General features: G+C 42.3%; 5 protein-coding genes and 1 non-coding gene across 10 annotated transcripts in view; 2 read left to right on the top strand and 4 right to left on the bottom strand.

The window, feature by feature from the left end:
- Positions 1-2,968, bottom strand: part of lasp1 (LIM and SH3 protein 1) — a 23,223-nt gene extending 20,255 nt beyond the window's left edge. Inside the window, exon 1 of the mRNA XM_031867780.1 lies at positions 2,639-2,968. Within this exon, the coding sequence (XP_031723640.1) occupies positions 2,639-2,707 (69 nt within the window). The 5' untranslated portion in view covers positions 2,708-2,968. The remainder of the gene's footprint in view (positions 1-2,638) is intronic.
- A 659-nt stretch (positions 2,969-3,627) lies between these two features.
- Positions 3,628-14,795, bottom strand: LOC116394682 (plexin domain-containing protein 1-like). Its single transcript, XM_031867947.1, has 14 exons — positions 14,676-14,795; positions 8,625-8,791; positions 8,234-8,377; positions 6,140-6,209; positions 5,888-6,010; positions 5,692-5,810; positions 5,505-5,604; positions 5,082-5,177; positions 4,879-4,960; positions 4,736-4,796; positions 4,538-4,652; positions 4,359-4,394; positions 4,123-4,280; positions 3,628-4,014 (listed from the first exon to the last, which is right to left on the bottom strand). Exons 1-14 carry the CDS (start codon positions 14,752-14,754, stop codon positions 3,901-3,903), a joined length of 1,464 nt encoding a protein of 487 aa, XP_031723807.1. The 5' UTR covers positions 14,755-14,795; the 3' UTR covers positions 3,628-3,900.
- Positions 14,796-19,086: 4,291 nt separating this feature from the next.
- Positions 19,087-19,158, top strand: trnac-gca (transfer RNA cysteine (anticodon GCA)). The gene has a single exon. It is a non-coding gene; the product is annotated as a tRNA-Cys (tRNA).
- A 428-nt stretch (positions 19,159-19,586) lies between these two features.
- Positions 19,587-23,333, bottom strand: arl5c (ADP-ribosylation factor-like 5C). The gene is made up of 6 exons (XM_031867914.1): positions 23,214-23,333; positions 22,555-22,615; positions 22,314-22,461; positions 21,698-21,781; positions 20,820-20,971; positions 19,587-20,698 (listed from the first exon to the last, which is right to left on the bottom strand). Exons 1-6 carry the CDS (start codon positions 23,257-23,259, stop codon positions 20,650-20,652), a joined length of 540 nt encoding a protein of 179 aa, XP_031723774.1. The 5' UTR covers positions 23,260-23,333; the 3' UTR covers positions 19,587-20,649.
- Positions 23,334-26,666: 3,333 nt separating this feature from the next.
- cacnb1 (calcium channel, voltage-dependent, beta 1 subunit) lies at positions 26,667-54,488 on the bottom strand. 5 transcript variants are annotated; one of them, XM_031867721.1, is made up of 15 exons: positions 54,210-54,488; positions 49,064-49,150; positions 38,006-38,125; positions 37,708-37,830; positions 37,160-37,296; positions 36,710-36,777; positions 34,747-34,907; positions 32,416-32,496; positions 32,273-32,331; positions 32,056-32,165; positions 30,978-30,986; positions 29,562-29,713; positions 29,346-29,441; positions 29,040-29,225; positions 26,667-27,634 (listed from the first exon to the last, which is right to left on the bottom strand). In XM_031867721.1, exons 1-15 carry the CDS (start codon positions 54,297-54,299, stop codon positions 27,095-27,097), a joined length of 2,019 nt encoding a protein of 672 aa, XP_031723581.1. In that variant the 5' UTR covers positions 54,300-54,488; the 3' UTR covers positions 26,667-27,094. The 5 variants fall into 5 exon arrangements, with proteins under 5 accessions (XP_031723581.1, XP_031723583.1, XP_031723582.1 ...); XM_031867723.1 differs by lacking the exon at positions 34,747-34,907 and adding an exon at positions 34,256-34,284; XM_031867722.1 differs by lacking the exon at positions 30,978-30,986.
- A 5,697-nt stretch (positions 54,489-60,185) lies between these two features.
- rpl19 (ribosomal protein L19) lies at positions 60,186-62,297 on the top strand. The gene is made up of 6 exons (XM_031867875.1): positions 60,186-60,210; positions 60,590-60,696; positions 61,062-61,184; positions 61,329-61,449; positions 61,816-61,926; positions 62,100-62,297. Exons 1-6 carry the CDS (start codon positions 60,206-60,208, stop codon positions 62,221-62,223), a joined length of 591 nt encoding a protein of 196 aa, XP_031723735.1. The 5' UTR covers positions 60,186-60,205; the 3' UTR covers positions 62,224-62,297.
- The last annotated feature ends 8,623 nt before the right edge of the window (positions 62,298-70,920 follow it).

Raw genomic sequence — 70,920 nt, 5'->3', positions numbered from 1 at the left:
CGGACTGTTTTGATGTCAGTGAGGCCGTGTCTTCTCTAGGATACTCGGTGCCATGTGGGAGATCTTTTGTTGCATTAAAAAAAAAAAAAAAATGTATCTGAAACAAGCAAACAGGTCTCGCCTCTGAAGACATCTCGCCAATATTGAGATGTTTTGACACTGCGAACATATTAAACATACATCGAAGAGCCAGTAGCAATGTTTGCGCTTCATACTTACTTATTAAAAAGGACGAGCTGTCGGAACGTGTCACGTTTCTCGCATTATTTATAGACCGCGAAATACTATGTTCACTGAAATAATGGCCGTTTACTATGCAGGAACCGGTTACACCGCTCCATAATCGACGGCATAATAGCACAGTTAAATATTAACAAATCTGGTGGAGAGTTATAGGAGGACTCTTCATCTGCAGGTAGGAACAGGCTCTCTGTGATTCAGACATGCAATATACAGCTCGTAGAGATATTAAGTACACAGACACTCCAGCAGAGAACCACTCTACACCAACCTCTCTATTTATCTCGACAATACACACTTCCTGAGTGCTGGAAATAGCTACAAATCTAACAGAGATACACACAAATCACTTCTCTTCTTCCGACATCGCCCATTAACCTAAATGTGACCAGTTTTACTGGTAAGCTTTATATATAAAAGGCACTGGTAAATACAGTTTATGTCATTCACCTACTACCACTTCCTCGTTGGGAGTTTCACTGGCTGAAGTTCAACAGCTACAAAAAGCTAACCTGAAAGATATGAAGCCTGAGACTTGAGCCAAATAAGCAGCTCTTACAATCAACAAGTATTTTTAGGCCTGAAAGTAAGACAAATAACGGCTAAACCGCCACGAACGAGAACAAGAGCCTCAACTGACATGCACTTCCTGTCTTTACATGTGCTGGGCCCAGCCCCGACTATACTGGAATGCAGCTGACAGACAAACAGGCCTCTGTGGCTCAGCCTCTCTCTCTCTCTCACACACTCACACTCACACACACACCAAAGAGGGATATTATAGATGAAGCCTGTCAGGTAAAAGGCATTCATCTAGAGAACCCTCCATTCCCCCTGCTTTCACCTGAGCTAGCCTAGCAGACAAACCCCAGCCAGTGTGGGCTCAGCTGCTTTAAACAAACGAGAAGAGCGGTGTTTGTGTGTTCCACGGAGAAGGGAGAAGGGTTGGTTGTGTTTTGGCGTGTCTGAAGGTGTGAGCGCTGATGCGGAATGGCAGCAAAGACAGACTACTCTCTCCTGTGCTCGGTTCGGAGCAGGGAGACGGCACAGCAGGCATCTGACAGAGCACATTTTATGGGAGTGTCCGTGTGCTGGAATGCACTCTTGCTTCAGGCAAAGATAACCAAAGCACACAGAGGGCCGTACTTGTGGCGATACCAGCCTGCCAACATGCTAATGTGACTCATATTTGTTTAAGGGGCCCTGCGTGAAGAGTGTGGGGTTCTGAGAGAAATCAATTCCAGTCCAAAGCACTCTGGGAAAACATTAGTCATGGTGCATTCAAGAACACATCCATGCAGAGAGCAATAATGCATCCAATCAAGAGCTGATGTTACTTTAGATAATGTGCTCTTTCATCCACCTTTATTGTCGGTCCACCCCAAACAGATAAAGAAGTCCCAGCAGGCATTGATTTTCAATAGCTGACGTCCATTAGACAAATAATCTACTTGCTCAAAGACCTGCTTTGGTTAAAAAAAAAACAAAAAAAAACATACCTATTGATATGCTAAACGTTGCAGACCCCAACCACATAGTAAATAGAGTGTGTTACATGCATCTTGTTGAAAAGTTACAGTGAGAGCATTCAATACATGCAATAATCAAACCATGATCACCTTTACCTCCTCATAGTGGTGACAGGAGAGAGACATGCTGTGCCTGTGTTAACTCAAATGTTAGCTCACATGTGAATTAGTGACTCACTAAAAGGGTCAAATTGATGAGATTAGCACCTTGGCTGAGATTACGCTCCTGCTTTTGACTGAAAACTAATCCAGGAGGCTCCACCAATGATCCCTGACTTGGATTAACCGGTGTATTGGACACGGATATGTCTTTATCAGTCCACGCTGCCCGCGAAAAGCTTGGTTATTATGAGACTAGTGTTCAGTGAGAAACCCCGTATCGTTTAATATGTGTTAAGGTAACCGCTTTGAATACAGACTTCGAGTTTCTAGACCAGGTTAGAGGCGTTAGCTGACGTTATTCATCAGTTTTCTTCAGCCAGGCCCGAACCAGAGGCTGTCGGAAGCACCGTGAAGGCGCTGGTTTTTTTTTAGGGTGAATCCATTTCGTAGCCTTGAGTCATTGTCCGGTGAAAAAATAAAATACACATTCTGCTTTCTTAAAGTAGACCGTCATCCACACGATAAAGTGTATTTTCCTTTCCGTTCCGCGCCCCTGTGCCACCGCCTTCCAGACGTTAAGCTAGCCGTTAGCTTGCTAGCGACATACCTGTTCCTGTCGGGGTGTTGAATTCATTCACAAAAAAACATGTGAACGGTGTCATTTTGAGCAGAAATACGTGCGGCCAGTGTACAAAAGGGAGGGCGGCGTATAGCGCTTGTTTTATAAAAGAAGAATACAAAGTAAGACGGCGTTCTGGTGGTCTTACCTTGTCCAGACAATTCACTTTTTCCGTGGGGTAAACGACTTGTTCACATCTGCCACACAACGGATTCATGTTGGAGGAATGCTCTTCTAGCTAGTTAGCACGGAAACCGCCGATGATACCGATTTTGTAGCTTTGTGCTGTCGAGTCCTCACTTCAGAAACTAGCTATATAGTGTACGAATGTGACCAGTAGCAGACCGACACTAATCTAGTTGTGTGTGTAGCAAATCCAGGAGGTTGTTGTTGTCGTTGTAGCCGCACAGCTGGCTGTCAGTCCACTAACCAGACACGGAAAGCGCGCTCCCGCTTCGCGCACCCCCCCCCCTCTCTCTCTCTCTTCCTCCCTCGACTGCGCGTGTCCGATCAGAAAGGGAAGAGGCAGTGTGGGAAGTTAATTGTTTCACTTGGAAGAAAGATTTGATCACTATTTCAGAGGAACTAGGCCGTCTATACATTGTACATATTTAACTGAGGCTCAAGTATTGTGTATTGCAACACAATCCCACTTGTGTGTCGGTGTAAATAAATCCAGGTCGACCCTTGTGCATGTCCCACATGTCTGCCCTCGTCCCATCTGTGCTCGCATAGCAAACGCGTGCGATCATCTTCATTGTTGCAGGTTTTTGGGGCTTTACCAATCCAGTGATCTCAATTCAAAATGTGTACACATCTGCCACGTTCACTGCATGTCCTACTTGATGTCCATGTGATACATTTGGTTAGGCTGACACCTGTTGACAAAAGAGCTGTACTGTCTGCATTCCCACAAATTGACATATCACTTTCTTTTGGGATGTTCACCCCTTTCATGTACAGCAACAAGTGCTGCTGAATCTGACATAAAAAAAACACCAAAGCCTTTCAGGCTTGAGTACTTCAGGAACTGTGTAGTATGTTCCTGCAAAAACAAAAGGTGAAACTACAAAGAATCAACTCCACCTTCAAAAGTAACAGCAAGTGAAACTGAAGCCCAACCAGATCTTTATTTGTTTGATGTCAAACAGCATATGTATTTTATCTAAGGTTCCCAACCTTGTGGCATGCATTGCACAATTAATTGCAGACAAAATTTGATAATGTTTAAAAATGAGGATGAAATGAAACACATTATTACAGCAGAGAAATACATTTCCAATGAAACCATTCAATATCGTATAACATTCAACTGTAATCTACGCCAACGCTTTGCAATGGAGACATGGACAAATTTATATATTTGAATTTTTGTAGAAATCAGTTCAATGCAAATATTTATCCATCATTTCAACATGGCCCAGCTTCTACAATGCTGTCTCTTTCACGACCTTCTCCTTCCACTTCTGTGTAACCAGGGTGTTGCTTCTGAAACTTCAAAGACGGCCAGTAGTTGTTGCGTCGCTAAAAAAAAAAATCAAGCACAGAAAAATTGTGTGGACATGTGTAATTAAAGCATGGCTATTGTCGTGGCTATTGTCGGGGCAGGTGTAGGCCGCATTCAATGCTCACCTGGATGAGGTAAAGTGGTGATGCAGCAGTAGGATGGTAGTTGATGTAAAGAGCAACTAGTATCAGAGCCAAAAGTAACACCAGCGCAGCTGCTATACCGACTATCACGCCTGAGTTGGCCCACCCCTCACTCTTGGTCGAAGAATCTGTCCTCACGTCTGTATCGAAGATGAAGCCCCAAAATTATCTCCCTTCATAAGGCTTAACTATAATGGCACTTACAGGTATTAACTCACCATTGCCGGTCTTAAATATGTGAGGTTTGGTCTCATCTGAGAAAAGACAGAAAGCAGTCATTTCCATACTTATTTCCTGGCAGAATCAGTTTTTATTGAGCGAAAAAAATGTGGTGAAATACTGCATACACGATACGGTACTGTATACCATTCTGGAAAAATAAATAGCTCAGCCTCACCGTCACAACCTTTTTGTAGAGGAGTCAATGAGGACACGTTCTCCGTCTCGGGTGTGGTAGAGGAACCAGTGGAGCTGTCACCCCTGGAGTAATCCTCACAGGTTGCATTTTTGCTCTGCCCGTATACAACATAACAGATGCATGAGTCTCAAAAATGGAAAATAATCCGATATATTTATAACTGACGTCCAGCAGTACCTCTTCTGAACAGGCATAGTCCAACCATTCTTGCCTGTGTCGATCCATGCCATCTGAACACCTGAAAACACACAAGATGTATATTTATAAGTAATAGAACTGCTGCTATATGGACATTTGGGCTACCGTAGTGTCCCACTCACCTCTGGAGTACGTTGCACCAGCTACAATTGGATGTTTGGTTGGATGACAGGCAGAGCTCGCAGCTGTCATGCTGCAGGCAGGCTGAACAGAGAGAAGGAGACAAGCACAACAACAGAAGATGTATTGCTTGAATGTTGATGCAGTCTAACGTATTGATTACTTGAAACTAATCCTTTAAAGATGAGGGATGAGGATCACTTACTAGGCAGTGGAGTGAACTCGACAGCAGAGAAGCTGATGATCTTTGTGGAGTCTATTTCAACCCGATGGTACTCATGAATCGTCCGCTGTTGGGCATCTGAATCAGAATCAAGTTTATCGCGAGCAGATTTTCACATACAAGGAATTTCCTTTGTTATTTGGTCGTTAACAATAAACATAGTACAGAAAGGAAAAAGTACTACAAAAGTCAAGAATCGTAAATATAACATAAAAATATGGGGTGGGCAAATGTTCACAGTATAAAGAATATGTGCAACAGAGATAATAACATAAAAGACGTGTGTTCATTTAACGCATTGACTCAGACCTGTGGTAGAGATATCACAGGCTTAAATACCCCAAATCCCCAAAAACTCTCTGATTCTCTCTACATAGGTGGACCGGCATTAATATTACTGCTGACCTGGTGATTGAGGAGAAGGTTCCGTGACCATGAAGGCGTCAGACAAACCGGCCTTTACCGGATGCTCAGCTGAACCAATCCCATCTAATGACAGAGGTATCTGATGAACACACAAAAAGAGGAATCGCTTACGCATTCAGCACAAGGGAAGAGAGCAAGTTTAGAAGAGCACAGACGTGTGTCTCACATCTCGATAGCTGAACGTGATGGTTCCTGTTCTGTAAAGTGCAGCCTGGAACGTAAAGACGCCTTCTGACTCTTTTCCGGGGAGTCTGACCCGCTCCCACTGGACCACAAACACCTCACCTGAAAGGAGTGAAGATCAAACAGGAGTCAGACAAGTAATCAGACAACATGTGTTCATATATGAGCTGGTATCTCACCATTGTCCAGGTATTGCACAGTGGATTCTTTAGCGTAGCTGGGGTCAAAATTAGCCATTAGAGGGGCGATGTACTGTGTGGCAGTCAGCATGCGGTGAGTAATCTCCCCTGTGAAGATAAACCCTGAAAATGGCCAGACGGAAGAACATGTAAGGCCCGAGTAAGACTTGTTAGCCCGCAAAAAAACACTTCTCTGCTGTGAACATGTGCAGGAAAGGTCACTTGAACATCTGCTATAAAATCAAAAAGTACCTCCAGTTGCTATGGTGATCTGCCTCAGGTAATGTCCGTAGAAAGGAAAGTCAAACGACAGGGCAACCTTCTGCAAGGAGATAGACACAGACAGAGAGAAAGAATTAGACATTGAGCTTATATTTTGATCTTTCTATGGCACAAAGTATCCTCACCAGCTCTTAAAGAAGGAGGAATGAGGAGAATAAATGCATAATGTTGACGTAAAAACTATGTTTTGTTTCATTTATATATGTATTTTTTTCAAATGCTCTACCACTGAGCTCTACCCCCATGTCGTCATTGTACACAGTTAGCTCAGCGACATGTACACTAGCAGGCATACTGAACTATATTGCAATGATCTGGTTAAACCACATAGACACAACTTGCAGCGGGTCATTGAGGTTACCGGGCGGGAACCTTTCAAAACAGATATTCTGCTAGCTGAGATCTTCAACACTATGATTCACTCTCAACATAATTTTATCAGTCTCGAGATCAGTAGAGCAAATGGGAAAACTGATGTACACGATAACCTTCACTGCTGTTTTAGCAAACTGCAAGCACGTTTTTCTCCTTAGCTTCATCAATTTATAATCTGATGTAAAAACTGTTCCTTCCCCAACTATGTAACCTGGATTGGATGTTTCTATAAAAGCCAAAGTACTGTTTCCACTTGGAGAATGCCTTCCCATATTAAAGTGAGCTGTATGTATTACACAGGTGTCAGGTGTTGGACAACAGAGGTTAAAACATGGGCAGCCTCTGGCACGGCATGTAGCTCTTGGCATCTACCAACATTTCCCAGTCCCTTGAGCTCCTCTAGCAGTGGTACCTTATGTTTCAGACTGAACTCCATCCTGGCTTGCTGTCACATAACATGCAAGCAGAATTTCCGAATTAGCTGTTTGTGTACAGTACTTGTATACTTGCTGCAGTGTTGGCATTTTGCACTCCATTTCACTGATTAGTTTTGATAGAAATTTGGAAAAGTCCCGGTTTGTGTCCATATCCCAGGGGTGACTTTAGAAAGTACATATGACACAGCACTTTGAAAATCCAAATATTGAAAAACATGTCTTCACAAGCAGGGTGCACATGGATTAAAACCACAGACCTCTTCATCTGCAAAATGCACAGAGCTATACAACAACTACCGTACATTACCTCTTGTTGATGGCCTAGTATAAGACCATTTTAATGATGATTGATTTAAACTGGGGTTCACTGCAGTCAAATGCTCTACCACTGAGCTACGCCCACAATAACACTAAAATGTAAGTGTTTATACATACTCTAGGGAATGACCATATAGATTTATATGTTTACGGATAACTAACACATAAAATAAGAGCTCTGATCATCATATATGTTTACTATGGTATAGGGTAATGTGTTGGAATGTCTCGTTGACTGGTAAACAGCCGTTATCTGTGTCTCAACAACATCAAAACAGTTCATTTGTTATTTCACTGATTTATGCTTTAATTAGGGGGCACCCAGGTTGAACTAGGGTCCTCATAATCTGCAATCCAATGCTCTACCACTGAGCTATACCCCCCAATGGAGACTTTCTGAAAGCCAGTATAATCAGCATAGATAAAAATGTTTCTCAATAACTAACACATTAAATGAGAGAGTGCATCTCCGGTGGAGAATACATCCCACTGCATATTGACAGCTTTAAATAACCTTATGGATGAAATGTTAACACATGTTGCAGATTGCATGATCTACTTTAAATTCAGGTGTCTTTTCTTCAACAAATAAAGAATCAGTAAATGTCTGTGTACTTAAAATGACTGAAGTGTTGAGCACTTAAGCCCTCACCCGGGACATGGGAATCATACATTTTGCGATCAGTGTGTATGATCACTTCAAAGATACACCGAAAGCACAACGAAAATGATTTCACAATTGGTGGGCACCCAGATTTGATGTGTAGTCAAATGCGCCACCACTGAGCCACACCCTCTGTCACCCATTTCTGATGGTGGCTTGGTAAAGTACAATGCTAATTCCTTTTAACCGACGAAGGAAGCAAGGCCTTGCATGCATTTTGTGTGTGTGTGTGTGTGTGTGTGTGTGTGTGTGTGTGTGTATGAGACTCACCACAGCCTGATTGTATGAGTTTGACAGAATGCCATGGACTCTCACTTGGCCATGCCAGACGTCATTCATGTCTACCCATAGTTCCTCTGTGCGCTGGTCTTCTGGGCCAAAGCTACGCCATGTGTAATACTTCCCAGAATCCTCCTTGCAGACAAGAAAAACACAGTGGATCAGAGGGTGTGATGGGCGTTGAGGGAGTGTGTCATGCCGGCATTAAGAGTCCAGTCTGTTAAATCGCATGCTGTCATGAGTGGAAACATGTAAACATGTATTTCCAAAAGAAAGCAGTGTTTATCTCCAACTAAAACAAAAAGAACGTGTCAAAAGCCAAAAGCAAAATAAACGCCGCACATCATTACAGTCATAGGAAACGCTGTGGTGGAGCTCTCACCACTACGCGTGTCATGTTGTCTGGCAGGGTGTTGATGGTTAGTCCTCCACCCAGGACCGCCCTGCTTATCCTAGCGTGGCCTGAAGATGACCGCTGCACTCCGTAGGGATGACTGTCACCTCCAGTTGACTCTCCATGCTGCTGTGACATCACACCGTACCAATTGTCTGTCCAAAATAATGAACATCAGGTTAGCGTGCTATGGTCATTGTGGGATGTCATGATATGAGCACTTGCAACTTTCTTCTATGCCAAATTCTAAATCTGCTGATTAAAAGACTCATTTTAATATAAGAGGAAGAGAAAGCACACAAAAGCTCTTTTTTTTTTTACCTTGGCAGCAGTACCGCACGCTGCCGGGATACATTTCAGTTTTATTCAGACTCTTAACAATAGTGTTTACAGTTGTGGCCTTTGATATCGTTAGTCTTAGCCTTGTCAGTTTAAGACATTGTTGAAAGAAGACAGAGAGAATACATATAACATTTTGTGATGCTCAGAAGGAGCTGTCAAATCCTACAAACAATGTAGACCATATCTAGTAAGCAGAGTGGTGTCGGTAGGCTTTGTTTTAAACTTCTGTGTGTTTTAATTGATGGCTTGTCTTTCTTTAAAGCCACACATTGAAAGCCACATATTCCGAGTTGATGTTAAGAGTTTATTTTAGCATCACCCTGAGATTTTTTGTTATTGAGTGTGGAAAATGCTGTATGAGCACCGAAACTTGGACGTGGATCTAAACATCTTGGTCGTTGCATAACCTCGGTCACTGATACAGCTGTACATTTGGAGCTAGAATGTCTTGACTGAGCACCCAAGAGAAATGTATGTTGATAGTATACAAAGCAGAGGCCATGCAGGCTTAGAAAGCTTTTTTGAGTAAAAGCTGGTTGATGGAAATTGAATCTATTAAATGTTTAAATATTAAATGTTTCTATGTTGTTTTAGGAGGGAAAAGGTCTATGTTTTTAGATGCTTAGCACTATTTTAAAAACAAACTTGTTAGTGTTGTCTTGTGTAAAACGCAATGACCAAAGAATGCATTCTTAATCAATAATTCAGAAAGTCTGCCATTTCAGCGAGGTTATAATATATATTTGAATTTCGCAAAACAAATCTGCTCCTCTTTGTTTTATAAAAACAACAAGTTTTGAAAAACGTTTTGTTTGCGTTGAAGGATTTCCACACTTCCTCTATTTTCACAAGCCAGTTGATAAAAAAACAAACTGAAAACTTCATAATGGCAGTAACATGGCAGGACATATTTATTGTTTTTTTAATTCAGGTGACCTTATTTTGGAGACATTTCAAATGATACAACCAACATTGAACAACAGTCAGTCGTCATCATGGTATCAAATAAAGTACAGCATTTGAGGAAATACTCAGTAACATTTCACGACTGCATTTAGAGGGTGAATCTTGCCAGATATAACATGTCTTAATTCAGCTATGGATGTTTAAAAATGTAGAAACCAGGACTTAGCGACAGAAGCATGCCAGATCATGTATGTAATATTGCATATCATCTATTTATCTGTCGTCGTCTTTTTTAAAACATTAGGGCAACACGCGGTATTTCTTAGGTACATTACGGTACAGAGCGGTGACGTCACCTCGCATCCTATATAAGCCTCCAGACGGCGCTTCTTTACGTACGGAGTGTCTCATCTAACCCTAAATCCGGGCGACCTCCTGTACTTAACGTTTGCTGTTTTTCTTTTTCTGGCTTTTCAGTGAACTACAGGAGGGGTTTGAAGCGACGCTGGGAACGTTTACGAACAAAAAAAGCCACGATAATCACTCCGTCGTGTTCAGTGTCCCTTCAGACACACCGGGAATCTCCTGCCGTGGTCAGCTTGTGCTGCCGCAAAGAGTTCGGCTCTGTTGCCCCGGTGTGTTCATGTCGGGACTCTATGTAACTGAGCAGAGTAAAAACTGAGCAGGGTGACCCTACCAGACTCTCTCGTTGTCGGGCCAGGAAGCCCGAGCTCAAACACCTGTAAACCTTACATTTAACTGTCGATCTTCACTGTTACATGTGCGTTAAAGTGTGTGCTAGCTCCCCACATCATGCTAACTGCTAGCTAACACTAGCAGGAATGACCCGCCCCCCTCGTGGGCCTTCTAAGTGACGAACAAGCGAGTATGGGGCCGAGTGGAGATTTAGACACGCGTTGTGTAAAAGGCATTTTAACGTTGATAAACTTACAAACCTGCAATATCTGCACCCCTACAAAGAGAAAAACTACCGCGAAAGAGGAAATTAGGAAGCATTTGACATGGAAAACATACTTTCTCATGATCAGTGCCATGTTCCTTTAAAGCCACCAGTTAAGGCTGCTCCCATCTGACACACCATAGTCAAATAAATACTAATGACATCCTTTCTCTCATGCAGTGCATTGATTAGTGATGTAGGTAATGGTGAAACAATTTGCTTGTGGCTAAAATACTAATTCTGTCGGCACTGTTTTTTTGCTTGATGCAAAATAATTAAACACTATGGCGCCATTCAATAAAGTGTTTGCCATAAAGCTGGATCTTGAGGTTTTGGGTTGAGGGCGTAGCTCACATGGGTGTGAAAAACATGGTACGCTGATAAAGATAAATTCCAGCCCAAGTCCTTGTTTTAGTTAATGGTGTCTGGGCTACTGTGTTGTTCTCATGAAAAGACACCACCTCTATATTCAGGTGTTGGACCAGACAGACCTGCCATCTGAATTGGGCAGCTGCTTTAAATTCTGCCATTTTTAGAAAATGAACAGTCTCAAACTCTTTGTTAAACAAAAAGCAGGGCATTTGTCCTAACAAAAAACTGCATAATCGGCAAGAAAACCCATTTAAGGATATGAAATCTGATATTTAGCTAAACAACTCCTTTTGGCTGCCAGCGCCCGGTCCAGCTCCTCTCAAGCCAGTGAAATGTTAGTCGACGTTGGTTTGATGCTGGCATTTCTGTCCTGACCATGGGAGGGGAACACATGCCCGTTGGGCGCTCAGCGATGTCCTGTTCCAAACCCCCAGAGTTCAGACTGTGTGGGACGTTGGTTGGTGATGCCAGCTTTAAACATCACTCTGCATTCACACAATTACAACACTGATGTCTTCCAAAGCCATCAAAACTGCAATGCGTCATTTACAATGTCTTGACCTCATAGGGCGCTTATTGTTTTTGTTCAGGAGTGTTTCTCTCCCCCTCTTTCATTCGATCAAGGGGTGCGTCAATGCATTCGTGTGACATCTGGTATATTAAACTTAGATATGTGATTGTTGAGCGCCGGATCCGCCCTGTTATGGCATCTATGAGGTAAGAGGAGACATGGCGTGCGCACAGTTGTCGAGGTCTGCAGTGCAGCAGATAAACATTCTGGTCTTATAAAAGCTGGGAGGGGTGCAGACGCCCAACATGAAGCTGTGGCTTCTAATATCTTCTCAGGTCATCCGCCTCACAGCCAGCAGTATTGAAGTCACTGAGACAGAACCAAAACAGTGAGATGGGAGTCATATCGTCTCTGCTGTCCAGGAGAAACGGACAAGAACTCACTCTCCACTCATCTATTTGCAATACTCGGAGCTCTGCTCATATACTGCTGGGTGATTTTCATGTTAGAAATACTTCTAAACATGTCAAAATTGGTGTGTTTTTTTTAAAGAATGTGACATTTTTAATCTTTGGATTCCTCTGAAATACACATTGATACATTAAACTTGGCCTTACGATTACATGAAAATTATTTATAAATAGAAGTACATGTTCTTCCCCCACGTTGATCTATTCCCTCAAAAAAAAATCACTTTAAGTTTGTAACAGAATACCCGATGAATCAATATCAAGATGGACCCGGACTATTTTTGTACATCTGCTCTTCTTTTAGGGAAATAGCAGTGTGGTGCGTCCAGCAGCCAAACCCATGCCTCACTCATGCCAGCGATGGTGTTGGTGAATCAGAAAGAAAGAACCATCATTAGTTAAAGCTGCTCCTGCTCAAGAACACAGATGAGGTTTGCACAATTCAGTTTGCTTCAGGATGTAAGAGTTTAACAAACTGAAGCGAATGAGAGCAGCGCTGAAGCACAGGATGACAAATGTAAAGACTCGGGGGGGTAAAACAGGATCCGGTTTTTGGTCAAATGTAGGCAATGAAAGAGCAGATGTTTCCGGACGGAGAAGTGACCTCTGCCCGCTCTTTCAGAAACCACGACGTTTAGCTTTTTCTGTGAGCGGTCACCTCAGAGCGGTCTGAGAGAACACACCCTTCCTGAACAGTGGCTGGACGAGTTGGCACAGACTCCCCAACATCACCCACAATAGACATGCATTCATTTCAAGGCCTGTGGTTGAATTGAATATATGCAATTCTTTAGTTTAAATTCCACGAATAAGTTTTCATCCACATAATCAAGCCACTTTGGTCTTGGAGATTCATTCATATTTGAGGAAAGAAATATGCATATTTAACTGAACATTGCCACCTCCATTATTAAATAGCTGTGAAGCTGACAATGTGGTGCATGTCTTTGAATTTATCTAACACAGAATATGAGCTGCTGACATATTTGAACAACTCTCACCATGGTGTTAAGGCCTTGAGAGGAGCCTCCTTTAATAACTAACTGGAAGAAATGACAAATTTAATTTATGACATCCCTAAGAGTCACATTTCACAATACAATTACCAACACATTCCAGTCTTGTTAAGAAAATATGAGGGCAATGATTGCCTCAGTTTTCTTCTGTCATGGTGAAACCTAATCTCTGCATGGAAAAGCCAAAAACCTTATCTTAATAAATAAGACAAAAAAGAGAAAAGGACACTGAGTTCTGGTGAAAAAACATTTCCCATACAAACGCTGTTCCAGTGTACAACATGATTCAAAGAGCACGTTGCTCAGCTGTTGGCAGCGAAACACTTTACTTTACTTTTCCTAAAACACAAGCATGTTTTGTTTATCACATGACTTTTATCAATAATAAAGTCAATCTGGGATCCACAGGCAATAACATCCAATCTTACAAAACAATCTTTGTCACTTAAATTCTCCTTTTTTCCCCCAGTTTAGCTCCAACATGTCAGGATCAGTTTCAGGCTACAAGCCTCTCAGCAGGACAAGAGACAGGAGGCCAAACACTGAGGTCACTGACGCGTACACAACTTATTTTCATTGGGGCTCCGTGTTTTTACAGTCTGGTTGTGATGCTGTAGATGTCTCCCTCAGACCCAAAGTCCTTTTTTTTAAATCTGAGCGGTATATCATGTTGAGTGACTGAGATAAGAGCAAATTTGGCGAAGGAAAGGAAGATGTGTCAGGTCAATAACAGCTGACCCCTTATTTTGCAAGCACATGTATGACCACCTCCTGCACCTATTTCACTCTGCAGAAGAACACGAGGAGCACAGGATGATTTAATGACATTTAGGGAAAAGGCAGGAGGGGAGTTTGTAGAGAGTGACCAGTCAAATTCCTCAGAGTTAGAAAAAAAAAATTGAATATGAATGTCCCAAACAAACACACCGTCCACTGTGCACCGTATCAAACAGATGTGGTTTCTGATAAATGTGCATCAAAAGGCTCTTTACAGTTTCTGAGTCTAGCAGGGAGGCGAGAAGAAAAACAAAGTCTGTATCTAATTTTAAACCTGAGACAGGCTGTTTGTGGGTTGTTGTTTAGACTCAGCCGCATGCTTGTGGAATAGGGTATTTTTATTGAACACTTTATCGTAAACTAGGTCATTCACTTTTGTGCGTAAAGTAAAAAGGGCACGGCATGCCCATTTGTTGCTCCATAAAGACTCCTAGTGAAGTTTTGCAGTTTACAGTGAGTCGAAATAGCAACAGTTGCACACACACATCATTATCATAAACATACATTAGAATATTAACTAAGAATAAAACAATTTGCATGCAGAGTTGAACTGCACAGACATTAGGTGCTAACTGAGCAAAAAATAAGACCTGTAAACTTCAGGTGCAAAAACCAGACAGGTGGAAAGATGGAAATGTTAAAGCAATGAGGATGGAGGGAAGAAAAAAAATACACACAGCTCACCTATCTGATGTTGAACCCAAACATTTGCCAGCTCTGTTTGGGAGACACAGAGGAAAAGCATCACCAAACCGAAACACATGATGGCCAGAAGAAGACACAAAAAATAAAATAAAAGCTTTTGTGTCAGCTCCCTTCTTATTCTCCCTCCTCTTCCTCTCTTTGCAAAAACAAGTTTTCTCTGAATTCCTCTTCCTCCCTCCAAATCTCTCTCTCTCTCTCTCTCTCTCTCTCTCTCTCTCTCTCTCTCTCTCACCACAAACCACCCATGTTTTTAACTGAAGACACAAGGATGAGTGGATTAGGCTTTAGAGCAGAAAGGGGAAATGTTATCATCTGCACATGTTACAAGCCTGCATAATGAGTTACAATATTTTTTTTATTTTAGAACATTATGCAATGTTTCATTGATTGCGATTCAAACATCCAACCATCCACTGGGCGTTTGACTGTCAGCAGTGTGAAATGTGACATCTTAGATTAGACACGGTGATCATGATTCTAACAATGCTCAGGGCTGAACTCAGGGCTAGTTATGATATTACTCATTCCATGTCAAGTCTGTTTATGGTTCCCCAAAACATTGTGTCTCTACTCTTAACAACAATATGCGGCCCACATGGAACAGAAAAGTCTCCCTGCCGCAGTTTAATTTCCAGCAGTTATGTAAAAGCCTTGTTTTTTATGGGATGTAAAACTGACAAAAAGCGAACTTTACACAAGCACGGTGGCTGACTCATTTCTATCTGCTCTCAGAGCAAACACGGAATCCTTGGCAAAAAAAAGGCAGCTGAGCGTTTATTGGATTCACAGCTGGAAAGGCAATCGGCACCCTATTTCATAATACAGACCATAAACACAACGTGCATTTGGCCCAGCAGCAGGTGTGGATTCTGTGGAGAGGTTTAAACAAACACAGAGGTTGTAATAACTATCATTGTCACATCTTTTATATTTCCCTCTTCTGTGAAAATGAAGATGCTGTACTTACTGAGCACAACGCTCGGATCGCTTGTTCTGTCATGAATTGCACTGATGAGGTGAATCCAGGTAAAAGCCAATATCTGGATAAGGAGAGGCAGATTAGTGAGGAAAAAAGGAAAGGAGTCATAACAGAGTTCTACCTTACTGTATAGAGACCTATCATGATTCGACTACGATTATTTCATCAACATGCACATTCTTTAATTTCTATCAGTAAGAGATAAATCACATTTCTTTTAGATAATTAGGGTCCAAGCACATTTCAAAGTCACTAACTCTACAGTGGAAGTCTATAGCGACCACAATCTATTGTTCAGGCATTGTATTATCTGCTTCTCTTCATTCAGTGCTACATTTGGGCACCAGATGTTCTCAAATAAATTATTTTCAAAATCATGGTCTGCACATCTCTCTATTACTATAATAATAACAATACACTTTTAGTGTGGATCCAACGCTCTGTAGTATATTTGAGACTGCTCCAGAACAGGTTAGGTGTGCAGCATTAATTACCAATCTACCCCGCTAAGAAGTGAACCACCGCCGTAGGACCGTAAAACCGCAGGGTTAACCCTGAAATGACTTGCTAATCCCAAATCCTGCTCCATAGCACAGGGCTCTGGTTGGGTCTGCAGCAGCAAGTTGGCATGGCAATATGGCCAGGTTAAAAGAGAACCGCTTTCACAACATCGAAAACTGTCTTTAGGCTCAACACACACACACACACACACACACACACACACACACACACACACACACTGCTGGTGCCTCAGAGATGCTGGTAGGTAGTGAGCCAGGCTGGCTGTTTCCCACTGCTGGTTCCAGCTTCATACATGCTGCACAGCTGTGAGAGCTTATCTATCTTGTTTCTTTAATCATGACCTAAGTCTTTTTGTAAACTTCAGCAGTTTTAGTGAACCAAACCAAGGAGCTGGCAGAATATAGGAGTCATTTTCAGTTTATTTTTGAAACCACTGATAAACAGCTTTTTTTCACCTTTGAACCGTTTGTTGTTTAAAAGTAGAGGAACTTGTAAGCTGATAGAATAAAATGAATAAATATATAAAGTAGCAGATTCTTTAAAAAACGAGTCCAGTAGAGACCCAACACAAGAGGAATGCTTTGTCATCAACTCAACGGTACGAAAAAAAAATACAACAAAACAGGCAAACATTTATTTATATTTGTTCGAGCTCAGTTTCATACCTCAGATTGATCCTATTTGAAAGTTTCAGCTTCTCAAGTTCTTGTTGGAGAACTTCACTTTTATCTTTCTCAACCTGGATCTCTGCTGAGAACTTTTCTTGATAGTCGATCAAGAAAAGTTCTCAGCAGAGATCCAGTGAGCCGCTTTGAGCTCCCTCACTTCTTCGTGCAGGGTGCTGTTTTTCTCCTCTAGGAGCTTATTTGTCTCCGCTTGTTTCTGGAGAGAGTCTCTTTCGATCACCTGTCTCTCCAGTTCGGTGGTAAGCTGCTTCACCGTCTCCTCCTGACAACCACTGAGAGTTTCAGCAATTTGCAGCTTAGCCTTCATCTCCTCCACCTCATTTTCAAGAGCCTCCTTCTCCTTCTCCTGCTCTCTGATCTTGTCCTGGTGCTCTTCTCTGAGCTGGCTGAGTTCAGTTCGGAGGCCCTGACCGACCTCGTCCTCTGCCTGGAGCTTAGTGACCAGCTCCTGGTTGTTTGAGACCTGTTCATCTTTCAGGTCCTCCAAGTCTTTGAAAAACATCTTCTCTTTCTCAGAGGCGGTTATCTGTAGGGTCTGGATCTCCTCCTTCATCTGCTGAACCAGAGCATCCTTCTCAGCCATCAGCTGCTTTGTGGCCTCCAGGTCCTCTGACTTCTTTCATGCTTTCAAGCTTGAGCTCATCTTCATTGCTCAGGTTGGGCTGATGTTGAAGTTTGAGCTGTTTAAGTTGTTGCTGGAGAGCTGCATTGTGTTCTCTCTCAAGCTGGAGCTCGGCTGAGAACTTCTGCTGGCTGATGATTTGAGACACTTCAAGGTCCTCATAGTCCTTTTCAAGCACCTTCTTCTTCTTTGTTTTGGTGGTGCTCTGAACTTCAGTGGCGATCCTAAAGGTGAGCATGGTCTCTGGGTCACTGGCCCTCTTAAGCATCTCCAGTTCATCACGCGTGGCCTTTTCTTTGTTAGTGAAGATTTCTTTCAGGCTCTTCTGACGGGCCACCTGCTCTCTAGCCTCCTCCAGTTCTTTGAGGAGCTCCTTCCTTCCTTGGCTCAGACTTTATGTAGAACACAAGCTGACCCGTATATAGATAGTTTGTTGTCCAGCTCTGTCCTGTATATAATAGCTATAGGTTTAAGTGTGCTTGAATTTGTTCTGCTTGATATTTTTGTTTAGCTGTATGTCCATATTTGCTTCATCCTTGATATGTGTCAACATATATACTTGGTCAATAAAGGTAATTCTGATTTCCCATATTGTCAGTGAAAGAAGATACGTATTTAGCTCTAAAAAAAAGAAAATGGCAACTCAACAAACATCAAGCACCCCTCATTTACACAATTACAGTTAATATCAATATGGCTGTCCCTAAAGACATAAATCCACCTCAAGTGATGTTAGTTTGATGATGGAGCTAATTGGAATTACTTTGTATAGCCTACTGCTGGGTTACTAACCTATAATATATTAGTTGATTTCATATTTGTATCAATAATCCAAATTTGCAAAGGAAATAGAAACTAAATGTGTCATACAAATGTAACGTTGGTGGATTAAAAAGTGCAATATTTACCTCTGAGATGTAGTGGAGTAACTTGGAAGTATGTAGCGTTGGAAGCATAAAATGGAAATACTCGGGTTAAGTACAGCAAAGTTACTTTAAAATTGTACCAAAGTAAGTCTGGCTATAGTCTAACTGTACTTAGTTATATTCCACCACTGCATTTAGGTAAACTGTGCTTCTCCTAACCTTAACCTAAATACTAAACCTTGTTTAATACCATGATGTCCGTGAGATCAAAACCTAACACAAGTCTCTTTTTGTACCTAAACCTAAGCAAAGCGTTGTCACATCATAAAATGGATTGTATAGTTGTCAACAATCAATAATAACGATTATGGCAGGCGCAAAACAAATGACGTCACCCTTCCGACAATGGCGACAGATTAGAGAGCGTTTTGTGTTTCGTGTATTTTGTGTGTTAACGTACAACCACGAACGACGCATTTCTTTTGCTCTAACTTGACTGTAAGATAACAGCTCGGTCTGTGGGTACATGTAGCCACAAATGTAGCCTCGTTTCTCCACCTAGTGGACAGAATAACCTCGTGCCTGTGAAAATACAAGTGAAATCCTGCGCGACTGGCGACATAATCTAATCGTATTGAACCAAATGTAAATAACCACTGCCTGGTGTGGTGTGAGTCAATAATAATATTGTCCACACTGCTTTTGAGACATCGTAGGGGGTATAGCTCAGTGGTAGAGCATTTGACTGCAGATCAAGAGGTCCCCGGTTCAAATCCGGATGCCCCCTCTTTTTTTATTTCTGTTTTATTGAAATCTACCTTCCAGAGAAGTAGGCAGACTGTTTAAGAGACATGACGTTAAGTTTATTTCCGCTATAAAATAACCTTTCAGCTGGACTTAGGCCTTATCCATTATAATAGGCAGAAAAATTAATATTTAACAGCGTATGCTTCAGTATTGCTGCTACAAACTAATTTTCCCCTGGGGATAAATACAGTTTATATCTATCTATCTATCTATCTATTTAGTATCTAGCCTAACATCCTCCAGTATAAAAAAAAACTACAACATAATATAATATATTTTGTGCTGCTGCACAAACTGCTGTGAATGAGTGTTGGCACACAGCATATATTTTTGTCATTGCTGTTTCTGTGTGTACTAAAGATATAATCTTTTAAAAAAAAACCCTCACTTGTTGAAACAAAGAATATCACAGCTGGACAATTTATTTATTTTTACATTACACAATATAATACATACTTTCAAAATAAGAATCAGTCCTTAGCAGCTTGCTCTTTTCCCTAATCAGGAATTTCCTGTAATATACAGTAAATAGTTAAAGAGCTTTGTTTTCTTAAAATAAATTACTAAACATGTTTAGGTCTTGTTGTTCATAGTATAAAATATCAGGTGTAGTCTTGTAGCCCAACATTGCAGAGTTTCTGAGGCCATGATAGAGGATTAAGCTTTTAAAGCAACTAAACTCAGTTTGTCACTGGAAAGCTGTTTTTATAACCAGTGAGGTATTAAATTCAGTTGCAGCAGAAATAGTTAAGGTAAAAAAAGAAAGATAGTCATCAGTGACAAGAATCACCAAACAAAGGACAAAATGAGATCATGATCGTCATGCTCAAAACTTAATGTGTAGGCACCGGAGCAATGAGCGGGCACCAGATTAGCATAATCAGACAACACTTTACCCGGGAAACATATGTTTTAGTGCCTCAAATGTAGGTTGTAACATCTTTGGTACAACATAGTCAGTTCTAACAATTATTGAATGAATGATACTTTAATTACTGCTTTGCAGTTCAATAAAGTAAGATGTTGTCCCGGGATTAACCCTTCGTGAAAAGAAAGAATCCCATTGAGACCTGAGTGGAGAGTGAGATCATTGCTCTGGTAGGATGTTTAACGAGCATGGTGCACACTAAACACTCTGGCGTACATCTTCATAACCATAAACTGAGAAAAACTTCTGCAGCTAAACCAGATCATTAAAACATAACCGAGCGGTTCTTGAACAGTGCAAAAGTCATCGTTAGCCAAATCTTGAGATCACCCATGTTTCTCCGTTGCCCGTCCACCCTGAGGCCTCACACAGCTGGGTAAGACACAGTGTAGGTGTGGCGAGGCAGGCTCTAGCACACGACGCCACGCTCACATGACTTTCCCTCCCATAACAGTGAAAATAATCCTGACACGATGGCTTCTGCGGTGCCTCTCGAGTTTGGTTCAGTTTGAGGAGGTTTGTTCCACTGTGTCTGAGCGCGTTCTAGTTCGCGACAACCCGAGACTTCATCCAGTCCAGACTGGCAGGTAGACTGGGAGAGAGGGAAGAGAACAAAACGGAAGCATTTTGAGTCATTATAGCGGGAGTTGATGTTGGTAAAGGCATTTTTTTGGGGTTGACTCATACACAGTTAGGAAGGTGTGAAGACTCACCCTTCTCCTGTCAGGGCGCAGCAAGCTTGAACATGCCAGGAGTGCGATGAGAGGGATTCGAGTGTGAGGCACTGGGAGATCTCTGCCGCCGTCATCGAGCCATTCACGTCCTGCTTGTTGGCCAGAATAAGAACGGCTGCTTTCTCTAGGTCCTAAAACAAGAGAGGGCGGGTTAATAATGTTGCTTTCTGTATCGATTGATATTCAAAGAGCTGGAATGTTTCCATTGGAAACCCCCAAAGAGTCCCAGCTTCAACTTTTTGAGAACAAGGTACAGCAACCTCAGTGGAATATTTCGGCACACGTCAACCCGCTGACACACACAGTCTGAGTTGAGACTTCCTCATCATGTTGTGTCATGGGTTTGTTCCATGTGCCGCTTAGTTAGTCACTCTGAAAGCAGGAGTGCATCTCAGACGTCACACGAATAGATGACTTGGGCAGTTTCACTGAATAACAAAAGGGTTTTACGTCACTTCACGTAAAGCCAATCCTGCTGCGACTATGTTCGGCATTCAAGTGCTGTATATGTGCAATTTGTGTTATTATAGGTTAAGATAAGATAAAACGTTTTTGATTCCTGGGGAGAAATTCACAAGTTACCCAGCGGTGTATAAAGTAATTGAAACTAGCTTCACCTTTACCAGCTGCAACATTAAAGCGATGAACACATTAATGCATCAATAATTATAATCCAGTAACAGACATTATTCTGATTTCTACACCATTATATTTTACCAAAATAAAAGATCTGAGAACAATGTGATCTGTGCTGTAGTCTGGTCTACGGTAAAGAGTGAGTCGTGGTAAAACATGGGGACCATCAGGATTATAACTCTTGAATTAACACACAGCCATCAGCACAGCAGGATTTGTACCTCGTGTGCGAGCATTCGGTGCAGTTCTTCCTTGGTGAGCGTGAGACGTTCGCGGTCGGTGCTGTCCACTACCACAATGACAATCTGAAAGAGCCACGACACACAACTGAATCAGTGAATAGCAACACAATCGACAGATATCTCATATTTTCAGTGTCCGTGTTATCAGTTGTAGTGATAGCATGGGCACAAGATATCTGCTACAGACATATTTATTATAAATGATAATGTAACGCTAATGATAAGTAACTTTGTCAATACAGAAAGCAGTCCTAGGATAAAAAGAACATGGGTTAATGGACAATGGCCCAGTCAGCGCAAGCCAATAAATGCTTTGTGTTTCTGACTTCCCTCTCCAATATTTCACAACTACCAGTGTCAACAAAGCTATATTATATTTTAATGATAAATTATTTTTTTAAGCCAAGAAAGCTAGATTTTCTGGAGTTTTCTGGGGAACCAAAAACCAAGAAACTTTATCTTAATCAAAACATGAGATAAAAGCATCAGTAAAACATAATGTTTCTGACTTTTATGATATATTTTAACTAATGAAATGCGTTTCAGTGCTTGTGCTGCACATGCAGCTGAGCTGAAGACAAGAAGTGATCCGTACCTCTGTGTTGCCGTAGTACGAGTACCAGCTGGCTCGAAGGCTCTCCTGTCCTCCGATATCCCAAACCAAGAAGTGTGTTTTACGTACGACGATCTCCTCAACGTTGCTGCCGATGGTTGGTGACGTGTGGACGGCTTCCTTTGTCAGACTGTGTGTACGTGGGGGGAAAAAAACATTATAAATACAGATGTGAAGCACATTTTATTATGTTTTTGCCACAGAAAGTAGCCAAATCACTTACAACTGATAGAGGATGGTGGTCTTTCCAGCATTGTCCAAACCCACAATGATGACTTTGTGCTCTGTAGGAAAGTAAAAAAACACATTTAACCATAAAAGTGCAAACTGGATTTGTTGTTATTCTCATCTGAACCAACTCCAATCTCGAGTTGCATAACTTGTTTCAGGGCTTCACAAGACACAATGTACACACAGATAAGATAACGGCCAGTACAGGACTGAGATGAACTGAGCAGAATAACATTTGTTATCCAAAGTGAGGTTATTACATCACTAGGCCTCATGTAATGTTCATAAACTGTTGTTAGTTTGACTGTAAGTCAGTCACAATAAAATGAAATGTATATGTAAAGTGATACAAGGGAATAATACTTTATATCGTCACTATTTGTCTATTTACAACATATAACTTACTGAAATGTTGTTTTCATTTCATTTAACCCATCCTAATATTAGAAGCAGTGGGAATCTATTCAGAGACCAGTTTGGGGGTCCTGGTGCCCTGCTCAAGGGTACCGAGAGGCGACCAGGCACCTCTCCAGTGCACCGAACCGAAGACCGTCCGGTTTCAATGTGGGCTCAAAATGCTTGAACGGCATCTTACAGACAACAGAGATGACGAAACTGACACCAGTGTGAAAAAAAATAACTTAATCTTACCTCTGTCCCCGAACACCGCCATCATCTTGGTCAGAATAAACCCCATGTCCAACAAGTGTGTGTGTGAACAAAGTCCAGGAGACGCTCAGTGGAGACGCACTTCAGTATCTGTTACCTGCTGAATGCCACGCAAACTCTAATTCCTTTATCTGATATCGCTTTCTACTTGTGCATAGCGTTAGTGGGTGGCGCTTCTCAGAAAGTCTTTAGTATTTTGCATTGGAATGAGTCACGGACAAAGGGCATAGTTATGGTGCGTTCAGGTCCTGTGGGAAATGTCTGAATACGCACGTGAGGGGTCCTAAACACGGCATTATTAGGTAGCTACACAAGGCTAAAAGCCACGAAGTCTAACAATAAGTTGTACCTTCCAGAAAGCTATATTGATATGTAATAGTATTCATATTAAATGTGGAGGTTGTTTATGATATTTATAAAGAGCAACCCAGAGGCTAAGTCAGCTGTTTATGGTAAAAGTGACCCACTATGCATAAAGGCATAGCAATTCAAATCGAGAGTGGAAACCTGCCATCTCTTTTCAATTTATTAATATTTAAATACACTTATTAATTAAACAACAAAAATTGAGTTTTTAATATGTCTTGTGCCGCTAAAGGTTTATTTAAATAAACGTTTTAATTCTCAATGATAAGTGTTATTGATAGGCTCCAAAACATTACTGATTGTCAGTGGTGGAAGAAGAGAATGAAAGAAGGAGTGCAGGGAAATGAATATGTCAGTGTTCTCCATTGACGTGATTACAAGGTAGGGCAGAACCTGCAGGAGAGGACTCCCCAATTATAAATGTCTGCTTCATGTTATGACATGTCTTGGACAAATCAGTACAATTCTAAAATAGGATTATTTCTCTGAAATGAATGGAAAGCGCTCATTTGTAGATGAAACATATCTAAAAACTAAAATTATGCTTGGACTGTGCTACCGGTTTTCCAAAGCAAAATAAAATGTTTCAAGAATACAAACCATAGTTTAGCCCTCGCAGCTCAGCCGTCGGAGTTCATTCAGGAGCACTTGAAGGTGACATACGACACAGGCGTTCCTCCAGTTACACCGACGACAGGAGTGGACTGATGACGCAACTATGACACACAGGGCCAGACCATGTATGGAAAGAGAAGTAACACTATGTTTCGTCTGTTCCTCTGTAGCACTGCGACTTTATTATGAGCCAACAGAAAGCAAAACTGAGTTAAAGAGGAATCTCCTGGGATTTCCAACTCGGTCATGTTCAGACAATACCCACCAAATTCAAAATAATAAATAGATAATATGATATATATGTAATAATAATATCTATTTTTTAATTATTATTTTTACTGGAGTTTGGAGGTTTTAACGTCATGTTTTGTCCTGTTAAATGCTCAGAATCAAACGTGACATGCACCTTTTACATTACTTAATTTATTTAACACTATATCTAATAAACAATCAGTCTCTAAATCAAGTATATGTTAAAGATTAGTTCATGGACTAAACTGCCCAACGGCATATAAAGTAGAGAACATTAGCTGGATACTTATTCCACAACTGAAGTGTTGAAGCTTATCTGGTATATTTCAGTACTCTCTGGGCTCTTGACTTCTCACATTGTTCAATAATTGTGATGCAATGCTCACAGTTAGGTTTCAAACGGAAACCATGTCCTCATTTGTGACATGTCCTCCACTGCAGTTGATGAGATGATAAAAACAATGAATACGAGAAATAAAAAACCACATCCTGGATGCAGCTGCACTTTAACTAAAGTCTTTTTCCTATTGTGCTTCCTCCATGACCGAAAGACCTAGCAGGTGTGATCAAATGTCCTGCAATTAGAGAGGAGTGTTTAGTAGATGAAGAAACAATAAGGTGTTGATGCACTTGAACACTTCCTTCCCCATTGCCATTTCTTGTGTGCTTAAATGGAAGCCAACAATGTGGCCTTTGTTTAGGTCAAAAAGCATCCAGACAGGTTCTACAGGCAGCGTAACATTAGATGTTGTGTAATTGTGTGACATCCTTTGATGTAATAAATGATTGAAATAGCTCACTCCATTGTATTATATCTCCTCAAGTGACATAAAAGGTAACACCTCTAATAAATATCAAGATGAACACGTACAGGGTTTGCATCTTTGAAAACTGTCTTCACATCTCAGGGCATTCATTAAGTGACACAATAGCATTCTTTGATTCAATTTTTAATTAAAATACGAATTTATCCACAGATTAAAAATGAAAGGCAGAAAAAGCAAAATGTAGCTACAATCAGGCACCAATGATACATGTTAGTTCATATTTTTAACAATTGCGATAACGCAACAATAACATTATTTACTGATCATTATTTAATATTTATTTATTCAACCGAAGACGGGCGGGCAAAAGCAGCCCACCAAAGACATTCATGGATTCTCCATTATAGATAACTGAGTAATGACCACAGCTGATCCTAACCCCCCCACCCCACCCCGCTTGATACTCCTCTCACTACCTCACAAGAAACTGAAGATTTAAAATAAAAATTGCAAATGTCCACAGGAAAAAACAACACCAATTCAGTCAGAAATCAAGTGTAAGAAGAGAGTGGTATTTAATAGCAGACAAGCTAGCTGTTTGGGTGGAAGTTGGGAGTGATTGACCACACACGCACACACGCACACACACACACACACACACACACCCACGCACACACACACACACACACACACACACACAGGTACTTTTTATATAACCATTAGCCCTGAAAAGACAGACGACGAAGCTGGTGCAAAGAAAAACGACATGAGCTACGTGCTGGAGCGACAGCATGGGCTACGGTGCAGAGTAGCCACGAGACACCAAGAGACACAGATATGCTATGAAAACGAGTGGAACAAGAGTTAAGACATCCCACCGTGGCAGTGGTGGACATGGCTTGGCGAGACATTCCGGCACTTGTGATTGGAGTTTTCTTGAAATAAAGGTGTTTTAGGTTGCGAGTGACTAAGGCAGGACACTTCATTCACACAACTACAACTGCGGTGCTGCTTTGAATCTCCACCACGTTAGAAAAAAAGAAGAAAAAAGAAGACGGAGAACAAACGATTACTGCAGGCGCCCACAAGGAAGAGGAAAACAGAAAAACGGGGGGACTGGGTCAGACGTGGAGTCGGGTACAGTGGCTGAACCAGGTCAGGGAAGAAGTAAACGTCTTTGGAGTGTACTCTTTGTTGTCATCAAGCTTACATGAGTGTAGCAACATCGATAAATCGTTGTGTTAAAATATGGCAACTTCTCCACCAGCTTTTTTTTTTAAGGTTTGGGTGATAAGAATGTGGAGGCGAGACACTCATAACTTCTGGATCTCAGTACGGGAGAAATCCAAGAGCACTGAGTGAGATTAAGGTAAAGAGAAACCCTGACACTGTACATGGGGACGGTGACATTAGACCCTGTTTAAGACTGCAGAGGACAGACGGGACAGACGACGGCTCTACCGGCCTTCGCACTCTACAGCTGAAGGAGAGCTCGAGTCATACAGATCACAATCAGAGATTCACAATCGTAACAATTACTGTCCTCGTGCTGTCAGTATAGAAATCCATGATATTCATGCAGTATTAACAAAAGAAACAAAAAAACAGACCAATAGTATTTTTTCTAAACATAACTAAATTGAATTGCAAGAAGTTGACGAGAATGGCATCTGGCAGATGTTTTTCTTTACATTGTACTGGGATGTAAACAGATTCACTTTGTTAGCCTGACTGGCATGGCCCCAAACCCACACTTCAGTTCCTTCTGAACCCCAAACCTGAACGTCACCCCCCCCCTCCCCCCTCCTCATCTCTCTGTCTGTCTGTCCAGTAGCTTCCTTGCCTCTGTGCTAAGATGCGTGTTCAGCGGATGTAGACGTCCCTCCCCCAGTCGTCCTGGTTCTTGTTGTGGCTCATGTTGGCCCCGGTGTCCACAGGGTCCTGGCAGTAACTCTCCCTCAGCTTGGCGCGTCCGTGCGGCTGCATCTGGCTCGGCATCGTAGGGTGGTTCAGGTTTTCCTGGTCCGGCTCGGCGCCTTCATCTTCCCAGGACGCCTGTCTGCCGTGATGCTGCGCCAGGTGGAGGCGGCTGCCCCCGCCGCCTCGGTATGGCTCGGGCTCTTCGTAGGGGTCAGTCTCAATGTCCATGCAGGAGTCACCAGCCTCGGTGTACGCAGAGTCCCGGCTGCCCTGGGTCTCAGAGTCAAAGGTGTCTTGCCTCGACAGCCCCCGGCCACTTCCTCCCCTTAGCTGGCCACGAGAGGAGCGCAGGTACGCTTGCTGCTGCTGCTGCTGCTGAGATTTCCCCCCCGTGTCTGTCTGATAGTCATGCAGGGTGCCGCTCCCGCCGCACTCTTTCAGAAGCCCTTCCCGCTTCTGCTCACCGTGCACCAGGTACGGCCCCTGCAGCCAGCCACAGCCATGCCACACAGCGACCATGCAGAGACACAAACAGCAGAGCAAAACCAAACTGTCAGTGGTTAGTCAGCGGGGTTAGCACGGGGCAGGGCATACAACACAGAACCACAACATCAGACAGATGTTCCAGCTGCAGGACCTATGGTTTTGAAAAACATTAAGTGTTCATGACTGACAAACATACATGCACGCGCGCACACAGCAATAATTAAACTAGTCAAACAGATCAGTTTTACTAACTGTTTTTAAAATCAGGATACCTACCATCAAACATCAACACATCAGAGAAGTTATTCAACAAGCAGACTCAATCTAATGTTACAACAGTGCCACCTTCTGGCAGATTGACCTCATGGCAGGAAAAAAAAGCAGAAATGTCAATATGACTTTTATATGATTACGTAATTAATTGAACTCTGCAGCATGGGGTGTTTATACTGAAACCATTTTTTACGTAAATCAGGAAATATCAACAGATCCGAAGTGCAATTGGCTCTTAGATTCTTGTTGTTCTCTGACTATTTGAGTTGTCGCCGCTATAATGATCGTCTCAATAAAAAGGACGGTAGAAGGAGATATAAAACATGTTTCCAGCCATTTGGTGCAATATTGTGGCTCGGGTGACATAAAAAGCTTCGACGGTGTGCAACTCATCATAACTGATGTGTAGCCACTAGTAACTTATGAATAGAGACACAGCTGATTAGTACTTTGCTGTTAAAACTATCATAAAAAAAGTTGAAAGTAGACAGAGTGTTAGCAACAGCCTCCACCAAACTAAGCAGTTGTGTTTGAAGAGGCGGACATGACTTGCTGTTTTCAGGGGCAGTACCATGGCAACACGGAGGAGGCTAGCAAACAGGATTCAGCCTCCCAAGAAGAAGAAAAAAGTGCAGGAGAAAGGAGGCCACCGAGCTAAAGAGGGCACGGTGGGGGGGGCGCAGCAGATATCATTTTACTCTCGATTACAGCGAAATGGAGGGGGCCCCAACGGCAGAGGTGCCTTATGGGTTGCTCCTTAAGTCCAGTGTGGTTTGAGTTGAGCTGCTCTCACAGTTTAAACAGTGCAGCGAAGCAAACAGACGACCTAACCTTTCTTGTGGGTGCTCTAAAAGCTAGCTGTTCACGTGTGTCAATGTTGGCTCATTAATGTGTCAGGTGCGCTTGTGTGAATGTGTTTCTATATACAGCATGAACAGGGTTTCAATGCACTTTTCCTTCAGTGTAAAGAGAGCAGGCTGCTGGGTCGAGGTTGAGTTGCCGGAGTTCCCGCCCGCCTTTCTGCTGGACTTCAGAGAGCATGTTCTTCCTCTTTCCCCTCATTGGCTACAGCACTTTCCATGTCAGGCCACATATCCATATTTCTGCGCAGGGAGGTGAGCACCTGTACCTGCAGGTTGGAGACGGGCTCAGGGGAGGCGGCCAGGGCTGCCGTAGCCATGGTGCGGTTGAGCAGCGGGTTGGGAGGGTTGCTGCTCGGGGGGTGTGTCGCCTTCCAGTACGCCTCCAGGTAGTCGGCCAGGTGTTCGCAGGCGTCCTCCAGCTGGTTCTCGTCCAGGATGATGTCAAACAATTCCTGCACATTAGAAAAATGACGATTAGGTGGTTTTACAGAACCAAAATGGATGTGGTTTTTTTCAGAAACTCTACAAAGTTTGAGATCTTTTTATCAGTAAAGTCACAAAGCAGAACTCACAGGTGGGCACTGGGCCAACTTGTCTGCTGCCACCATCTGCACATTTAAGTGTTTAGCCTGGGACTTCCCCCTAGATTTGATCAGCCTCTGGAGGACCTGCAGGGAGACAACAACACTTTGTCTTCTGAAACTATGTTGCATGTAAGGGTAGGTAGGCAATTTGAATCCAGGGAACGCATTACAAATAAATAAATCATCTGTCCTCTGTTGCCATACCTTAGGTGAGGCTATTTTGATATAGACAATGATGGGAGCCAGGGAGGTCTTAGCCAGCTGAGAAGGGTGGTTGATGGTGTCTGCATCCAGAGCGACCAGCTGGAGAGTGCGTGCCAGCTCAAAGATACGCTCAATCTCACTCTGCACCTCCGCTGAAGGCCCGGGACACAGATAAGGCACATAAATACAGCGAGACAGCAAAACGATTGCGTAAACTACCTCTCTCTTTGAGAAGATGCAGCACTGTGTATCAGCCATGAGTACATAACATACATGTTTGTACTTTATCATGCATGATTAAGATTTTAGAAAAAAAGACAAAAAAAACGTATTCAAAAGCGTATGAATTAGATTGTATCACAGTTAAAGTTCCATTTATGCACAGGTAAATGGAGCAGTGCAGCATCCTCGTTCTGTTGCCACCTCCCAACATTTACAATTTCCTGATGTGCGTCTGAGCTTTTTTATTATAAAAGGAGGGAGGCACTTAAGAATGAGATGCCTGTTGCACTTGTAATGAATAATAATAATAATTTCTCACCATGTAAATAAAACCCCTATTAAAACAAATTAGGTGGAACATTAGTTGTTGTTAGCGCTAATAGGCACAGCAGTGATTATTGTTATCAGGTGAACCACTCAAATCTGTGGATTGCTTGGGTGTTTTGTTTTCATTGTTCCTCAACTACAGCCTATAAGAGCTTGTTATTTAGCATTTTGAACTGTCTCTCCGTGTATTTATCAGCCAGTTGATGTGTAAGGAGAGAGATTAAGACCGGAAACCGGACTGTTCCTCGCCTGTCTGGTCAAACCTCAGCGCCTCCGAGCTGTGCGCGCTGAACAACCCAGCGGCAGAGAGAGAGATAAAGGGGGCAAGGCAATCTTTGGACAGACGGGGCCTGCACACATTTCAGCAGCCTCCAGAGGGCTGAGAATTAAAGCTGGAGGCAAAATAAGGAGAGTGCTCTGCAGAGTGATAAGAAACGTGAACTTTAACTCATATAAAAGAAATAGCTTGCAAGGTTTCCATTAACCTCAACAAAGACTTGGACTTTTTGCAAATTTGGATTTGGCTGCAGAGAGAAACTTGCCATGACTAGACAGAGTGCATGAGGCGAGGTCCAGCTTCTGTAAAAGTCTATCCTTGGGAATGATTGCACACATACAGTATATGGATAGCATTATTCGTAAGGTCACAAAAAAAAAATCTCTGCTCATTCGCGCTCATAGTTTAGAGTCCTTTCTTTTTGTGAGAGACTAGCTGTCACACGGAAGCATGAGGAACAGAGAAACTGACAGGCAAGCAGACGAGCAGACAAACGATGTATGAGCAGATGATGAATATAGTGAGGAGAAAAGGGGAGGGTGAAGAAGGAGAGAGGCTTCATTGTTTGGTTGCAAGGAGAGCATACATACCCAGTACGTCTGAATCAATAAAGAGTGGAAGAAGAAGAAGAAGAAGAAGAAGATAGGAGGTGGGAGAGAAGGAAGGATGGGTGGTTGAAGGGCAGAAAAGACAGGATGAAAAAAGAGAGGAGGCCAGATCAGACTATAAAAAGGGGAAAAAAAATACTTCACACTTTCTTTGTATGACCTATCTACATGTTCTCTAACATGGAACTACAGTATGTCAAAAATATATTGTGCAATTCTATATCCAACTATGCCTCTGCCAACCAGTCCTGTTGCAGTTTACATCCATGTCTGTCCATCACTTCATCATTTTGTCCTGTTATTAACAAAATTTGCATTTAAATGTATGAGTTATGGCCCAAAATGTGTTTCAGTTCATCCTTGAGTTCAGGTGGACCTTTGTGTCAAATATGAAGAAATTCCCTCCACCTGAGATATCACCATCACAAGACAACCGGAAAACATAGTTCGTCCAGTCACAGCTGTTGCCGGCGTTGAGGCACAAAAAGCCAGGCAGCCCTCATTACATTCAATTCATTTAGCTAAATCATGTGTTATCACCAGGATTTTAGCTGAGTAAGCCCAAATTACAAAGACATCCACATGCTTGTCGATATTTTCCTTCATGGTCTTAACTCCTGCAGCATCACAAAACACCCTTTTACTGTTTCGCATTTTGTTTTTATGTCTAAATATGTTTTTGTATGTGTGGAATTGCAAATATGTCTACTTTTAATCTGCAAACCAAACTGCTCCTAAAAAAGGACATTAATGAATAGATCTGATCATATTCTATATTTTCCTTAACGTCAACAAATCCCATGTAAAGACCATCTATCTATCTAAACACACAAAGCAATAAAGACATGAAACACAGATAGTGAAACGTATTTAAATGGATGTTTAGCAACATGATGTGATAAAAAAATGCTTTCCATCGGCTTGCTCTTTACTGCTAGATTGTTTTTTTGCTGTCTGTCCAACAACAAAATAAGAGTCATTATTGTCTTAACTGGAGAATAATGGCAGTTTTCTTTGGTTGTGGTTTGAGCGGGGCTGAGGCGGCTGTATGTTGTCTTACCCAGGCTGGAGCGGGTACTCGAGCGCTCAATGATGGTGTGTTTGCTGGGGTTGTTGAGGACTGAACGTTTGGCCAGGGAGATGTCCGCTGTCACCCGTGTGATGGATATCCTGAAACGGATATCCAGTGCACCAGTCGTTACCGGGTTAGAAAACAGAAACCAGTTAAAGCACAGCCTTCAGTGCATAATGGCTGTAAAGAGCAGAGGATATCCTACCTGCCCTCAAACTTGTGTTTCAGAAAGTCAAAGAGTGCTTTCTGCATCATGTCTGTCACCTGAAGACGAAACACCAGGCGTAAGACAACAAACTATGGAAGTGAAATTAGATGCAAAAAAATAGCACAAGTTTTTCTCGTTACCTCATATCCTTTAAGTGAAGGCCCGACTAGGATGATGGGTCTCATGGAGGGAACCACGTCATAGGGGGGAACATGCTCCATCTGGGCCAGAAAGAGACAGCACCAACATTGGGGTGAGTGAAGCAGGCATGTTGTGTCTGACCGTACTCTCAGAACAGTTCCACGAAGCTCACACCGATGTACAGACACGCATAAATCAACCCCAAACCCCTCTCTTCCCCCCCTGTGAGCGGGCAGATTGATGGATGGTGAGTTTCAGACGCCGGAGTCCAGTCGTTTTATTGAAGTCCTATGAATGTTCGGAGAAAGGGATCAATTCCCCACTGAATAGCACTCTATTTCTTGGTCTGCAGTCGCACATAATTAAAGTGTCCATAATTAAACCAGACGCTAGGGTGTCAGCTGCTGCTCTAAAAAAAGGCGTCATACTTCACACTTTTCTCTTTTGTTGTGCATCTGCACTCAAGTTACAGAGCGATTGCCTCCACGTTCCCATTATTTATTGTCTTTGTCCTATTTTCAGAAATCTTTCAGAATGTAAAGAGCCTGTACATACAGTAAGTAGTCTGTGGCTTTTTTTAAGTCATATACGTCAAAAATCACAGAGATTTATATACAACACCCACACACAAACACGACCCATATTTGCTGCTCCTGAACCTCAGGCTTTTTTTGTACATTATGAATCATGAAAGGAATGATTCATCTGTAAGGATTCCATAAGCCGTTGTGCTCTTTAGACACAGCCTGTGTTTCAATTGAGGGGGAAAAAGTCACATGTCCTCTATACCTTGTGAAGATTCAAATTGGATGTATTTTTTTTTTTAGATCCGTATTTCAAGCACGTCCCCTCCTCCGTGCAGCTCTTCAAGCAGGAGTTAGTGCTGGAGTGCCCCGCTCCATTACGTTACATAAAGCAGAGCAACGGAGGATCATTTCACCTCATTTGTATTCACGGAAGCTAAAAATATAGATTTTAAAAGTTTCCAAATGCCTCTTGTGTTATAAAGGGGCAGAGCTGGAGCACCGAACACAACATAAAAGTGCTCATTGGTTTTGAATAACATGAGCACGGTGCACAGCTCAGTGTGGTGAGTAACAGGCAGGATGGTGTACCGAATACAGATCTGGATAATAGTCCAATATTACAGTTTATTGTCCCTCTGTACAATCTGATTCTTCTAAAATACTACAACTACAGCTGCCATGTTTACAGCAAACAAAAGATATTTTATTTCCTAAAAAGGAGCTAAGCTACTTAAAAACTTACAGTATATATTTCTTGGACATTATGTCAGATAAACATGGAGTTTTACATTTTAATATGCGATTACAAATAAGTATCTGGATAATCTTGTAAACATTTTCTCGGTGCAAATTTTGACCATATCCCGTACTACAGTTTATTTTCCCTCGATGGAATCACATTATTACCAAATGCTAATGTTGAGATATTGTTATTCACATTTATCCTGCAGCCTTAACGTGTGATTTAAATTGTGCTGAAAAACCTAAAAACAGCTGATTTGTGGGCTACTGTGACTCAAATTAGCCGTCATGGCAATGAAAGCGTGTCAGGATGAGTTACTGTTACACTCTGACTAACAGGGTCTGGGATGGATCTGCACCTGCACACTGACAGCTGTGATACAAGCTCTGGGGAAATGACAGAGGCGTCACTGTGATTTATAAATGATCCTGTGACTATTTTACACTTTAATGCGTCCTAGGAAGCATTAAACGGTGCTCGAAAAATATTCTGTGGACCGGTTTCTTACAGAGGATGAGGAGTAAGAAGTTGAAATGTTAGGGGTTAGTTTTGAGAACAAACCACACTCACCGACTTCTGTTTCTGTTTAGCTGGGCCACCTACAGTATCATTCCACACAAAAGCCAGAAGAGACAAAAAACAACAACACAAAACACAAGAGCACATTTGGTTATTGACAGGTTAGGGTTAGTGGGGAGAGGAGCTGTTGATTGATTAAAACAGAGTTTACAATGACTGCCACCACTTCATTTTAAAAACAGATCAAAACTCATATGCTGCAGCCGCCATTTCAGAGTGCATCGGTTAGTTCAAGGCCTCTCCCAGCTGACAAGCACAGAAACAAACATTCAAACAAATGTCAGAGTGACCGTCGTGACCGGAGCCTGAGGGGCCAAACAGTGTTAGATTCAGGAACTACAGTAGCGGCAGGGACAGTTCAGTTGTGAGCGGTTAGTGAGCGGGGAAGAGGAGATTAGACCTGAGCACATCTTGGACGAGTAAGGGACAAATGCGGGAGGCAGGCTGGCAAGGTAAGCGAGTTCGTGGGCCCCTAATGTTACCTTCTTAAAGAAGGGCAGTCGGTGGGCGTTGGCCTGAGGGGATGTTACGCTGCCTGACGTGCCCTTGGTGGAGCGAGGGTCACCCTGGGACTCAGGGGGCTCCTCGGCATCCAGGTCGAGTGGGTCAACGTCAAAGGACACGTTGGACATGTCCACGTGAGCTGATGAGGGGTAAGGGCGAGCGGCGCAGAGATAGGAACAGACAAGGAAGAAGAAAAGGAAGGGAAAGACAAGGCAAAGTAAAAGAGGATGAGAGAAGAGGAAATAATAGAAGAGCAAAAGCAAAAGGGGAAGAGTAAATAGAAGTACGAATGTGAGAAGCATCCAGAGAGAGGCATGGAGGACATTGCAAAAGATGACATTTACTGAGATCAAAAGAAGGTGGCATTGTAGGATTTAAACTGGAAACAACATTGACAAGATTTAAAAAAAAAAAAAAAAAAAACACACCAGATTATCATGGAGGACGGCACAGATGTGGGGTATAACAACATGAACAGAGAGTGGGTTCAGTGTGACGAGAAAGCGACAAAACTTGAAGTGTAGATGTGTAAAGGAGGGGCTGCAGAGGAAACTGGAGGAAAGTAGTCGATAGAAAAGAAGGAATCAAGCTGAGAGGAAAGCTGGGGTTTCGAATGAAGTGCTTGTTGGGATTATCGTTGGTGATGCACATGTGGTTGGTATGGAGGGGGGGGTGGGCAGACGAGGCCTGTGGGGGTAAATGGCTTTTCCCTTTCTTACCTGGAGTTGAGAGATGACAAGATTGATACCACTCGGTCTGATATATATGAGGCTACAGCTGGTTGTCTTAGCTTAGCACAAAGATTGAAAACAGTGTCAAACAGGAACAAAATCTGCCTACTGGCACTCCCAAAGCTAATTTATTGATCTCATACATACATACACTTTGGTTTTTCCACTGATTAAACAAGCAAGATGTGGTGTTTTAATCAGTGAGCTTCAGAGGTGCCGATGGGTGGATTTTGTTCCCTTTGAACAGAACCAGGAGTTTTCCCCTGTCCGAGCTAAACTATTAAGACATCGATCATCTAACTCTTTTCCCAGGAGAGAAATAAGGGTGTTTCTCAATATGTCAAACTTTTGCTTTAAAGGGGAACACCACCTACATTAATAATTCCAGTATGTTATTTCCATGGCTGAGGTAAGCGCAATCAACATTTATGAACATGAGCTGCTCTGTCAGTAAGTATCAAACTTGCTTGACATCAAGTATAATGTCTGGAGCTGCTCCATAGACAATGAATGGGAGACTGACTTTGTGGACCCTAAGAATGTACATTTTCTTCTTTGTTTTACCCAAATGAGCTTAATTCTATTGTAGAGTTCTCAGTTGTGGAACTGAAAATGTGCCGATATACACACCATTCAGTGTCATCTATAACATCTTTTTCAACTCATGTTTACCAATATTTGTGGACTGCCTTAGACCATAGGAATAACGTAAATATATGTTTTAAAATTACACTTCAAGTCAGATCAGCCCCTTACTGGAGGGGTGTATTAGACAGATGTGGTTTATATCATACAAGTAGAGTTTAGTGGCTCTATTTGATTAACAAAAAATGTATTTTCCCCATGTTTGCACTTCCATCTCTCCTGCTGTCTCTCTGGATATCGAGAAGCAGCTCTGTGGCCGTCTCGGCAAATGGGCGATGCACACACACTCTCACACACAAGCCAGACATTCTCAGCTCTATTTCAGTCCCGTCCTGTGTGCAAATGACAGACCTAAGACCTCACTCACTTCACGCAGCAACCCACAGCGGCGCGGCGTGATTCATCATCATGCCTGACTAACTAGCCAATTAAAATCTTCATCTAAATATCAGGCCGCCTGTCTCATCTCTTTCACGCTCCGTCAGGATTGCACCAACACCCACAAAAAACACGCAAAAACAGTCACGTTTTTTGCCAGCTGACAGGGAGATCCCCTTGACCTCACCTGTGCCAGGTGGGGTGGGCCGGCGGGTTCCAGTGGCAACGTCCAAACTGGAGCTTCCTCCAGATTTACTGAAATGGGAAAAAACAGATTGTGTGGTGAAAGAAAGACGATAACGGTAGCTTCACAATACTGAGTGCATAGTACTCATCATCTTCATATTTTTATAAGAAAAATACAATTTTAAACTGATTTTACTTATATTTTATGATACAAGTAAGCAATTGTTAGGTTTCCTCCTGCAAGAGGCCACTGATCATCATAGTTTTCAGAAGACAAGGTGGCGTTGTGAGCTTTTCGTAGAGGAAAAACTAATAAATACAAAAAGTGAAAAAAAGCAGTATATTAGGAGCGCTTGCGCTGCAAATTGTATATCAAATCCCTGTTTGAAAAAGCTGAGTTGTCATTTGTGATGCCGATACTGTAGCTGCTGAGGGTTTTTTTCGTGGTTACCTGGAGCTGAGTCGGTTTTGTCTCATCTTCTGCTCCTGCAGCAGACGGGTGTTCTCCAGTTTGACCGGGCTGGGGATGAAGCCCACCTCACAGCCCTCCTTGACCAGACGTCCGATCCACCAGTCATTGTTGTATTTCTGCATACAGACAGGCATCCGTAACCAATGATATACCGGCATTCTACTGCTCACACACGTCAACATTTAACACTATGTGTTGAATAAAAGCATCCAAACATATACAATTAGAAATATTTTCCAGTGCAAATTGAATTGCATTTGATGGCATTAAGGTTTTAGACATAGTTACAAACACTATTTCCATACCATATTTACACTTTTAAAAGCTTTGTTGCTAAAGCCTGAATAGGGTTTTGACAGAAGGAGACAATGCATAAAACATGATCCCTCAGTGGCTTCCCACCCACCATCACTGCCACTTTTGGTCTTCTCCCCCCCAAGACCATCAAATGATTAACCTTTAGAGTTTAGGCTAAATTCATACAAATGTGTACTCTAGACCACCAAAACTGCTCTGGAAATTCATACCTCTTTAATGTGTAAGAAGTCTTTGGCTTCGAAGGATATGGCCATGCCCTGCACAGGAACGTCATCACTGGGACCGGGGTTGTAACCAACATTTGTCCGCACAGCAAATGCCACCGGTTTGGTCTGGAGCAGTGATGGCAAAGACAGATATTAATATTTAAAAAAAAAAAAACACCCAACTCTGAGTATAGTGTCCCCTTGACACTGATGATGATGAGATTATGCATTATAGATGACTATTAAACGAACACTGTGCAAGACGGAGGACATAGCGAAGATAAAGCAGTTGAACTCTGACCTTTGCTTTCTCGAGCGTGGCGAGGGCCTGTCTGTCGGCCTCTTTTCTCAGAGCCTCAGGGTCCTCCTCCAGGGACACGTCTGAGTCCGATGGCCGGCTGGTGTAGGAGTCTGCCGAGCCCTGAAAATGCATTATGAGTTTACATAAAGGTGAGGAGGGGAAAAGGATAACATGGCCATGACTCAACCCTTGAAGGAGCAAAACAGGAGTACACTGAGTGAAATCGCAGGATGACATCAATGAAGTCTGGGCATATGTTTGAATGTCTGCTGTCGACAACTCCTCTTCATCTTTTGGTTTCCTGATGTTCTCCTGCTTCTTTGGCTTGTTTCAAATGGACTTTTCTCATCTTAAGAACAGCTGTGGCTCGGCCATTGCAATGTATTTGTGGTCAAAACGTCAAGACATGCCTTGAGAAGCGTAACCCACATTGACACAAAAAAGGGGCCTCGGCCTTCATATTGCATGAAAGCTGACTGCGTATAAGAGGCCGGCATTTCCACAGCTGCTCCAGTGAGGCCGAGGTGCCGAGTCTTTTTGCAACAGGTACAACAGATTTGGTGTGTGGGTGTGTCAAGTAGGGACAGACAGAAGTAGAGAGAAAAAAGTGGCCTGAGGACTGTTCATAATATTAGGGGGGGGGGGGTATACATTTCTCATGAAGTGGATACAGTTTCCAACACATCCAACACTCATGCACGGTAACTTGACTCTCTGCTGCTGTCCCTCATCCAGACACCCATACCACAATAAAAACCCGAGCCTCCAGTGAGCCTGCGGCGCCGGCATACTGTACCGTTCAGCAGAACAGTACAGTGAGGGAGGCAGCCTGAACATATAAAGTGTTTGAGTGTTCGACTTATGTAACAATCCCACTTATTCTCTTCTTGCTGTATTTTTTTTACTTTCCCACTGACAGGCTGCCTGGCGCTTTGTAGGAGGTGCTGACAAGAATGCGGACAGCTGAATGTGCCAGGCAGAAGAAGTGAGTCACTAGGTGTGGGCTTTTAAAATAGAGGTGAGAATGCACAAAGATGACATACACCATATGTAATGTTGATGAACAATTCCCCTTCACATGCGTAGTCAGACAACACGAGTGCACTCGGTGAGACACAACAGTGACGACAAACGACACACATCTCCGTTTCGATAACAGTAACTTTTCATAGCTTAGTTTGGAATATAAATTAATACAAACACAAAGTATGCCCGCTCATTGCATCAGTAGTAAAGAAAAATCTTAAATAAAACCTTAAACTAGAAAAACAAAAAGGGCCGCTGGTGAAAGGATAGATAAACATTCCTGAGAATCATACCAAACATTTGATGCAATACTAAATCAGTACAGTACTCTTAAGTGCTGAGATTTTGATACCCGGCCCTACTCTGAACTCGTGGCCAACTTGCTGTCATTTGAATCGTTTTGCAAGCAAATGTTTCTTATTTTAAAGATCAAAAGAAATATGAGATGTCCCGGTGGCCTTGTGGTTAAGACACATGTTGTATAACGACAACATCCTTGGTTTGATTTTGGCGAAAGCAAAAAAGGATGTTCTTTTACTTGTCGGCATTCTTTATGAGAAACACCAAGTGGACCTAAAGGTCTAAACATATATCCGGGTATATCCATATAACCTAAATACATCCGGTCATATGTTGAGGAGTGAAGCATCTTTGTGGCGCAGTCTGTGAGCCTTTATGTGTGATTAATGCTCCTCTACACCTCTGATTACCATCCACGCGTCTCTGTATGATTTCCAACGAAACACAAACACAAATGTTGATTCTAGCTCAGCCACCTGTCGTACCGAGGCGCCGCGTGACTTAGCAACAGCACACCAAATGTGGACCCTCCCTGTTGCCAAGGCGATGGCTAGCTGCTACTCCTCGCGTCCTCGGGCATCCTCTAACCATCCCCACTTCCTGTTTCATTTACTCAAACACTCGCGGCGGTGCGCCCCACATCCCACTCAGGTAGGAGGAATAATCCGGTGAGTGGCATGCAGCATCTAATGAGGACAATAACAGCCGCCCCCACTTACCAGCTGTGAGTCATCTTCTAAATCATACAAGTGCATCCCAACACGGAGCACTGACTAAGTGAAGGTTAACAAACCCTGATGGGGAACCCACGGGAATGATTTTAGAGTAAAAAAAAAATTTAAATAAAAACGCCGGAAAGACGTCTGGAACAACCCGAGACCAACTGGCTCACTACAACAGGTCGGTGATGCAGCAAAATGTAGAAAGAGAGAGTGGGAGGGATTACTCTTGGTGTGTGTGTGTGTAAGTCTGTCTCATCCAGTTGATTCACGTCACACACAACCAGAGGAAAAAAACACAGTCAGGGAAGGAAGAGACCGAAGAAGGATTGATGGATTCATGCGCACAGACACAATCGTCAATATTTCATATTAAAAAAAAAAAGGTGCATGTGAACAAGGGGAGTTACTGATCAATAACCTCTCTGCACCCTTCCTCTCCTGAAACCCTTTCGGAACATGTTGATAGACTGAGCGAGCCACTGAACACATTTCCTCCACCTTTTCTTTCTGACACCCTCCTTCCTTCCCTCTCTTCTTATTCTCCCCTCATGTCATTGGGTTGTGTCTCTAATTTAGCTGCTTGCTTCACTTCACATACAGCTCTTGTTCAAAATAGCTACAGGCCACCTGATGGCGGAGCTTCCTTCCTATTGGCAGTGCCAGACTAGAGACCCCATAGCAGTGTCATAGTAACCATCTCTGCAGCTTAATCCAGGCAGCCCGTGAGAGCTGCGTCTGGAAGGAGATGGAGAGAAGATATAGGAACAAAATAGTGAATAAAATACCATGAAGGGAAATCGACGTCGGGGATAAAAGCTTTTCAACAGGTGATCAATGATTTTCTCACGTAGTGTGAGTTACAGCTGTGAGCTCACAGCCTGGAGGATAACACAGCAGTAACTACATCAAACAAAACAGTATGGCCTTTGGGGAGTTGTTTTCCCAAAGGGAAATATCCATGTTTAACAAGACTACCAAACTGAAACGTTTCTATCTATATAGTTGGTAAAATCCAAACTATGCTGCATTGTCACAGACCACAGAAGGACAAGAAAGGGTAAAACACAAGACAGGTGCAGGAGGTGAAGCTCAGTAATCATCTCGAAAATTAACCGACTGTGCTTCCTCTCCATTTTCTGCACGGTGGCTGCCACTGTGATGAATTTGCACCTCCTTAGCATTTGATATTGGATAAATGGACGGAGGAAAAAAGAGAGCAACAGAGCGGAGAGGGGGAGTAATGGAATAAGGAGGAGGGCGGGCCAGCAAGAGAGAAGTGCTTTGAATAATGGGTGTTAAGAAAAGAGTCACCCTGCAGAAGGGAAATTAGTTAACATTGTTTCTTCTGATGCAATGGCACCAATGGTTTCAAGAAAAAGGGGAAATTTAAAAAAAAAAGGGAGTTGGATTAAGTAAAACGTTACATACAGCGGCATAGAAATTATCATGGAAATACTGAAGCAGCATGACACGTTTCCCCCTCTTTAAGATCGTTATAAAACAGAAGGAAATGATCACCTCCGTGTCTTCCTGTTCTTATCACAGATAACAGGTCAGAGGTCAAAGATTTTAATATGCTGCTGATAAACAACAGAGAAGTGATAACCATCTGAGAGCTAATGCACACTGCGAACCCCTCATTAACAAGATAAAAAACACATTCATACTCATCAGCTCAGATAATGTGACACAAATAAAGACAATTAAATATAATTGTCTTTATTTGCTTTATCGCCGAGTCTCCTCATGCCCAAAGTCGAATATTTCAGAGAAGAACAACATCTCATCTCAAACAATTGAGGGCTAAAAAATGTGAGATTATTTCAGCAAAGACAAGAGCAGGAAAAGAAAATTAGAATAAATGGGGACGAAAAGGGGAAATACGTCTCGCAAAACCGGCAGACGGAGGCTACAAACTGAGGAATCACAAAGGACAGATGTCCAGTCAGACGCTAAAGGCTGTAAATGGTCATCCTCCTTTTATCCGTCACAGCAGAGTCATGGCAACCAGCTGGACAGTGTGGAGATGACAAAAAAGACGACTTAGGGGCTGAATTCACCGGAAATCCCCATTTTCACAAACAAGCAAAAGAGAGACCAATAACAAGTTGCTCCTTATGGATTATTTTCTGTCAATCTCTCTAAATTCAAAACATAATTGCGCAAGGAAATTAGGGCTCGGAGACATGCTTGATATCACAATTCTTTGTTTTTCAGGCGTCAAATAAGTCATGATTAGGGCTGCATAGTTAGAAATATTTTGATATTACTGCCAACATAACACCTAAGTTTATTGATGCTAATTTCCCAATACCAATAATTTTTCTACAGAGCTACTTTTTCATTGAGTAAAATACGGCAACATTCTCAATGCATGTGTAATTGTATGTTGTGTTAACACAAGGAGCTTTAAAATAACATTGCCTCAAAAAACTTGTTGGTGGATACTCAAAAAGTAGTAAGGTTCAAAACCACACCTCACCACGCAACATCTTATATGAAGCAGAGCTAAAATAATTAGTCAATCAGCTGTAAATCATATATTTTACCTTTTAAGCACAATTGCCAAAAAGCTGTGGTTCCATATTTGACAGATTTATTGATAATGAAACCATTATTAAGTTAAAAGTTGCAGCCATAATATGAAATGATAATCAATGGAGCAAACTGCGTTCAACTGTTATGTATTAAATCAAATAACAATAATTTTGTTTCATTTCACAACAGCGCGTGATAAACAATCATCACGATACAATTCCAATGAAAATGAAATTGGATTCGCCCTAAATGCAATAATTGCAAAAAAATAATGGGAAGCCAACAACAAAAAAATGTATCATTGTAAGGCAAACACAGCCACGTTCACTAAGAAGATCAATGAAGATCCAGCCGAGGCCCCTTTGGGACAGGGGGACAGCGGTGAAAGAAGCCCCCCTGAAATGGCCACAGTGCTGGGACAGCCGGGCAGGCAGTGCACATAGCAGCAGAGGCAACCGGTGGGACTGGAAGTCTAATTAAAAACACAGCGCCTTTCCAGCAGCTGTGGGCCGGCCCAAAATGGAAATCACACTGAGGAGAGAGCAAAGAAAGACGCTGTCAGGACACGGGCGGCAAGTTGTATTCTCCCGTCGTATCTCAGAGCAAAAGTGTCTGCTGAACTTTCAAAACTCGATCCAGATCCACAAGCTCACAGAGAAACTCACACACAAACCGCCTCCAGTTCAGTCAGACGCAGCGAAAAAGCTTATCCAGATCCTTCTTACCATGACGGGCCTTTGAATCCTCTCAGTCCTCTCCATACCTCGTTTGCCACGCTCGCCACACCAAGGCAAACCAAGGGGGCAACGCCGGAGTCCACAGACAGAGTTATGTGTGTATGTGTGTGTGTGTGTGTGTGTGTGAGATAGGAGAGAGAGCCAGAAAAGAGTGCCGTATGTGTGAGAGTAGGAGAGCGCTCTCTTAACCTCCAACCCCTTCACACACAGACACACACGCACACACACACACCCCCACCTTCACAACCCAGAGGAACGTGAACCTTGTGTAGAGGAAGGGAGCTGAAGCTGACTGGGGGTCGGGTTGCAGGACTTGTGCTACATTTGCAAACTGGGGAAATATATTTAGCCCCGGCCGGGGCAGGAACAGGGACATGAACGCACCGAGACCCAGAAGGAGGCTTGGTATGCAGCCGTCAGCCATTCAATGGCCTGACTGACGTGGGAGAGGGCTGGGGCAGTGCCCAGGGAAACCCCCCCCTCCCTTCTCTCTCTCTCTGCTTCATTCCTCCCAGCCTCTGAACCGACATCATTCTTCCCAGCCCCTCTCTCTGTCTCTCTCCCGTAAAAAGGGTATCAGAGGAGGGATTAGGGTTAGATGTTGGCCCTGATCACCCAATTTGATTCGCTTCTTGATGATTCGGTTACATCAGATACCAATGTTGCATGAACGGCTTCTCAGAATTTCAACGTGTCGGGTCAGTTGTATTTATAAGAGGCATTACAATCAGTACAACATAGGAGACCCCCTGTCCCTTGAATTCAAACAAGCGTTAAGTGCACATCACCGGCTTAATTGTAAACAATTCCTGGTTAAAAAACTACGGACCAAGGACTCATTTTCTTTAGCAAATGTAAGACATCTAAAACATGGCATATCTATATTTTGTATGCCCACGTGTCAGCACAAGAGGGCAGAACCTGAAAGTCTGTTTACTAATTAATTTGCATCATTCGTGTTGTGATCGCTACTAGCGTTAGCTTCCCACCTTTTTGAATAACTTGATTTCCACAAAGTAGACATTTTACACATCACGCAGCCCTAACTGACCCACAACCCCTGTCAACACATAACATCTAGCGTAGATGTAGACATTTTTACACAAATGCAAAGATCGATCTCAGGATTATAAGAATCCATATTGCATCATTCAAATAAAAAACGTAATTAATCAGATTTATTTTTTAATTCAGCCCTAAAAGGGATTATTAGGTGTACATATGTACCAATTAGGTGTTGCGTACCATTTATTTCCTGTGTACTGACTGCAAAAAGTGTATACTCTGAAAATGAGCATACTGTGTGGACTTAGCACAAATAAAAAAGGCAAAAGGAGGGAGGTCTACTGGCAAATAGGTGTGTTTGGAGGGGTAGTGTGTCCACTAGAGGGCGAACTCCGACACAATGCTCCAAAGCCACACACCTGACCTCCTCCTCCTCCTCTTTTGTGTGATGACAACACAACCAGCTGGGGAAGGTGAATAAATGGAGAGCTGCCAGCAGACCCACCAGTTATAAAGTCCTTGTGCGTTCAAACACAGCAGCAACTGGGGCCTCCGCTGGGATTCATATGTCAGAAGTGACAGGAGGACAGCTTGTCTCTTTGCAGCATCTAGACCCTCGAAACCTTTCACATATGCCAGCTAAATCAAGACACAATCTGGTCTACGGAGCAATGGGGGGGGGGGGATGTTTGATGGGTAATATATCTCGTCACTGCTATAGTGCATGAGAGTGTTAAGAGTCTTAAAACAAGCATTTGAGTTGTACAATTTCTAAAATGCGTTTTTATTAAATAAATGTATTAAATATGTGTAAAAAAGTTTGTGTTTTACATAAGAATGAAAACACCTTGTAAATAACACCACTTTGTATCTATTTTATACCTTTTTAACTTGAGAGACGGGGAACAACAAAGATCTCCAGACTGATTTCAATTCGGGGCACCTTTCACGGATTTACTTTGCAAGCTGCTTACACGGAGACCGAAAACGGCGTCAGCATCCTGCTTTGAAAATGATTGCCTCTCGCAAATTGCGGTTACATTTCCAGGGACTCTTGCATGTAATGCATGGGTTGCAAGCATGGCAAACGTGTTCAAAGTAATGCAAGAGCAAATGATCTCCTGTTGCAGATAGCAGGTTGACTGTTGCAAATTTAGGGAAAAGGGGCATAAGGGGCATTGCAGATTATGGCTGGCTCCTTAATCTCTGGGACAATAATTGTACAAACGGGTTTTAATTGATTAACAGATTTAATATGAGCTGTTGTTTGCTGCATGCCAATTTAGAGGCTCAATCGTCCACATTTTAGAGTAGAGCCTCCAAGATTCCACCACACATTCAATTCATGAAATATACAAAGCCAGAGATAGAAAGGAAAACACTAAAGGTATTTTGCAGACATATCTGAGGCATTTGACACAGTTAACCATCATATTCTTCTTCAGAAGCTTTCACATCTCTGAATAAGAAACAATGCACTGCTCAGACTCACCAGATAGACAGCAGTTGGTATCGTATAATGGAGCCAACAGACCCTTCACTAAGCCCCGCCCCCTGCTGCTCCTCCATCAAGCTGTCAGAGCTACCATTGAGCCCACACGGTCACTTACTGCACTCCCAAAACCAGGGAGAAGCAGACATAAGGGTCTATAATATGCATTTGAAAGATATATCCAGAATGTCAAACTGATTCAGCAGTGAAAACCGGTACAAAATAAAAATAAAGAACCACTAAAAGTGAACCACCATATCACCTGGCAATCGAGAGAGTAAAACATTTTTTTGGTCTTAAATTAGGGATTTTTTAACTCCTTGTATAAAAAAAGTAATGGATACCATCCCCATGAGTAATTTGCGTACTACACGTTGTCTTGGTATTCTGCTTGATGTATCCTTATCTTGGAAACCTCATATCAGGGCCATAACCACAAAGTGGCCAAGACTATTAGCATACTAGACAAATCACGTCCCTTGATCAACACTGAGGTAGCTCTTATTCTATGTTATTTAATGGTTTGTCTGTATATCAATTATTGTAATACAGCTTGTGCCAACTACCCAATCACACCAAACTTGAGCCCGTATACCATTTTCAGAAACGAGCACCAAGAACAAGTTGTTTTGTACGTCGTACATTTTCTGCTCATCTTTCCTGTCTTATGGAAACTCTTACACCATATCACACGAGTGCATGTTCTCAGTTTGTTAACGACAGTGAGTTATGAATGAGTCTTCCTGATATGTGTGTTATAACTGAGTGATGCAGTGTATTTGTGTAACAGATGGGTGTTTATGGGATGCATTACTTTGCTAAACTATGTCTGTTTTTACTATGTCTACAATTATTGATAGATACATATCAATTGTCTATGTTACATTACTGTTATAAGTGCCAATTTTCAAGCCCCTGGAGGGTTTTTAGGAAATTCAATGTTGCAAATTATATATTGTATCATTTTTTTATTATTTTTCGGGCAAGATACTGAACCCCCCAATTGCTGCTAAAAGCTGTGACATCGTTGTGCGAGTGTGTGTGAATGATTGGATTAGATCCCGACGAGCAGTCGGCACCTTGTATGGCAGCCTCTACCATTATTGTTTACTGTACAAATGGGTGAATGTTGACATGTGTGAAGCGCTTTGAGTGGTTGGAAGAAAGGTGCTGTATAAATGCAATTTATAAGATGGCAAATATTTAAAATTTGCAGTAAAAATCTTTTTTTCCCCCCACATACTCAACAGCAGCATACATGGTATTTATACACGGTACCTATTGTACGCAGCGTGTAGCAGACAGTCTCTGACGGAAGACGTGTTTTTGTTGAACTCAACACACAAACCAGCACTGCACAAACATGTAGGCTGCACCCACACACACACACACACACACCCACACTAACACAAAACCCCATCTAAACATCCTCTCCTTCGTCTCTCCATCCCACTGTGCCTGCACACAGAGGGAGATTCAGTGGCCAGGTTGCCATGGAAACCAGGCCGAGTGTACCAGCCAGCTCTACCGTTGGCTGATTGTGGCTCTCGTGTATTTCTGTGTGTGTGTGTGTGTGTGTGTGTGTGTGTGTGTGTGTGTGTGTGTGTGTGTGTGTGGTGAATGAGCCTGCTCTTGCGTAGGTGTGTGTGAGACTGTAAAGCCTATACAGGGCTCTGCTTTGCGTTGTTCAAGGGGGAGACTAAAAAAGGCTGTATGACCAAAACCTATAGAGCGCCTGTGTGCTTCTTTTTGTCTGATTGAAGCCAGTTTTTTTTAAATCTTAACATGGTTTGAGAAATTGCATCACGTAACACTTCTAAATCAATTTTTGGTTCATGTGCAGCATTTCAACTGTTTAAAATGCCAGCTCCTTCCACTGCTGCACCTCGACGAGGGAAATGCTGCGCAACAGCACGAGACAGGAGAGGACATCTATCTGAGGACGCAGGTAATGAGTTCCTTACACAGTGCGAGTGATTATGAATCCCGCCTAACCTGCAGGCCCCCAGTTCACGTGGTCCTTCAGCAAAAGAGACTCGCAGAGTTAATGAAGGACAAGGCAGTGGGAAGGGTGATGCGTATAGGCGAGGATGCAGCTGACCTTTAGAAACCACAGGAGAGTTCAACTCCGTGTTCACCAACACCGAGCGGATTTTCCTTTTTCTTTTTCTTTTTTTTGTCTAAAGCAAACCCATACTGAAAAGGTAAATGTCATTCAGCAAAGGGGCAAATCATTTCCTCTCCCAAATGAAGAGTTCAGACAGAGGGACTCATTTACCTGCCACACAGCGTGGCTTTGAGAAATGTCATGTCCACACCGGACTGCGGCGCGGGGTCGCGGGCGTGCGATGCTTTAACCCGATGCTTTAACCCCTGAAACTCCCAGAGAAGAGGAAGTGTTCCTGTCTGACCAAGAGAGTCTTCTTGACCAATTCTTAGCCAAAACATTACACTGGACAACTGGCTACTACGACTTTGTAGCTCTTTCTGACAGAGCCAATGGGATGCATCTACACCGACAGACCAGGGGGGAGGCAGGGTCAGGGGGTAGTAGTGTGGGGCTGAGTGTTAGACCTGGGGACTAATAATTACCATCAGTCTCTGGAGGAATCTCTGCTGCACGTCTCTCAGCTCCAACTCTGTGACAATAAAGCAAGCCGTGTAGCTGTAGTCACAGGGGTTTTACTGTTGTTACCAGGGATGCTATTAAAGCCATTTAAGTGTGTGAGATACAGTACAATATGCGGGCTGCCTGTGACAAACACACAGGTGAAGAGAGAGAAAGATACGCCTTTCAAGAAAAGAAGTTTTACTCTTTTTAAAAAGGTGCAGAAAGTTTATTTTTTTATAAAGATTATACTTATTTGTTAAGCCTCCTGTGTGCTTCTGACTGCATTACACTCAGAACATAAACCTCATATTGTGACTGGCTCATGGAATTTTTGCGAGATAAATGAATCAATTATCAATGTGATTACTTTTATTTTTGATCTACTAATCGATCAATTATCTAATCGTTTCAACTAATGTAAAAGTTGGATTTGAGAGAGGAATTAAAAGTCATAAATAATGATTAAACTACTATATCTATTTGGAGCCGCTTAATCCCCAGCATTGAAAGACCTCACTTTGACTCCATTAAACTTTCGTATGACTCTTCATTAAATAAAATGAAGCCGCGCCTCAGTCGAGCACCTGGATTAGTGGTCTGGAGGAAGGATTAAGCGTGAAATGTTACCTGTCGGACAAAGCTGTTGGAGGTGGTGTCAGAGGAGGTGCTTCCATCTGAGCGCTTGAATCGGCTCTTCCTCTTGCCGTACTTTCCCTGCAAACGAAGAGGTTGGAGGGCAAGGGAGAGGAGAAGTTGGAAAGAAAGAGAAAAACCACAAAAAGTTTAATTGAGTTGCTCCATAATAACTTAAACCTCGGGGGAAGAGCATGACAGCAGTTAACATTCAGCATAGCATTTGTAAAAGCTTCTGAATATGATCAGGCAGTCAGATGGAACCAGAGATCCAGCAGCACGAGTCCCAGACTGAGGAGGAAGTCGGCCAGAGTAAAATGTGTCCATGAGCAGCCTTCGTTACTGGTCGTCATCGTGTTCTGATGCAAACTGGGACCTTTGTAATCTGATTGGCAGACCCCGAGCAAATGGCCTATCTGGGTTGGGCAGAGGCCACACATCGCATTATGAGACCGCCCTGGTTATACATTGCCATGGTTATACACAATGCCGACTAATCACATTTGTAGGAGGCTCATCAGGATGCTGACTGCGTTGTTCTTTCAGCATTCAAAAAAGAAGAGAATCTGCTGAGATAAAGCTTAGAAATAAAGATCCAACATTAACATACAGAACGTGGCCCTGCAATAGTCTGGGCCCTGTGACAATCTGGCGACCTGTCCAAGGGTGTACTTCGCACAATGTTAGCTGGGATCGGTTTGTCCACGACTGTTCACACACACACACACTTGCTTTTGGTAAACCAACCAACCCCCAATACTCTAACCTGCACACACATCCTGTCCACCTTTGTAAACATTGAATATTACCGAGCAGCTGCTTCAAACCCTGTCCACGTGTCCGTGTTGTTCTCGGATCAACAGGAAAGATCCAGTGACGGGTTAACATCTCGCCAACAGTGATCCCTCCTCGACCAAGTATTTCGTCATCTCTTTCACATCATGTGCGACAGGACTGACCGAGGCCCTGAGATGACTGAGGCCGCCCTGCCTGCCTTTAAACAAGCATTACCTATCACAGATTTTTTTTAAAAAAACACTGCTGGCCGAGAGGTTTCCAGTGGTAACAGATAAAAAGAAAAATCAATTTTGAGCTCAGGAGTTTGTATGAATATATTTGAAACCTCCTGTAGCGCAAAAAATTAAATATCTAGCCCTGTGACGCCATGCTTGATTTACTGCTGCTGATGAACAGGATGATCACACAGCAGCAAACCAACTGTGAAATACCCAACAACTACTGTGTCGCAAACTTCTGCAAGTTACTGGCTTTTAATGTTGAACTCGAGGCGATGACGCATGTGAAAAGATGTCACTGGGCAACTGTGCTAGGGGGTTCGGTGCAACTGATACTAAATAGATGACATCACTGCTGGCAAAGGTTTCCCCAACACTGCAAAGTAACTTTGCACAACGGTTCGTACGAAAAGTTATTCCGCATTATTCATGCTTTCTCCAACAAATGTCGAGCAACACGTGTTAAATTCAACTCCTTTCATGCGTACAGTCTTTTCAAAATAAAAACCTTTCTATGGTTTACAGTAACATTTTTTTTTTCGACCACACATATCAGGGTATACTTTCAACGTAATGACAACTGATCACAGGCTTTTGCTTTTACACCTGGAATACATAGCGAGGGATGCACCAATACGACTTTTTTCTGTTACGATACCGTTACCTGGGCTTTGGGTATCGACCGGTACCAAGTACCGATCCGCTACAATACTTCATTACAAAGCTCTATGCCTCACTGTGTGCAAGTTTCATGTCTAAGGCAGCGCCAGGTTTAAACGTAAACATTGCTTTAACTTTGCAACACAATGTAACTAAATACATAGATATAAATGTACTGAATTAGTATTTGTTAAAATAATGGTATCCGGTACCAGATCTGCCTATCACCGATAAAACAATAGTCACATATCTGTATGCACTGTACCAGTACTGGGCAGAGAACAAGGACAAAAGACAGAGTCAGCTTAAGTCTTAAAAAAACACACCAAACGTTCACCCTGGGAACGTGAGGGGAAGAGATCTCCTTCCTCTCAGTATATCCCAAACCAAATACACTCTCCTGATTGTCCTTTATTCGCCCATGATGAGGAGATCAGCTCCAGGTGTGCAGGCTTCCCATACCTGCTCTCAATGCTGTCATATGTGAGTGGGTGAAGCCACCTGTCAGGAATGTAGATGCCTCCAATCACCCCGCCCCTCAGCCCCGTATAGTACATTAAAACTGTTTTGTTGCTCAATGTAATCCTTCCTTCTGTTCATACTGGCCATCAATAGATCCCCTCCTTATGTTCTCTCAATGTAAGTGATGGGGAACAAAACCTGACAAATGTTTTAAGACAGACTTGAACAATAGTAAATATACATACTTTAAGAATGTAGCCAATATGTAAAGATCACATTGACACCCGGCTAAGATCGGACCACAGGTGAACCAGACCTCCTCCAGATGTCGACAGGCCAATCCAATCACATTCTGATTGCCATCCATTCTGCACTTGCATTAACATGTGTTTCACCTCATCCAGATAGGATATCCATACAAATCTCTGGTGTACATGTCTTACTCACCATCCTAATTGCTAAGATCTGAGGGAGCAACATGACCACGCAATCAAACGGGTTGTAAACAGGCAGGCTGCACCAAACAGCTGTGAAGGTAACAGGAAAGACTATGAGCCTGAACAAGCAGGCAGCCATGAAACAAGCAACAAAAATCGTCGCAGACTCTCAACATCCTCTATTTTCCTCTGCAATCAGGAAGAAGACTCCGTGTGCCAAAGTGTAAAAGCAGCCGCTTGATGCTATCGTTAGTTCAAGCCTCCATCAAGATGCTTAACTCCAATAAATCCTGTCAGTAAATACACAGGCACTTAAGCACTTTACTCTGCCGTGATGTAAAATGTCTCTTACGTTTATGTTTTAGGATGATTTAAAACAGAATTTAGCAATGTCCCCTATCCATCTATCAAAACAAATTCTCATTTCAGTTATATAGTCTGAACCACATTCATAAGAGCTAAACAAAGACGAAAATTAAGGAATTTAGCTCCAAGTTGAACCAGTAAGTAACTCTGCGAAGCCTGAATGTCGACAATAGACAGTTTAAGTAATCAATTGTATGTACACCTTCCTTTTCATTTGCTAATATGTGACTTGGATAACATGATCAGACTGTGGATGTTTGCTCTGCTTGAGCTGTTGCTGTGCCACCAGGTATCTCAGCAGTTAGACCGGCAAATAAAATGGCATCATAAATGATGAGAGACCACAGCTAAATGACTAAAATAAGACCTGTGTTGTTACAAACATTTTTTTTTATAGGATGTTCAGGTGATAGTGGTGGGGGCAAACGTATACTCTGCTGTTCACAAGTTCACAATTACATTAAACATCAAGTGTGTGTGTGTGTGTGTGTGCGTGAGTTTTTAGCGGTCTCTACCATCGGAGCCATGATGTGGCGAGATCCTGTCAGCAAAGGGTAGAGAAATGCCAGAGGAAGTAGGGAGGGAAGGCTTCCTGTTGGTAAAGATCCTCCCTGATTAACTGTATAATTAAAAAGGATGTTGTGTGTGTGTGTGTGTGTGTGTGTGTGTGTGTGTGTGTGTGTGTGTGTGTGTGAGGAGGGGGCTCTAAACTAGAAAGCAGGGAGCGTGATGGGGTGCACGATACGACGACTGTAAAATGTAAACCATATCACAATCATTCACCCAGAGCGCTCCATACATTCTGCTGAGGGAGATCAACACTGATCTGCAATCTGACGGCGGTCAACAGGCACCATCTCTAGTCTGAGCGACCCTCGGGCAGAATTTGGATCAGTTCTTCAGTCTTCTCCAGGATATTAGAAATGCGGTTCCCTGCTTGTCTCTCCACGGCAGAGTTATAAATACATATACCAGCATGACCTGCTGCAGGTCTGCATGAACTTTATATCTAATTGATCAGAGGTGTCACACACACACCGTTCCCCGCTGCCTGGCACAAAGAGGGGGGTCCATCTGTTTCTCACCACAGCCTCGCAGCAGATAAAAATATGATTTCTAAAAACAGATAGGAGGAGGTGAGATGGTGAGAGCAGGATGGAGATGGTGGGACATTCAAAGTGGATGCAGAGGGAATCTGGAGAGCTGGGAAGAGAGAGAAGCTTGGGAGGAGTGGGAGTAAAAAGGAGAGAGCAGGATTTGGCATTGTTTGAAGCGTTGGTTGTCTATGACAGGGTGTTTCTTTTCTTTCTCTTTTTTTTCCTTCTCCAGAGAGACAATGACTGAGCTCAGTGTGGGTGTGTTGTTCTTTTTTCATTCCATTTAAACTGTTATGACTAAACATGCCCACAACATCATGCCACTTCCTAACAGCCACAGCCTATTTGTAACTGGAAAAATAGTGTCACCAAGGAAAGTTTATGGATCAAATTGTACATAAAGGAGGAGGGGGGGAATAAATCACTTCACCAAATTTAATTTTTGAGGGTGGATTAGGGCGTTAAAGAATATATTTCCTCCAGATTGAAGAACAGATCTGATGTCAGATGCAAGACTCAAAAACCAAAAACAAATGAATTACTTTCCTGTAAGGTTTGAAGACTTTGCCTCATATTCTTTCGTGATTCCTGCAAATTTAAATAAAATCATCTCTCCTCCAGCTAGAAACGTCAACATTTAGTGTATCATCTACTTGGTTAATTAATGATTAATTAAACAAAGGCGTGGTTTTCGTAAGGACTCAATGAGGGACAGCAAAAAAAATAAAAAATACAAGCGTTACATCATATCCTCGCATACGGTTACACATATGGAGACTTATTAATACCAACACTACATGAGGCTGAGGGCGGAATTATAAAATCTAAAGAACATGAAAACTACAGCCTATCATCCATTTTTGATTCCTCTTTAAGAGGAGGAAGAAATCAGATACAATCCAGGCTTGAATCAGTGCAGCGTTCAGACCCACTAAGGCAAATGAGGCGACTTAATTGCTGAACAACCTGTTCATCCTCCAGGAGTGAAACAGCTCCACCGTCATCGCATCCACTATGAATGCCCGATAGTTCACGCGCAGTCTTTTCATTGGACCGTGATGATTTCTCTGCTTTTCTTCCGTTTCTGCTCCTTGCCTCTTACCTGTGTTTGTGGATGATGGTCGAACATGTCCATTTGGATCTCCTGGGTAGAGGTCGAAGGCGTCCTGGACATACTACTTTTCTGTACCATTGATTTAACTTTTTAAAATCTATTTTCAGTTTCGAGTGTTTATGAAGGTGTCGACAGACTCATCTTCTTTTTTTTTCTTCTTTTTTTTTTAAGGAGGGTGAAGCCGCTGATGTGTCTGAGCTGGCTGGTAAAATAATGGCAACAGCTGCCTCCTTCCAGCCTATAGCGTTACACACTGGCGCACCAGGCTTTTACACCAGAGTCAAGTTAACGAAATGACGCACCGACATATCCGGTTAGTGCTTTCAAAATAAAACATTTGGCAGAGTAAACTAAATAGTAGCGGAGGGTGTGATTTTACACTATATTGAAGACGGAATCAATCGATTTTCTTGAAACAGCCATCAGGAAACATAAGCCTACTTAGTTTATCAGATGGACTATGGCATCTATAGACTTTATGAATATCTCAGTTGGCTATAGTTTTTTTCCTTTTGCACAATGCACATTTGAATAGAAGCTGCAACAGTGGAAATGTAGGAGCCAATCAGCCTCAGCCACACCCATGACAAAGCAATCACAAAAACAGTTGTTAGAAGGCAGCAAGGCCTAAAATCTATGCAAAATATAATGTTCCGAACATTAACGTACACGTTAATACACATAAGTCATATTGTACTGTATATCGCCATTGCCACTGCGTATGTAACTATCCCGTTAGTCTGCAGCTTACCAAATAGGAAGGAAGGAAACACACTTGAGTTCTATTACTGATAACCACTCAAATGCAACACACGTTTCCCTTCATGACATTGTTTTTTACAATGAATGTCAACTTTAATTTGGCCGATGCCTTATGATTTTTCACAAGTTTATTATTGCGAAATCAACGAAAATATTATAGTAGTAATCTCAAAAGCAAAAGTAATCCTGGCCTAACAGGTTACAACTGAGGTCTTCGAACACCTGCGCTTTCATTTTGAAGGCGGATTTCTCTTCTCACCGGTACGCTTCTGTCTCGCTCTGTCTGTCTTGACGTCGTTTCTCGCTCTTGTGTTGCGCTCGACAGACTCCAGCTGGGAGCCGAGGTCCACGCCCCACTGACCAGACCCCACCTTCGCTTATCGATTGATGAAAGAACAACAGAGCCGCCGTGGTGATGGAGGCGGCGAGCGTGGACAGGCTGTCGGGTCGAGCCCCTGGGGCCCACCCGGGGAATCCAGACGTAAGAGGCCCTGAAGGGCTGCGAAACATGCCAGGAATTATAGATATGTACAGTTTAAGCCCCGGGGTGTGCCCCAGATGTTTAAGCATGGTTCTGGTGGATTAAGAGAGCAAAAATAAATGTTTCCATCTGGGATTACATTAACTGAATTATGTTAACTTCAAAAGTTAAATATGGATTAAATCAGGAAGGATGGCTCTGTGCAACTACAGCAACAACAACAAAACTTCTAACTTCTTAAATATAAAAATAGTAAAAACCTGCTATCACACTCAAATTTATTGACAGGTCCTTCATGAGTAACAGCTGTAAACACAACAGTAGCGACATTCAGTTTCCGGTGCTGAGGCGAATTTGCGTCTGCTCACTGCGGAAGGATGCTGATGATGAGAGCATGGAGGACTCAACCCAACAACAGCATTCAGATCAAAGTAACAATACCACACTGTAGAAATACTCCACTACAAGTAAAATCCCTGTATCCAAAATGTATCTTTAGTAAAAGTACAATGTACTTAAAGTATCAAGAGTAAAAGTGCTCCTGATGCAGAATGGCTACTGATTTGGATCATTATAGATGGATATGTAAATGGTAGCCTACTTGAATGTTAGTCAAGGTGGAGTTAATTTGAACTACGTCTTTTGGTGTTTTAATCATAACAATGGACCATGTTTTTTAAACTGATTACTTATTTTGTATGTAAACTCTTATTTTGAAAATTATCTGAACTATAGCTAACTGTATGGGATGTGAAAATACAATATCCTAAAACATTAATTAGTGCTGCTTTTGAGGTTTCAGATAGTCCTACTTGATGACTTTTTGTAGTTTTTTGTGAGGAGCCTATATATCATGAAATTTATATGGCAAAAAAATATGCATTCAGCCCTGAAATCGCAATATACAATAATAACTACTCGTATTTCTTCTCAGTGTAGCAATGAATGATTTAAGTTAAAGTGATGCTCATTATTGCTCAACTTTTGAAACACTGTGTGTTCACTGTCTGTGAAAACGATAAATACTGAGGTCACACAGCACAGGAGTTGTCATATCGATTGATTTAGTAAACCTGAATAAACAAGAGAAAGATTCCTCCACCACACACAACAATAACCCTGACCTGGGAGGACAATTATCTCCATACCTGCTACAGTCTGTGACAAACTCCTTCTGTCACATTGGGATCAGAGCTGATGGTGTTGAATTAAACGCCCACAAGATCATCCTCTGTGGCTCATACTTACGGTGATGGCTACCCTCTTCAAAAAAAAAGAAAGAAGAGAAACAGAATCTTGGTGTACTTTTTAAAATGATGCTCGAGTCTCTGTGACTCTCCTGCAGCAGCTGGTCGACATCTTCCCCCAAGAACAAAATGTGCAGCGGGAGGACAGAGTTTCAGTTTGTCCTCAGCTGCTCTCTTGTTTTTCATCTTCTGTGTTGTTGCTCAAGGTAACTGGACAGTGATCTTTGGCATTTTGCCGATACTTTTTTTGTTGTAACTTCTTGCAGTGACGACAGCAGTAGAATAAACTTGAGTTTCTGAATATGAATGAGAGCAAGAAATACAAGGGTCAAAACTACAATAGATATTCCTCAATATTTTATTCATTGTCACCTCTGTGTTGTATGTTCTTGTCTCCTAGATGGGCATTATGTGATGAGTGACGTCTACTTCATGAACAACACTTGTGAAGGACCGCAGTAGAGGTACACCATCATGAACACCCTGATGAGTTCAGCATTAAAGGACCCTACAAATGTGATTGCAGTTTCCATCTGACCCCGCTAGAATGTCGTCCTGCTTGTCATTGGAGGACTGAGTGGCTTCACTAGTGGCTCAAAGTCACTGGTAAGGAGAGACCTTGGACTTAGTGCTGCTTTCAGCCACTTTGATGCCATTTACTGTCTCTTGAGTAAACAAGTTGAAGAAAATAAATACATTTTGACCGACAAAACTTACGTTTATTAAAGTATAATTCATTAACTGGCTTACAGTTGTTAATTCATAAAGAAAAATATAACAAATCTGTATATGAAAGTAATACAAGTGAACACTAAATGTTTTTTATGAAGTGCTTAAAGATGAAAATGTGTCATAGTGAATATCTTCGAAAAACTTCAAAGATATTGGGCCACAGCGCACCTCTGTGCACTCATTCATTAATATGACTCATTGGAATGAGGTTTTGGGCACTAGACCTGGACAGTGCTAATCAGCTGTTGGATTGCAAACAAGAAACACTAGAAATCTGTTGAGGAGGGTCTTTTTTTTTTGCAAAAACTTAGAACGTGATGCTGTTTGTACCTGAGGGGACACTGCAGTTTCTCCATCATATGGAACGTGTTTCCATGCATGCTTAGTAAAAATCCAGTTTATGTGTTGCACGTGTAAACATCATTATTTTGAGAAACCTGAATATTCTTGCCGGAGTGATCCAAAAGAAACTAGGATGCTTTGAGATGTAACCCCCCTTCTTCAGGTACCTGATCGTCATCATCGAAAAACAAGTGGCGGAGATGTTTAGGAATAAAGACGTAGATTGTCAGAAACCTTGACATTGTTTGGTCCATGTATACATGAATATGAAAAAGTTCCTCATGTTTATATAATATCAAAAACGATATAAGACAAAAAAACAAACAGAAAACAGAAAAGGCCTATGTGAGGACGTTTTATTGGTTTGTAATGGGTTAATTGATTGTTAAAGAGGTACGAAACAAAAGGATGATGATATTTAGAAAAGTACAGTTTAGGACCACGAAAGGCCAGACACATTAGTGACCCTCCTCCTCAGTAGACAGTGTAGCCCAGCATGTAGTCCAGCACCCTTAAGGTCTACACATTAGTGTGCAGAGAGGAGAGCAGTGTCTGTTGAAGCTGTGGTAGATGATATCCGGTACTTTGGGTTGTACTCTCCCTGGAGATGATGATTTCAGCTGGTATTTCTGAGGTAACCTGAGGTTAGGGAGTCACACAAGTGCTCCTTGTGCACCCACACTGTGAGCGTGCAGCGTTGCGATGGTGACGGGCTGCTGCTGGAAAGCCAAGAATGCAATAGTGCCCTGGCAACCCTAATAATGTACCAGTGGGCTATTTTTAATAAGTAGCCACTCATTGTACTTCGTTTTTTTAAAGTGTAACTTCAACCCCCGGTCGGAGCCTCACTTCATCCACTGCATCATTTTGAAAAAACGCAAAAAAAGTGGGCAAGAGGCCGAGGAGGGGATGGGGGGGAGGGCATGAGTTGCTCAGTGACGTCTGATTAGAGGTTTAATATAAAGTTCATGACATAGATGAGTCCCGACCGGTCGACTCTATGTCAGCATTGGCCGTGAATTGTTCAGGGCTGATTTAATACATGAAATGACTACTTTCAGCATACGGAATGCTGGTTTTTAAACATTTGGTAAGAAATGTTAATTTTCTCGACACCTACATTGACTTGTTTCATCCCACTACAGTCAAATAATTTAGTTTAAAGCTTAAAAAACATGATGTAAGTGTGCAGAAGCCACTTCAAAGCTTAAAATTACATTTTTCTAATCTGTTAATACGTTAACACATTTATTTGTTATTTTTTGACTTTCCTGAAGCTTCATATTGAAGCTGCATATTTTAGACATCAAGTTGTTGCTAAACTTAATGCTGTTTGTTTTGAACGGTTCCTTATCTATTATGGGTGTCTTTCACACCCTTAAACGTCTGAATTTCACAGTGCATCACTTACAGTTTAGATGGTATGAAAATACTTTGGCTATGTGCAATATTTCCGGAACTCAAACTTTTCTTCTGTCTTGTCTCCACTTTGTTGTTCGGGATAGCAGCATGTTGTTATGATGGAAGCACCCAGTGTCACTACTTTTGACTAGTGAAGAGAGAACATACATAAATAATTTAAATGACAAACAGCCAGAAGACAAACCACAAATACATTTGGCATCAATGGGCATTATTTGACATACATTTTGTATTTTATGACGGTCTGGAAGGCATTTAGCACTCATAGGTCAGGCTGGTCTCATCGGTTCTATGTGATGCAGAATATATGTCACTCAAACAATCCTTTTTGGGAATAATAGAAAAGTGGCAGCTATATTTAACCAGGCTACTGATTTAAGGAAGCAAACACACACAATTACACTTTAATAATACCCTCTATTGGTATTATTTAGTGAGTTTTATGATAGTTTCGTAGGAAGCTGAATTGAAGGCTTTACATCAAGGATTACACATAAAAACTGGTAAAATGAGACGTTTCACAATATAATTTGAAATATTGGTCATCAGTGTTTAAGTGCAATATATTAAACATAATATAGATATTCTTTAAAACGTACATAATCATAAACATAACACTTTTTGATTGGAGTCTGATATAAGTGGCGTTCCGGGTCTCAACACCGCCCCCGTGTGTTTAAAAAGCAGAATGCATCCAACGTTTCCTCACCCACAATGCATTGTAGAAACACTGGTTAGTACCATTATCTTACGAGGGGGGAACAGCTATTTACACTTTTAAAATAAACTCAAGATTGCTTATGTCTGTATCATTTTATATCGGTTTTAGCTTTACTTAGACACAAATATCAGCACTTCGAAATATGGGTGGTATTAATAATGTGTAGTATGGTCTGAGCTAACACCGAGCTGTTTCGTGTTTAGAGATGGACTCTCCTCTATAATGGTACATTCCAGTCCGGCTCTCAATCCGTCCTTTCCCCACTGAAGTAGCAGCCATGAGGTAGGACCACTGTCGATGGCATAATATAAGTCATCATTTAACCGTTATAATGCACACATTTTAACCCCATATCTCTTCAATGAACCACGCAAGTCTCTCCTTAACCGTCACATGAAGTTAAAACGTTATTCCAAAACCAACAACACATATTTGCACGTGCCTCTGTGTAACACGGTTTAGCAGACGGAGAAGCCATGTTGTCTAGCCGGCTGGTTGGACCGTTAGCTGTGCGGCTAACGGTGGTTTAGCTTACTGACACATTGTAACAACACCATGACACGTGTCAGCCCTGTGGCACTACGTTTTAATACACCCATATAAGTAGAGGCCGGACGTTTTAACTGTGAGGTGTTTAACCTGGGCTGTGTGCGTCCTACAGCATGCTCAGGCTCCAGAAGAGGCTGGCCTCCAGCGTCCTGCGCTGCGGCAAGAAGAAGGTCTGGCTGGATCCCAACGAGACCAATGAGATCGCCAACGCCAACTCCCGTGAGTAACGTTAGAGCAATGTCTTCATCATTTAGTGAGATATTGATATGACAGCCCTGATTAGTTTTGTCTCTCAGTGTGGGAATGTTTGTTTGCACCAGCTTGTCACTTGAAGTGCTGCTGAGAAACATGTCGACTGCTAAGTTTGTTAGGCGGATGCATGCGTACCTGAATCTGGGGGTCTAATGAGAAACTAATGCAAATGACAGGTTGAAATTTAAGGAAGGAAATTAGGTCTTAAACGTAATCTTTTAGCAATGTTGCAAGGTTTTGACAGCTGCGTTAATAGATGTTGCTTTCTGAAGTGTTTGGTAATGATGTCCACGTTGCATCCCTGTAGCTCACTTGTCTCCTTCTGTCTTCAGGTCAGCAGATCCGTAAACTGGTGAAGGATGGTCTTATCATTCGCAAACCTGTTACGGTCCACTCCCGCGCCCGCTGCCGCAAAAACACACTGGCACGTCGCAAGGGAAGACACACGGGAGTCGGTGAGTTCAAACCGCCGCGGTTGCCTTCTTAGAGGAAAGTTATCGTGTGAAGATGTTGCTGCTTAGATTAGAGTCTTGCTACCTGGATGATTAAGATCAACACATGCAGGAGAGTTAACATGCTTTACTTATCCCTGTTCCCAGGTAAGAGAAAGGGTACAGCCAACGCTCGTATGCCAGAGAAGTTGTGCTGGATGCGCCGCATGAGGATCCTGCGTCGTCTGCTGCGTCGCTACAGGGAGGCCAAGAAGATTGACAGGCACATGTAGGTTCACGACATCTTCTCTGGTTGTTTCTGCTCTTACGCTTGTGGCATGTTTTTATGCACAATTTATTGAAATATTGGTTTTAGCTCAAATCTTCTGAAATTGCTTTTTCCACTTAAGCCTTGGTTTTTAATACAGCAGTTTTTCTGGTGATATTTGGCCACGTAGACTACATTTACAGTTTTTAATACTGGTTATTCTACACTAACCAGACCTCCTGGAGGTATTTTCAAATCATGATTTGAGCTCAGTGAAGGTTGCTGTTACACACTGGCACACTTAACAGGTCTGGTGCGTCTGAATTGTAAGCACTTTGTGTAAAATGGTATTATTTCAATGCTTTTTTTTCCTCCGCTGTCTCTCAGGTACCACAGCCTCTACCTGAGGGCCAAGGGTAACGTGTTCAAGAATAAGCGCATCCTTATGGAACACATTCACAAGCTGAAGGCAGACAAGGCTCGCAAGAAGCTCCTGTCGTAAGTTTGGACCCATCTTAAGTTGTGTTTTGTTCGTGTTCAGAAAAGGGCAGTTTGAACTGTCTTCATCCTGAGAAAGTGTTGGAGTCAGACGCATTTGAAACCAGTGCACATGCATTGTATTTGCTTTTATGATGACACACTGTATTAACACCCGTTTGTCTGTCCTACAGTGATCAGGCCGAGGCCCGTCGCTCCAAGACAAAGGAGGCCCGCAAGCGCAGAGAGGAGCGTCTCCTGGTCAAGAAGGAGGAGTTCATGAAGGCCTTGTCCGAGGAGGAGACGACCAAGAAGTAATCTGGTTCTGTCAATCCTGCCTGGCGCTGCCACCGGTCAAGTGCTGACAATAAAAGTGTACATAAAGACACTGACGGCCTTGTTTATCTTCTTTCCTCACGAAGTGAAAACCTGATTAGTGGTGAATAAAAAGTAGCTTGAAGGCCAACACCTCTAGTGATCATGAGACAACTTCAGCTGCTAAACGTTCCACTTTGCTCACCATCTAGTCTATAACTGAAACTGTCTGTCTGCTACTGCTGAAAACTCTCCGGGAGTGGTGAGAGTGAACCAAACTACATTCATGGGCCAGACGGGTAAAATAATAACGAGCTGAAACTCACAATAAAACTGTAAAGCTGAGAACTGCAGATATATAGACTATTATCTGTAGGTTCGGCCCGATCAATGACCCCTTTAGCATTGTAACATTGTTTTCAGTGGCACGCATTAGTGTAAAATGGCAGTTATAGCTGCTTTATTGACCAAATGATTTGAAGACCAGTATTAATCATTATTACGTACTTTGTATTTCCCAGGCAACATCAAAGCTTCACTGATTAAACAGTAAAATTGGGATTGAAGTGGTCAACTATTGGGATTTTATTTTGTCCCACTGCACAGGAATGAGTATATGGAGACCAAAAAGTATGATCTCTGCTTTGTGGCACAGTGCTCTCACCATGTGGCTGATGGGTGATAATTTGAGCTGCCAAGTGTTGGACAACACTTGCAAACACCTTTCACTTCACATTTTGTTATCAAAAAAGCAACTCAAGAAAATATGAATTACTGGAATTCTCATTCTCTATCCCGTCATCCGCTCTGGCTGCAGACTTACGTGAAAGACGATTTATTTCTAGCCAAGTGTACATAAAGTTCAGGTTGTTTTTATACACTACACTTAAAACATTAACTGACAAAACTATCCCAACTATACTTCTACTCCACTACATCTCAGTTGGAAATATTCTTTTTACTCCACTATATTATTTGATACCTTTAGTTACTAGTTACTTAGCAGATTCAGGTGATTGATACACAATATAATCAACAAATAAGCCGGAATGCATATAAAGTCAATTTACTTGAATAAACGTTTGAATGCAATATTTTATTGTAGTATTGCTACTTTTCCTTCAGTAATATCTGAGTATTTCTTCCACCACTGCTCTGGATGAACTGAAACAGCCACTTAGCTGACATCTCGTGGTTGAAAGGGGAAAAGAACAGCTGGTCGGTGGACCTTGAGTTGGGATTACAGACGACTATTTTCCAAGAGAAGGAAAATGATCACACTTAATCTATGGTAACATGTGGAAGTGAGTGCTGCTGTCAAAGCAGAAAAAAATGCCTTTGCCATTGCAAACTCAAAAGAAAGACATAAAAATAAAAGTCTTCTTTTAAGTCTGGGCTCTACTGTAGCACCTCGGTTAATTTAAGGCATCAAATGGAACATGACTTTGTAACTCCATCGAGCAGTGCACAAACTCTTGGAACAAAGATCATGTTTGAGAAATAATGACAAAATAAATTTAATAAAATCTGACTTTTTGGAAGTGGATCTGTCTTAAAAACCTGTGCAAATTGAATTTAGGACATAATTTTTCTTTAATTTGTAATATTAGATTCAGTTTGAACGCTGTCTTTGTATCATGGCCTCTGGTAACATGTTTTGCCTTCTCTATCAGACCACACGAAATAATCATCAGACCTCTGATTTAAAGCCGATTCTGATTAATTTAATTTCCTGCTCTCTGAGGAATGAACATCCCTTGTTAACCTCGTATCTGGACACTGTGATGACCTCCAGAGACTCCAAGCTCACATGTTTAAGATGATCAAACATATTGAGTCCTCTGTTTCATGTTCTTAACCGAAATCTGTCAATTATTTGGCGACATACACAAGGTGTAAATACAGTTAATCATTTTAAAGGTTTGTTGCCATGTGGTTGCAGTTGGTATGAGATATCAGCCAAGGATATCCTGAGTGTTGTCTTAAAAATGGTGTGATGAGAGTTGTGACATTGTTGGGAGTCAAATAATAAGTCAAATATCTGTTAATTCATGTTTTTAAGGTCCCTTTTCACAGCAATGGTGCCTTGATCTTGTCTGGACCAGACTTAAAGTGGTGATCCCCAAAATCTAATATATTTCAACACCGATGTATTTTTGCTGCTGGTTCGTGCAGTCAAGAGGTTTTCTTCCACGGATCTATTTTTTTTTTTTTTTACCTTTAGCAAGGTTAGCTGTTCATCTAACTGCTGAATGTCTGCCAGTTATTGCCACGTGCAATGCAGCTGAACTTGGTATCACGGAACCTTAAAGAAAACTCTGAGACGCAGCAGCAGAAAATTACTTTTCACTTCCTGTGTTCACGTAAAACATTCTGAGGTTCCTTTACATGTCCTGATGTAAACAGACACACAGAAAAAAAACATAAACATGTGTCAATTGACATATTTCTGTATATTACACACAATCAGCAATAATCCACTCCATTCAGACTACTAAGGATTCATTTGTAACATGTTGAAATGGAGGGCTCTCTTGTCCATTACAGCCATGGCAGGATGTGTAAATTATGCATGTGCTCCTCTAAGTGAGTGTATGTCTGAGTGTGGTCTACAGATTTGTACACAGTGTGTGTGTGTGTGTGTGTGTGCTGACACCTTTTGTCAGTTGTGTGTTTTGGTGTCATGAGTGCTTATGAGACATGCAGGCTGGTAGTAGTTCAAACAGGCATGAGGGTACCAGGCCTCATGCTAAGCAGCTCTGGAATGCACCAGCATCAGCTGTTCCTCAACCACATGACCCTCACTACTGCCCCCCTCAGGCCCGCCTCCTCCATCACACCTCCCCGTGAAGCCATTCACCAGTCACAGCCATGGCAAGTGAGGCGGAAGGGGACAATTTGAGGGCCCACAGCTGGAGAAAGCAAACAAAATCACTCCATCAGGTGACTCAGAGCTCCTGGAACCAGAGGCTTTTCAACCAAGCCTCATCAGATGTGCTAATGAGATGAAAATAATGTTGAACATGAACAAGATTGCAACATATAATGGTTTGGATACATGATTGGCAGCTATGTTGTGGATGTTGTTTAAAATGGACACACAAATATGTCGGGCATATACGTTGGTTAATAAGTGAAAAGAGGACGTGCATTTACATTGATGCTATTGATTTACAAGTGGGTTTTATGCCATTGTAGTTCATCTTGGTACTGCCCTTTCGGTTCATCTTAAGAAAGCTGTATTTTGGTTGACCCCTCTTGTTTTGGGATAAAAAGGCAAGACTTAAAGTGCACAAAGCTGGTCATCTTATAATCCATTTGCAGACCTTGAGGTATTTTCATTCCTCAGCCTCTCGCCAACTCAAAAACATTGTACACTTTTGACCCTCTTCCATCATCTGTTTTCACGTTTACACACAGTCACACTCCCACTGGGAGAGAATACAGCAGAGTCTGTCTCACTTGAATTCAGTGTGGTCAGCCTATGTCAGGTTTCTCCACTTGTTGAAACACATGTTTCACTCACTGTACAACATTTTATGTAGAGTTACTTCCAGGCAACAGGCCTGGTTCAGATGGAAAAAGTGTTTATTCTGCTCTGAGAGCTTTGTTAGGGTAGAAGAAGAAACAGAGAGTTGACAATGACAGTGTCAGGTAACTTTGTTCTGTTTTCTGTTCTTTCCAGCATAACTGTCCTTTTTGTATATATATATATATATATATATATATATATATATATATATACAAAACAACAGCTCGCTGTGCTTCCAGGGGAACCCCCATCAGTTAGATGGAGGCGAGTCTGGTTCACATCCGGTCTCTCTTGTGGTTTACTGCTTGTACTGCCTCTTCTGCAACCTGCGTTACAGAAGAGGCAGTACAAGCAGTCTGCCTTGTGATGATGTCACATGGGCTCTTTAGAGTATAGGTACTATGCTTCCCCTGCAGCTTCTTGCCCACTGCTTCTCCAAGATTGCCTGCCACCCCGAAGCATGTCTTCCTTATCAGAGCAGCTGCACCCCCCCCCCCCCACACACACACACACACATGAGCAATTCAAAGACGGAATTCAAAACTTGAAACTTCACTGTTTACTGTGTAGCAAACAAACATTTTCTGCCAATTTGTAATGCATCTGTGCACAAACAGAACATGCAAAAGTTTGCCAACGTTGCCCCAACCCTTCTCTCTGCTGACTCACAGGTGAATCACAAAAAGTTAGCTCCTAATTACACCATAATCCATCATTGAGATGATAATTCCAGTATGATTCATCCATGCTGAGTAAAAGAGGCTTACAGGCACACACAAGCTGCACATCGTTGAGAAACCTCCTGTGTTACAAGGTTATACATGTCAGCTTGACGAATCACTTCTTTGGGTTTAATGTGGTTAAATAGCTCGTGGAGTCTTTGGATGGAAATTGCATTGTCTGTAATAGGCTAATGACTGACTGTTGTGGGTTGTAGGCATCAGGATGGCCTGTGATGAGGGGAAACCAGATGAGAGGTCTGGATATTTGATTTAACGAACCGCCAGAGAAACAAGGTGTTTGTTGCTGTACTTCTTCTGTGATACGCTGCAGTTCATCTGGGGTTTCTTCTTGTAGCCCTGTTATTGTCGTGGAGCTTCTATGCTGGAGAAAAGCTATTTTCTCACACTTTTCTCTCCACATTCCTGCGAGTGTCTCATGATGCATGAAAGGCCCTGGATGTGTGTATTTTCTCCAGGAGGCCTCCCTCTCAAGAGTGAGTTTGTTATCTCTTGTCTGGTCAGAATACAGGACATGCTGGTGACCTGTATACAGACCTGATATAGATCTGGATTCATAAAAAAAGACTTCCAAAAGGGTTCTTCCTGAAGGGCTGAGGTTCTACCCAGAACCGTTTGCTTCTGAAGAACCCGTTTTTGAAGAAAGGGTGCTTCAAGGGTCTGATGCAAGACTAACGGTCCATTAAGAACCCTTTTCATTCAAAGAACCATTTCTGGAAGAAAGCATGGGTTTTAATATCCTTCCACTCCAAACCTCCCCAAAACATACTTTTAACCATGATTGTTGTGGGTTGCGCTACACCACATCAGCCCGGGCCCTTCAGCAGTCTCACAAGGATGAGTTTGTGATTCAACCTTAAAAATATGGAATAATTAACAGCAAAGTTATCAGAGTGGGTACATAATAATGTCCTTACAAGGGCATGAGTGTCTGAACAGAACCTCCAGAGACCGTTCTGGGTGGAACCATTCATTGATGAAATAGGTATAAAACGTAATGTTTAGCTCAAGGTATAGTCCGCTGAAAAGGTTTCAGATGAAACCTTTATAAAATTATACCACAAACCCAAAAGGTTCTCCCCATGAACCTTATATGGTTCCAGTTAGCACCTTCATTTCTAAGAGTGGTTTATAGAAAATGTTTGCGCGGACTGAAAGATTGAATTTGACAATAAACATTTACAATCATCCTTGATGTCCGAACATTTGCAAAACACAGATGGTACAGTCATGTTGGACATGATTTTTGCTCACTATGACAGGGGACCTCTGTACCGCAAACACGTCACTCATTCAACATGAGAGGCCAAGCTGCTCTCTGGAGTTGCCAGATCTGCTCATCATTCAAGGAACCATTACGCAATGTGTGTTCGAGGTAAAGAGCAGGTTAAGTGTAGCTTTTACTTTCCTTAACAACGCTCTGTCTCGTTGGTACTATTAGGCTGATTTTGTTAGATGTTCAACCTTCTTTATTGATTACTCCTTCCGTCTGCTCGCAGCAGAGCAGCCTCAATCACAAGTTTCCTGCAAACCCCGATGTCTGCCAAAATAAAAACTTTCCAAGAGCTCTTTTGTTTTGGATTTATATGAGGTGTGGCACAGCAGCTTACCCAGCATGTAACTAGCCATTATTACTTTATTGCATGAAGCACAGTGTGGAGTTTTACCTCCTAGATTTTATTCCCCTTCCATCACATGGCTAGCAACGCAGAGCTCCCAAATGAAAGCAAAACAACGAATGTCTCCTCTGGGCATCAACTCCCCCTCTTTCTGCTTTTTGTCTCTCCATCTGACTCTCTCTGACTCTCTGCTTCTCTCACTTCCGCCGGCATGTTACGATAGTTACCCTGTTGATACAGCCGGCAGTGCTGCCATTTTAGAAGTAATTTCCCACATCAGCTGAGAGGAGACTTCCCTTCCTTGGCCCCCTACCCTCCACCTCCCTCCCACCACCTCCCGCACTGAGAAACACTCACTTTTTTTGGCAAGAGGATATCAGGCGATACAGTTGGCAACGATTAACATTGGAATAAAAGACACTTGTGTGTGTCGGTAAGAGTTTTTGGGGTCACTCCGATTGGATGGGAAGCCTCTGCCCCTTGCATTCTTTGCCCCTCATTGGTTTTGTACGTGCTTCCTGACACACACACACACACACACACACACACACACACACACACACACACACACACTAGTCAAGGGGCAAACTGTAGGCTAATTCAGTACTGGGCACTCATGTTACTACCTCCTTTTTGTGCAACAGGGAGAGGGGGCTATGGGATGTGGGCGGAGGATGGCCGGAGGAGGGAGGGGAAAGCAGAGAGGAAAGGCTGGGGCTCTGTGGTGGGGGCGGAGAACAGAAGGAGCTTTGGGACAACAGTGGAAAGTAGGGTTGCGAGTTTGTAGAAAAAGAGGAAAGAAGACGAGTGGATCAAAGAGACGTGACAAGGATTAAAGAAGGATGTGGTGGAGCAACAAAAGACCAGATTTGTCTCACATGACCTGGACACAAACAGGAGTACAAGAAAGAACAAGTAGAGTTGCACAGAAGACGGAGAACTTGCCTGAACAAGAGGCAGCTAAAGAAGACAGGCTAATAACTGAGGAGGCATGCTCTCACTCACCAAAGGAGGTAGAGAAACACTGAGTCAAACCTAACAGATTAGGAAGAGGAGGAGGGATCAGTTAGGTAAAAGAAAATACAGGAAAGCAGAGAGGCAAAAGATTAACACAACAGAGAGAGAGAGAGAGAGAGAGAGAGAGAGACAGAGAGAGAGAGACAGAGAGAGAGAGAGAGAGAGAGAGAGAGAGAGAGAGAGAGAGAGAGAGAGAGAGAGAGAGAGAGAGAGAGAGAGAGAGAGAGAGAGAGAGAGAGAGAGAGAGAGAGACAGAGAGAGAGAGAACACAGACGGTGTGTTGAGCCGAAGGGTAGGGAGGAAATCTGAAACAGAGGGAGGGTGACAGAAAGCAGATGACGGGTGAGTGTTGAGCAAGCAGAGAGCAAGACACAAGGTGAGGGGGCCTCCGGGTGAAGTTAGCAGGAGGTGAGAGGCATGATGGGACAGCTCTTACAGTCATTATTCTCTTTGGTGATCACTCTCTTCTTTTTGGGGAGTCTGCTGACCACTCTCATCTGGTACATGGTCGACAACAAGTAAGTGTGTAGCTGCCTCTCCCAACCACACAGCACTTTCTTGAATCCTTTTGACTTTTGTATTTGGGTGCTGGACGTGCAGTGGAGACAAGATAAAGAAGCATGCTGTTGTGGGGTTTTATCCTGGGTGGTGTAATGATATAGGGCAGAAATAGAAGCATTTTATAGATTTTAACTTTCACTTTGGCTAGTTTTCAAAAGTCAAAAGTCAAAAGACACAAAGGATTGAAGATTTGTGTGAAATGACTCTGACGTGTATCTGTGCTTCAATGTCATGATTTATCTCACAATGCTAAGAAATCTAAGAGTGAATATACTAGAGAAATTTGGAAAGTTCATTTGAAAAGCGTCATTTCTTCAATATGAAATACCAGACAGGTTCATTTCCCTTTCAAAGGCAGTTTTTTTTTTTTGCAAACAGCAATGGCAGACACCCTCACACTGAAACCTAATGATTATTTGAAATTGACATATGAGAAGCAACCCCACCACCTGAAATGAAACTGGATTATTCCAGAGATTTTATTTCGTTAGCTTAGAACCTTTTCTAAAACGTATTAACAGGAAGAGAAGAGGATACAGAACTACAAGCAACACATATCCTCCCACAGACCACAGACATTGCAAGACACATACAGGAGGAGGCACATGTCTCCTGCTGAAGCGTAGCTAAGCAGTAAAGGCGAGTTTGTACAATGGTTTGTCTTTCCATGTCAATGGAAAATCTCTGAATGCAGAACTTGGTATGATTATTCTATTTGCTTCAGTGTTTATTGAAGTTAGAATTTCATACATAGAAAACTCCATGCTGAAACACTTGAGCTTATAAATCCCTCTTTGAAGATCAATAAGGTGTTGACTGATGGCGTCATGTAATGAATACGGATACGGAACAAATGATACATCTTTATTTTAATCTCTGACATCAGCATTTGACTCGCCTGTCCTGTGTCTTTCTTGTTTGTGCCACAGTAATGTGGAACCTCAAAGGCCGTCTCCTCAAAAGAAAAGTACCCCTCAGCCTTCTGACCTTTGTAAAGGCTGCAGGTGAGAGCAAACACCATCACTGACATTTGTGTTTATGCCTTCATCATATTAAGACATGTCAGCTTGACATGGTTTACACACTTGATTGTGTGTGTGTGTGTGTGTGTGTGTGTGTGTGTGTCACAGGGAGGTCATCAACAAAGTAATAGAGCGTTACTCTAAAACCTGGAAGAAGCAGGAGGACAATTACCAAAAATTCAGGTAAGAGAAAAGGACAAACTTTGAAT

The sequence above is a fragment of the Anarrhichthys ocellatus genome, unplaced genomic scaffold (assembly GCF_004355925.1).
Source record: "Anarrhichthys ocellatus isolate YVR2014 unplaced genomic scaffold, GSC_Weel_1.0 scaffold40, whole genome shotgun sequence".
Classification (NCBI taxonomy): Eukaryota; Metazoa; Chordata; class Actinopteri; order Perciformes; family Anarhichadidae; genus Anarrhichthys; species Anarrhichthys ocellatus.
The sequence above is the reverse complement of the archived record's forward strand: the minus strand, read 5'-3'. Positions and strand labels throughout refer to the sequence as shown.

Bases quoted from the DNA above. Each gene is read 5' to 3' on its own strand.
- cacnb1 (XM_031867721.1), bottom strand. From the start codon at position 54,299: ATGGTACAGAAAAGTAGTATGTCCAGGACGCCTTCGACCTCTACCCAG. The intron at 37,831-38,005 runs GTCAGAGTTCAA...TCACTGCTCCAG, and splicing joins CCACGCTCGAGAAAGCAAAG to ACCAAACCGGTGGCATTTGC. The intron at 27,635-29,039 runs GTACAGGTGCTC...GGCTGGCTGCAG, and splicing joins AGCCCGTCTCCAACCTGCAG to GGGCCGTACCTGGTGCACGG.
- LOC116394682 (XM_031867947.1), bottom strand. From the start codon at position 14,754: ATGTGTTTCGGTTTGGTGATGCTTTTCCTCTGTGTCTCCCAAACAGAG. The intron at 5,811-5,887 runs GTGAGATACCAG...CACTCCTTTCAG, and splicing joins TGTGCAATACCTGGACAATG to GTGAGGTGTTTGTGGTCCAG. The intron at 4,653-4,735 runs GTACTGCTGGAC...GTATACGGGCAG, and splicing joins ACTATGCCTGTTCAGAAGAG to AGCAAAAATGCAACCTGTGA.
- arl5c (XM_031867914.1), bottom strand. From the start codon at position 23,259: ATGGGGTTTATTCTGACCAAGATGATGGCGGTGTTCGGGGACAGAG. The intron at 22,462-22,554 runs GTAAGTGATTTG...ACGTACACACAG, and splicing joins ACCACCATCCTCTATCAGTT to TCTGACAAAGGAAGCCGTCC. The intron at 21,782-22,313 runs GTACGGATCACT...TGGCTCTTTCAG, and splicing joins CGTACTACGGCAACACAGAG to ATTGTCATTGTGGTAGTGGA.
- rpl19 (XM_031867875.1), top strand. The intron at 60,697-61,061 runs GTGAGTAACGTT...TTCTGTCTTCAG, and splicing joins GATCGCCAACGCCAACTCCC to GTCAGCAGATCCGTAAACTG. The intron at 61,927-62,099 runs GTAAGTTTGGAC...TCTGTCCTACAG, and splicing joins GCTCGCAAGAAGCTCCTGTC to TGATCAGGCCGAGGCCCGTC.